The sequence below is a fragment of the Ochotona curzoniae genome, unplaced genomic scaffold, assembly GCF_017591425.1.
Source record: "Ochotona curzoniae isolate NIBS_2020 unplaced genomic scaffold, NIBS_Ocur_1.0 contig_2723, whole genome shotgun sequence".
In the NCBI taxonomy this organism is placed as follows: domain Eukaryota; kingdom Metazoa; phylum Chordata; class Mammalia; order Lagomorpha; family Ochotonidae; genus Ochotona; species Ochotona curzoniae.
The window spans coordinates 11496059-11566047 of record NW_024465573.1 but is presented as its reverse complement, the minus strand read 5'-3'; the positions used below and the strand labels follow the sequence as shown (position 1 = coordinate 11566047).

General features: G+C 41.5%; 2 protein-coding genes across 5 annotated transcripts; both read right to left on the bottom strand.

Moving 5' to 3' along the window:
• Positions 1-8728: 8728 nt before the first annotated feature.
• Positions 8729-32032, bottom strand: BIRC2 (baculoviral IAP repeat containing 2). Of its 2 annotated transcripts, XM_040976865.1 has the most exons (9): positions 31920-32032; positions 29628-30868; positions 29430-29529; positions 16124-16202; positions 15267-15315; positions 13001-13243; positions 9859-10113; positions 9527-9568; positions 8729-9431 (listed from the first exon to the last, which is right to left on the bottom strand). In XM_040976865.1, the coding sequence occupies exons 2-9, from the start codon at positions 30454-30456 to the stop codon at positions 9238-9240; spliced, it is 1791 nt and encodes a 596-aa protein (XP_040832799.1). In that variant the 5' UTR covers positions 30457-30868; positions 31920-32032; the 3' UTR covers positions 8729-9237. The 2 variants fall into 2 exon arrangements, with proteins under 2 accessions (XP_040832799.1, XP_040832798.1); XM_040976864.1 differs by lacking the exon at positions 31920-32032 and having other exon boundaries at positions 29628-31765.
• An 11950-nt stretch (positions 32033-43982) lies between these two features.
• On the bottom strand, positions 43983-66744 carry BIRC3 (baculoviral IAP repeat containing 3). 3 transcript variants are annotated; one of them, XM_040976861.1, is made up of 9 exons: positions 66629-66743; positions 59365-61936; positions 59159-59258; positions 55633-55711; positions 54589-54637; positions 51590-51832; positions 47169-47423; positions 46881-46922; positions 43983-46770 (listed from the first exon to the last, which is right to left on the bottom strand). In XM_040976861.1, the coding sequence occupies exons 2-9, from the start codon at positions 60215-60217 to the stop codon at positions 46577-46579; spliced, it is 1815 nt and encodes a 604-aa protein (XP_040832795.1). In that variant the 5' UTR covers positions 60218-61936; positions 66629-66743; the 3' UTR covers positions 43983-46576. The 3 variants fall into 3 exon arrangements, with proteins under 3 accessions (XP_040832795.1, XP_040832796.1, XP_040832797.1); XM_040976862.1 differs by having other exon boundaries at positions 66635-66700; XM_040976863.1 differs by lacking the exon at positions 51590-51832 and having other exon boundaries at positions 66629-66744.
• Between the last annotated feature and the right edge of the window lie 3245 nt (positions 66745-69989).

Sequence of the window (69989 nt, the reverse complement as noted above, 5' to 3'; positions counted from 1 at the left end):
AAGATCTTCCTCTCTGTCTCTCCTCTCTGTATATCCGCCTTTCCAATAAAAATAAAATAAAATCTTTAAAAAAATGTATACAGAGTACAATTTAATAGATATCTATGATATAAATAACCGACACAAAAATTTTGAAGAAAATAAATAAATCTAAGAATGTTTTTGGAACATTTCTATCCTAACAAAAACTACTCAGTTTGTTGCACCTTCCTGTAGGAACAGCACCACTCTTAACCACCCCATCATCACTGCCCTCTCCCCAACACACAACACAAATACGCACACACCCATTCTAAACATTTCCCTTCTGTCTAGGAAAACATATGTATTATCTCCCATCTACTCAAAAGCCATGTCCATCTGACCTAAAATGTTTATCATAATAACCTTAAGAATTTAAAGTTTGTGGAACCTTGGCTTTACCTGCATACTGCTATTGCAGCTTCTGTGAACTGCGAGACAGGAAGAAAGCAGAAGATTCTCCAAACATTCTGTTGTCCAATTTATTTTGCTAAAGGATCAGGAAGAGAATTTCTGGAACTTGAAGTGCTCTGCACCCAAGGGTATTAAAAAATAAAATGCAAAAGGAACACCTTGTAGCTCAGTGCTCTGAGACCAGTATTCTCCTGATAACACATTAAAATGTAATACCACAACACTGTAATTTCTGCTACAAGTAGAAATGCAAGACTTCTCAATGAAGTATAGAAAATCCCACAATGTACTGAGGTACACACCATAACTACATAGAATTCAACATGAGAATGATTCAGAGTAACAAAATTAATAAAAGGGGGCTGGTGCCATGGCATAATATGCTAAGACTCCATGTGCAGGTCCAGCATCCCATATTGGTGCTAGTTTATATCCCAGGTGTTCCACTTCTGTCCAGCTCCCTGTGTATGGCCTGGGATAGCAGCAGCAGATGATGGCTCAAGTCCTTTGGATCCCTGCATCCATGTGAGTGACCTGGAAGAAGCTCCTACCTTCTCGGTTCAGCTGTGTCCAGCTCTGGCCACTGCAGCAATTTTGGGAGTGAACCAGTAGATGGGAAACTTCTTTCTCTTTGTCTCCCCATTTTTCTGTAAATCTGCTTTTCAAATAAATAAATTGGGGATATGCTTCATTAAAAAAAATATAACATCCCATATTTACAAACATATGATCATATCAATTGATACGGGGAAGATTTTCTTCTGACTCCTCCAAAAAAACTACTTAAAACTGGTAACTCCCAAGTGGAATTTACCAAAGGAAAAACCCCACAGCAATCGTACTTGTTGATGAAGAACTCAATGATTTCCTCTGAAGATCAGTCATAAGACGGAACCCTCTTTCACTGTGTACTACAAGTTTCATGGAGAGCAATTAGGTAAGGAAGAAAAAAGGAACTCAAATTAGAAACATGAAGTTATCTAAAAAATCCCTAAGAATGCTACAAGAGCTAATTTAGTAAAGTTACAAAGTACAGTAAGTATACAAAAATCAGCATAGGTCAGTGCAGTGGCAAAATGGGTTGATCCTCCACCTCTGGTGCTGGCATCCCAAGAAGTGCTAGTTTGTGTCCCAGCTGCTGCACTGCTGATCCAGATCACTGCTGGGGCCTGGGGAAGTAGTGGCGGATGCCCCCACAGTCCCTGATCTCTGAACCCTGCACCTAGAGAAAGCACCTGGCTCTGGATCTGCTCAGCTCTGGCTCTGGCAGCATTTAGGAGTAAATCAGTGGATAGAGGATCTCTTTTTCTCCCTTGTTCTCTTAATTCTTGCCAGCAATATTATAAATCTCTAAAGAAAGATAAAAGCAATTAATAACCCAAAAAGAATATTAAGAAAATTATCCCATTTACAATAGTATCCAAAGGAATGAAACACATAGGAAGATGCATAACCAAAGAAATTAAAGCTTCATAAACTGAAGTTGTAAAGCACTGTTGAAAAATAAAGCCCTAATAAATGGGAAAACAGTGTTTTCACTGTAAGACTTAACGTCCGGATGGCATTATTACCCAGAGCAATGTACAGAGTCAGTGCAGCACTTACCAAAATCCTTAAAGCTCTATCCTCAAGTTCATATGGAATGGTAGGGAACTCCAAATATTCAAAACAATACTGAAAAACAAGGTGGCTAGGTGGAAGACTCATATTGTCACAATTTAAGAATTCACAAGATGGGGCCTGCATTGTGGCATAGTGAGGTGTGGGTCAGGGAGTGGGCCTAGTGGGGGAACTTGGGAAATTCCCCTGGTGGGCTGTCACTCCCACTGCTGAGGCCAGGCAAGGCAGGTCCACTTGTTGTATGTGTGTTGCACCTGGAGGGGGAGGTGGACCAAAAAGGGTCAGGTCAACATTAGCCCCTGGCATGTGCACAAACCAGGCTGGAGCGCAGGTCATGCTGGTCTAGGCTATCACACCTACCAGCATGCATGAAACAGGAATGGGAGTAGGCTGGACAGAGTTAGACTGCAGCACTCACCAGGGACACTTGGGACTGAGAATGGGGCCAGCCAAGCCAAGCTGCAGTATCTGATAGCAAAGGCCAGGATGGGGGATGGGCTGTGCTGAGCCAGGTCAGAGTAAGCACTGGCATATACAAGATTTGTGGCTGGGAACAAGCCTGGTTGGGGAACTAAGGAGACATCTCGACTGAGCTGTGGTTCCCACTGGTGAGTGCAAGAGCCAGAATGGGGACAGCAATCTGGGCTAGACATGGCTGCAGTATCCTTCAGCATGTGTGTGGACTGGGTCTGGAGTGTGCGAGACTGGGCTAGACTCCAGCACCCACTGGTGCTCATTAGAGCCAGGGTGGGTATAGAACAGGCTTGGCTAGGTCTCAGCTCCCACTGAACGACATGAGAGGTGTCTGGATGTAGACCAGGTATGACTTGACTGTAGAACCCAACAGTAAGAACTGCAATGAGTGTGGGCTGGTTTGGCAATGCCACTGTTTCTTCCAAGACAGAAGGTGAGCCAAGTCAGACTGGGCCAAGGACCTACCAGTGTGCATAAGACCTGCCACTGGGAGGAGAACTGATAGAAGAGCTTGGGGAACTCCTTTGTCAAGACGCAGTCCCTGCAGGTGAGCACAGAACCTTTGGAGCATGCTGCACACTGGAGATGCTGGGATGACATGGGGTAGCTGTTTCCCAACCCTGGGTACTGAGGCTACAGTAATCACAACTGTGATTCTTAACACAGAATAAACATAGATGAGAAAAACAGAATTGAGCACCCAGAAATAAGTTCTTATCTGTGGCCAACTGAGATTGACAAGTGATAAAAGTACTCAATGAGAACAGTGTTTTCCAGTCATTGCTGCACAACATATCAACAGACAAGATAAAACCTCAGCAAAATGGATCAATGCCAGGAACACAAATGGACAAACTCTAATAAATATTCTGAAAGGGGTAGATCGTCATAACCTGGTTAGCAATGGGTTCTTAGATATAACAATACAAGCAACCAAAGTAAAAAATAAAAAATAAGCTGAATGTCTTCTAAATTTAAAACCACATTTTTATAGCGAAGGAGGTTAAAAAAAAAAAAAACAGGCCTACAAACCACAAGAAAGTATCTGCAAATCATATATCTGATAAGAGCCTAGTATCCCAAAAACACAAAGAACTCACAATTCAAGAGTAAATGTATCCCAACTTAAGAATGGTCAAAAGCACGTGGATAGGAATTTCTCTAAAATGATATACATTCTCATAGCAAAGTTGTTAAATTTTTAATTTTTATTGGAAATTCATATTTACAGAGAAGAGTTATTTTTAACACAAATGTCTAATCCACATAAAAAAAGTGCTCAGTATCATCAGCTATTAGAGGAATGCACATCAAAGTTACTCATTTTAGCTACTAGAACTCATCTTAAAAAAATAAAGGAAAGGAAATATTTTTGGCAAGAATGTAGAGAAATAGGAACCACTGGACATTTCAATAGGAATGTGAGCAGTCCTGAGAAAGCCAGAACAGATAGGATGGAAGGCAGCAGTGAATTACTGAAAGCCATGTGGGGCTTCCTCCATTCCTATCCTATATTCCCAACATCCTCAGTGACACAAAATGGCTAGTCATTTAAAACTAAAAGATTTGAGCCATTTTCTAGTCAGTGAAATTCCCTCCATTGAAGATGGGGTTAGAATACAAGTAATGAAAACATCAGTGTTACTTATGGGGCTTTGTGAATTTAGCATGACATCCGATCAGGTTGCCTTCCAAACCACTTCTGGATGGAAATCAGCTCTGCCACCGCTTTATTCTGTGTAACAGTTATGTTCATTTAACATTCTACTTAAAGGTACTCAGCAGTGCTCAATGGCCTGGGAAAGCAATGGAAGATGGCCCACGTGCTAGGGCCCCTGCATCGATGTGGGAGGCCCAGAGCAGCTTTGGTGTCCTACTTCACTTTGCCCAGCCCAGTCATTGCAGCCACTTGGAGTGTGAACTAGCAGATCGAAAATCTCTCACTCAGTCTCTGTGTAGCTTTCAAATAAATGGAATAAATCTCAAAGATAAAATGAACACAAATCATGAAATTAAACATTATCAGTACCCCCAAAAGGTCACCTTAGTCATCCTTTTACATCAGATCCAATTATATTGTCTGATTTAGTTCTGTCCTCTTTTGAACTTTATATATTCTACACTATACTTAAAATATAAATTGTATTTAAATGCTAAAAAACAAAACACCCTTTACTGAGTCAGCTTTTATCACTGCAATAAAACACATGAAACAAGCTACTTAAGTTATTTAAGAAGTAAAGAGAGGGTTAGTTGGTGGTTAACAGTACAAATGGCATGATGCAGGCTTTAATAAAGGCCCTACAGCAAAAACAGAAAATACAGAGAGGAAAGCTAGGAAGAGGGAGTCAGCACAAACTCAGGCTTCTAAAATAACCCTCCCAGAACTAAGGCCACACTCCCCAGGAACCTAAGGACTCCCCACTAGCCCCTACCTCATAAACTTCCAGAACTTCTTGTTAGTCCCACTGTAGGGATCACACCTTTAGCAGGGGCCTTCTGGAGACATTTGGCATCCAAACTAATACCCAAACCGCAGGTACATATTCTAGAAAAGCAGAGCCCATGATTTGTTGTCCTGTTACATCTCATCCCCTGTCTTTCCAACCTTGCTCTCCATTTTTTTGTGACTCTGTAATTACAGACATTTCCCCCAAAAGCCTTATGTACTTATATCTTTGTTGTTTCTCCTTCTGACTAGAGCATACTTCTGGTAACTGCATTCTCCAACTGTGCATACTGTAATCCTACTAAATACTCAACACCAAACTGGTTTGTAACTTAAGCTAAATTTTTTTTTAAACTGACATACTTGGAGCTAAACCATATTGTTACCTGCTTTCTAACTGGGTTAGAATGTCTCTCTGAGTCTCAGAGAAATGGTATAATATACTTTTCATTTACAGGCATTTCCTCTGTTCTCTGGCAGTGCCTGCTCTTTTGCACCTCTGTGCCTTTCCATGTGCCAAACTTATCCCTAACTTCATATATCCCTGTCTTCTTACATCTGTAAAATAATCCCCAAATGTTACTATGCCATCTGCCATTCTACCAACCCAAACTGCCTCAAAGTGGGTAAGCTTCCGCAAGAGGTAGTAAATTCTGTTTGAAGCAGGTACACTTGTTAGAAATACTGACAAATAAGGACAAGGGAAAACATATACTTTCCTTGAAGTTCTGACCTGAGACTATGATTTCTATTTCTATATAAAAACCATTGGGTACTTACTGAAAAGGAAACATGGAGATCTCCAAAGCTTACTGTTGACTGAAAAAAATAAACCGTATAAACACTTACAGATCAGTATGTGTGTATACAGACAGCCCACACTGAATGCACAGCAAATTGAATGGTAACTACCAATGGGAAGAGGACTGAAAGTGCAGAAAAACTGGGGGAAACTTAAACCTTTGAGTTTTTTACAACGTTGATCTACTTTGAAATAAACACTGGAGCACAGTGCTGTGACTGTGTATCTCATGTCGCACGTGAATCCGGATGCATGTTTAGGAATCAGACCCATGACCCACACTGTCATTAACACAATGAAAAACACAGAAGCTTTAAATGTTTTGTCTTGCATACACAAACCATGGTCATACAGACTATAGTTCTGCAGGGACTAGGCAAGCCTGAAAAAAAACAGGGAAGTGGCAACTTCCTGAAAGCCTTGTTTCATGCTAGGACAGGTAGAACATGCAGAGACAATCAATGTTTCTTGGTTTTAAATTCAGGGCTATTCTTGATATATTCTGAGCAAGAGAGTTGAACAGTTTGATGATAATCACCTATTCTTTATTACCACTTACTACCATGGTCTTTCCATATCTACTAAACTTACCTAAATTCTCTTCCCTTTCATATTCCGATATTCTTGCAGTCCGACCAGGTCTTTTATAAGTTTGTGAGTTCCAATAGTGAATGCCTTTTTGACCAAAGTTAAAACCAAATGTGTGTGAACGAAGTTATCACATGAGCAGATAAAAATGCCACCTGCATGACCAATAAAAGCTTCAGAGGACAACATTTACAAATCCCAGGTTGGGGCCCGATGCGGTGGTGCAGTGGTTAAGGTCCTTGCCTTGCACGCCCTGGGATCCCATATGGGTGCCGGTTCTAATCCCGGCTGCTCCACTTCCCATCCAGCTCCCTGCTTGTGGCCTGGGAAAGCAGTGGAGGACGGCCCAAAGCTTTGGGACCCTGCACCTGTGCGGGAGTGAATCATCGGATGGAAGATCTCCCTCTCTGCCTCTCCTCTCTATATATCCGCCTTTCCAGTAAAAATAATAAAATGAATCTTTAAAAAAAATAAAAAATAAAATAAAAACAAATCCCAGGTTGAAGCCAACTTTATCACTCAGTCTTTGACAACACTGAAAAACGCAGGCAGGCCTCTGATATCAGAAGCAAGGAGCACAGTACAGGCTGGCTGTCTCCCAAAGAGAAAAAAAGTGAAACTGGGTGTTTAATATATCCAAATTTCTCCACCCCCCCCCCCAAGCTACAAGAAGAGAAAAAGCAGGAGCAGGGTTTCTTCAGCACAGAAGGAACCCTGTGCTCCTTTAAAAAGTCAAAAATAATTAACTTGCCCTTTTTACTGTGCTAACTTCTGTGAAGATGTAAAATAATGTTGGTAAAACCGCTGATGCCTGACCATTTGTCTACCTTGACTGATGACATCAAAGTGTACTCCTATAAAAAAAAAACCCATTACCTGCATTTTAGAATGTTAGAAGGAGGGCTTGACAGCAAATTTCTAGGCAAATGGAAACTCTGAGGTGAACTATGTTAGCCAATTAATTAATCTTGGAAGAATTTTCTCATACTTGGAGCGGCGATATCAACAGCAGCTAAGAACTATCAAAAACCACTTTAGCAGGACCCTAAGAAATTACTGCACAATGGGACCCCCAGGATATCGGGTGCCTGTTCCCCAATCCTGGCTACTGAGGGGGTTGGGATGCTGGAGGTGGTTTCTCCCCTTGTATTCTACCACCACCCCCCCCCCCCAAATACAGGAAGGAAAAGAAAATGTCTAAACAATGGTCTCGACCACTTTCCCCTAATCCTTGACGCTTCCCACCCTAATCATCTATGTAAATATCGACAGTGAAATTAAAAAAAAAAAAATCATTGACTTTTTATCCCATCTTCCAACTATGTTTAAGAAACTTCTGATAAACTCTAAAACATCAAAAATATTTGCAACTAGCTGAATATTTCTCCTTCCTTTTACAAATATGTACCTGTGAGAATGAATTTCCTTCATATTTCTACCAAAACATGAAAATGCAAAAGCTAGTATGAGAAACCAGATGTTTTCAATTAAGCCAAGCTTTGCTAAAATATGGCAATGCCACTCTTCTCACAAAGTTTTCTTAAATAATTATTGTCATCAGAAGTATTAACATAATTGTTATATTTTCTAACATGGTAAACACAAGATCTTTGGCCTCCTCAATAATTTCTAGTACTTCACAGAATTCGCAACACCAAAAGCAAAGCTGGGCCCAGCACCATGGATCAATTAGTTAATCCTCCCCTTGCAAACACAGGGTTTCAATTTGGACACTGGTTAGTATCCTGGCTGCTCCACTCCCTACCCAGCTCCCTGCTTGTGGCCTAGGAAGGCAGCCATGGCTGGCTAAATTCCTTGGGCCCTGCACCCACATGGGAGATCTGGAGAAGGCTCCTGGTTTTGGATTGGCTCAATTCCAGTCAGTGCAACCATTTAGGCAGTGAACACACTGATGGAAAACCTTTGTCTCCCCTTCTCTCTGTAAATCTGCCTTTCCAATGAAAATAATTGTAAAACAAACAAACAACAACAACAAAAAGCACCTAATGTGAACTATGTCTGACCCATCACTGCTGCCTCCCAGGATGTGCACTAACAGGAAGCTGGATGGAAGCAGAGCAGCCCGAACTCAAATTCTCCTACGTGGGATACAGGTGTTCCAAGCAGAGATTTAAGCTGTTACGCCAAGCCCCAGAAATATATTTTTAAAACTTTTATATTACTCATTTTCTAATACATCTATACAAAGCAACCAGAGTCTCACCTAAATTATCATAATCACATTATTTTAAAAGTACTTGTTTTATGAATTTGAGTTTTTTCCTTAACAGCATTTGAATGCAATAAAGACTTTAATAAAACTACTTTCTAAAATCAGACAGGAAAAACCATTTTTGATGATGCAAACCTTTCAAAACACTTTATTAAAATATTTCTCACAAACTAGGGATAAACTTATTAACACCAAAAGGAAAAAATCCTTAATTTACAACACAAGTAAAAAGCACCAAATAGAATTTGGCACCATCATTCTGATGAGCTCAAGTTCCCAGTTTCCAGTTCTTTTAAACCACACTCCTGTAGCACTACTCAAAGCTTTTAGAAGGAATACCAAATCCAGTCACTCCTGAAATGATTCATAAGAAGCAGACACAATTCCTTTCATTCCTCCCTGGTCCACACAGAGGAGTAATCATCAAACAGAAATCTTGCTTTGCAAAGAAGAGATTCTAAAATTAAATACATACTACTATCTTTTTTGGAAACAAAAGTATTAATACTAAAACAGAGCAGAACACGAACATTACTAACTGAAGAAAACAATCATACTATTTACTTCAGGTAGGTCCAAATGTCCAATATTTTAAAGACTTTTTTTTATATATGTAACATACCGCCTAGTTTTCTTTTATGAGAGAAATGTGCGCACTGTACCCTTGATTATACCCCGGCAAATAGGGCATTTCCTTAAAGAAGGGGCACATTCCTGGCATACTACCAGATGACCACAAGGAATGAATACAATAGAAACTTCTTTGTCCATACACACTTTACAAGTCCGTTCTTCTTGCAACCTCCTCAACTGTTCTTCCAGTGACAGACCTAACAATAAAAAGAATTTCAGTAAAATTAAATTTCTACTTTACCTCCCAGTAATTAAATATCTCATGCTGGTGTCAGTATTAAATTTATTTTACCTGAAACATCTTCTGTTGGAACATACTTCATGTTCTTTTCCACTGAGTAAAGAAAACATAAATTACCACTCTACCAAAATACAAAACTGCTTTTCTTACTACCAATTTCCCCCCCCCCCCCCCCAGCTACCTACTGAATAGTGTTGATTCTGCCTGTAAATGATCAGAAACTTTCAAATTCAGACATATTATCTGGGCACTAAAAGACTTCAATTCTTTGGAACAAGTGAAATACACAGATTACAGCTTGCTAACTATAATCTGTCTCTTTTCAAAAAGAGACATGAACATAAACCTAAGGATTTCTAAAATAATCTTTCCCATAAACTCACCAAATAAGTTTTCATATAACGTAGAATCAGTTTCTTTTAGACAGTTTTTGAAGATGTTGGCTGCTGCATTTCCTTTAACTAAAACAGTATCAATCAGCTCTCTTGCTTGTAAAGGTATCTGTGTTTTTTGTTTAATAATATCATGTTCCTGTTTGTTAATTACACCAGCCTTTAAAAGATGATTCAGGATAGGAAGTACACACGTCAACTGCTGAAATAGAGCCATTCTATTCTTCCGAATTAATGACAAGTCATCTTCATATAGAAATAGGAAAAGAAAAAGGAAAAACAATCTATTAGATTTAAACTTCTAACTATGCTGTACAATCACTAACAACCAATCTACAAATTATTTAATCATTAAATAAACAGAGCTTGAAAAGGAATAAAATGCTTGCACTTTATTACCTGTCATTTGGAAAATTTACAGATTTAGGTAAGACACAAAAGGGTATGCATTGAGTGCATATAATTTTTAGAAGTCTGTACATTCATAGATTCTAGAACTCTTATTTCTTCTGGAAAGAGGAAGCACAGAGTTTGAGGACAGTAAAAGTTCCCTACTTCATTCCATCCATCATGGAATTAATGACTTCATTTCCTGGCTGCTGTATTTCCAGCTCACCTCCCGGCTACTGGTCTGGGAAAAGCAGTAGACTATGACCCAAGTGTTTGCACCCTTACTGTCCAGGAAGGAGACCTGAAAGAAGCTCCTGGCTTCAGACTGGCTGAGTCCAGGCCACTCCAACCATCTGGGAAGTGAGCCAGCAGATGGAGGAGCACTATCTCGTCCTGTCTCTGTAACTCTTTCAAATAAGTCCTTAAGAAAAGGTTCATTTTGAAATACAGCTCTTCTCAGTTAAACCAGTTAAATAAGTACTACTGTGTCTCATTTTGAAAAAGACACAGAAATTAGTAGTCTATTTAAGTTAATAAAGCACATTGCTAAAGGCAGCCTCCTCTGACAAAATTCTGTTCAGCACAGCATAGTTAAGGCAGCGTTGGGGTGCTGCAGAGCTTGAAGTCAGTCCAGATCTAGATTCTTAGGCTGGCCTAGCCATCTACTAGTCAAGTGTTCTAAGCTTCCTCCATACACTCATCTATATATAACATCAATAATAACAGTGCCTTCTTCAAAATGCTGTGATGATTAAATAACACATATAAAGTGTTTAGCGTAACTAGTGGACAGAATATCCTTCTCTCTGCCACTCTGCCTTATTTCTCTATTGGAAAGGCAGAGTGACAGAGAGAAGGATCTTCTAGTTGAGTCATTGCACTGGCTTCAAGCTTGCTCTTTCTCATAAGTTACTTCTTTTGGTGTCCCAGTCATTGTCAAATATAATTGCTTGTTTTCGGACTTCTAAAAAAAGGTTTTTGAATGTACATCTTTATAAGGTTCAAGTTTAATAAGAAATTGTACAAAGCCCCTTCCTTCCCCTTTTGCACTTTTGTGAAAGTGAGCACTCTGTTCATTTTAGCAATGTTATTCCTAGGATAACAACTTATTCTTTTACCTTATTAACTTGCCTCCCTGTGAGTTATTAAATCATTCACTTCTAAAGATCCCCACATCATTCCCGATCCTACTAGCTCAAGAGTAATCTCCTGGCTTTGCTTCATTTTGAGACTGTTCTTTGACTTTTACATTTAAGGACAAAGCCACAAGACTAAGGTGGTAAGGTTTATTTCCCTGGGTTCATATAAGTACTTAAGTTTCATTACTACTTAATGATCTTTAAATCTTTCCCTGTTCCTTTAGTCCTTTCTTCATCAAGTTCCTACTTCCCAAATCAATTTGTTTAATAGAAAAAAAAAGTTTGTATTTGATGTGCTACATCTATGTTGAAGTGTTTTCTTTTCAATACTCATTTAATTCATACAGTAATCCTGTAACATAATATTTTAATCTCTATTTTATTGATGAAAAAGCTAAAGTGTTACTGAAGCTGTCACCTCAAGGACTCACAGATCCAGAATTTATATGTAAATCCTTCTCAACCTGTCAGACTTTTAAACATTCTGCTGTACGGACATACCATAAAGTTCTCTTATATTCTTATCCCGATTTTCAAGATTAAAAAAAATATCTTCAACCAACTTCCCAATTTACAGCCCATGTATAAGCTCACCTACCAGCTGCCTCTTCCCTTTCTGATGACTCTTTTGCACAGCAGTTTCCTCAGCTAGTCTGTCGGCTCTGCAAGAGCACTCACCAGGATTAGCACTGGGGCCCGTGCTCTGTAAATACTTGTGGGAGTAAATATTCAAGCGTTGTGTTTGAGAGGCTGAGACTCTGCATAATGTGTATCTGTGTAAATACCAAAATCCATTTTCTACTATCCCCTAAGTTGCACAAGCGATTTTCAAAGCCGAGGATTTCTTCCGATATTTTATTTTTTCTAAAAGGATCATCTAGCAAAGATGAATGACTCCAGGATCATATTAAGAATATGATTGTGGGGTGAGCATTTGGTATGGCAGTAATGCACTTCCTGGAAACACTCACAACCCATCAGAGTGCTGGTTTCAAAGTCCTCTACTGCAGATTTCAGCTTCCCAGAGAGGTGAACCTCTGCAGGCAATGCGCAACGGTTCAAACACTTGGGTCCCTGTCTTCTTTAGGTGAGGCCCAGACTGAATTACAGGTTCTGGCTTTGGCCTGACCTAGCACCAGCTACTGCGGGCACTTGGGGAGTGAACAACCAGCTAGAAGAAAAATTTTCTGCCTGTTAAAAATTAATTTATGTCTGAAATTTCAAACTAAAAGGATTTTAAATTTAAAAAGTAGAAATAAAACCTGCATCCAACTTAGAAAATCCTGCTTTTACAAACAATTTAAAATTGTTTTGTAAGGGAAAAAGTAATTTATCTCAAGAAAAGAGATTTTTTTTCCAAAAGTTTGCTGACCAGCATCAATCAGAGAATATTAAAAATAAAAACAAAAACAAACCTACAACAAAAGCTTCGGTCAGTGTTTTTAAGAGCAATTCAGGCAGCGGAGAAAGGTGCAATTTGGGAATGACAGGGAGGCTGCTAGCAGCAGACAGTGGGTGAAAGACAAGGATGCTGACCCACCACGAGTGAGACAATTCTGTGAGCCCCACTGAGAAACAATCAGGTAACTAATATTCCCAAATACCTGATGCCATTTCTTCAGCTTGTCTTTCCTTCTCCTCTTCTCTTTTTTCATCTTCAGCATCAAGAAGTGCTGATACAATATCATTAACTGTTTTGTAGTTCTCTCCAGTTGTTAGAATTTTACTCTGGACTGTCTGTTTCACAAGGCTTCTACTAAAGCCCATTTCTAAGGCAGCTTTAACCACAGGTGTATTCATCATGACCGTATCTTCTGAAGAACTTTCTCCAGGTCCAAAATGAACAACTATTTGAAAAGACACATACTGATATTAAGCTCCACAAATACGAAACTAAAGAGAAAAACAGAGTGTGGCATAAGATGCACTCAGTCATCCTGGTCAAACAGGTGAGCGTATGCCTCAACAACTATAACTTCAATGAAAACAGGCTGTCCTTAATAAAGACCGAATGAGGCTATACTACTTAGACAAGCACTTCCCAAGATATACCTTAGACCTACTTATTGACAAACTCTTTAGGGATAATGCTTAGAATCTATATCTTACCAAAGTTCCCCAGAAATGATTTTGTTAGATAATTTTTGAAAAGCAATAACACGTAGAAATTTAAAAGTGAGAAATTAAATTCTCCAGCCAGGAAGGTGAGTGAAGAAAAATAGCACTGGATTTCAAGTTTTCAAGCATGGAGAGGGCTAGATTGGGTGGAAAGGTACGGCAAGGAAAATAAAAATGAGAAGTACAAAAAAAAAGTAGACAATTTCACTCATAGTGTTCCTAAATATGCAATGAAAACTGTAGTTACGCATGATTTTAGATACAGATACACACTCTCCAAATTAAAAAGGTTGCTGAAGAATCTAGAAGGCTGCAGGGCATTTTTGACAGACTGCTCAGAGTCAAAGGTGGCCCACATGGCACTCCTAGGAAAGCTGTAGTAGATGTAACACTTCAAGACACTTTACTGCCATCTGCTGGAAAGTTATGATAAATAAAAAGCAACAAATGTGCTGTGTGCTGCTGCTGAAACATTACGTGGATCTCCTGCCTGAGGAGACAACCCACAAATTTAAATGATATGAAGCAATCAGCTGTGTGGATATAAGCGACATCTTCCGAAGATGAACAGAAACCATGGAAAACCTTCACATGTTCAGAGAAGAGAAGGAAGGTGGTAGAAGATGAAGAGGGGAGGACAGGGTCCAGATGGAAAGCTTTACCAGGTGTTCATATTTTATTCTAAGTTTTCTAGAAGAGTCTAGAAGGGTTTTAAGCAAAGGTATGGTAAAATGTGGTTTGTGCTTTCAAAGGATGACTCTAGCAGTTATGTGGAGATGGGACTTTAATCAGGGGGACCTGCTACCTACAACAGAAGATGGAATTTGGATAGGGTGATAGTGGTGATGTTGAGTAATAGGGAGAAGGATGTGTTAGAAGACAGAAATAAAATAACTGTTAATAAAGAGAAACAAATAAAGGAGAAAATTTTGGTCACATTCACTCAGATTTCCATCATAACCAAGGACAGAGTTGAACAGATCGCTGGACATTCCAGCCTGGGTCACAAGAAATAAAGAAAAATTTACATTAAGTTTGAATTGAAGTTTAAAAATGGAGTAATGATTTTAAAGAAAAAGAAACAAGAGCTGGTAGCATCTGAAAAACTAAACAAGGGAGTCCTAACAGGGACAAACTGTTTAGCTGCACTTGCAATTTCATATTATATATTTTCTATGACAGTTTTGAAGACTCCCTCTATGCAAAAATCTATAAATTTCTGGCAGCAAAATGATCTCTTAATTCCATTTTCCAGACTTTGTGAAGTACCCTCAAATGTACAGTGAAAATACTAATGTAGAGATGCAGCTAAGACTAACTTCTACTCAAAAAATTGTATTATTAACTGTTCACTTGACTGAAATTATTAAATTATTCATTAATTACCTTATTAATAAGCAATTACTTCATTATTTATTAAATCATGTGAACTGAGCCTTCTCTGAATCATGCCAGCTCACAGCAACCTTATTATTTATTATTTGCAACTCTTATTAACACTGTTTTGACCTTTCTGTTGTTGTGCTTATTTTGTAGTTTTTTTTCCGTTACAGTGTTAGAAATTAAAGAACAAAGACTAGTCAACTTCCCAGAATCCTCTAAGATGTCATTAATCTTAGTATTCACCCAATACTTAATAGCTGACTTTCCCATATTTTTAATTATAGCTTCAGAAATTTTTTTTTTTAATATTTTCATTCCTAACATTGTTACAAATATTCCCAATGTATACTTGTAGTATTTGCTACTTACTTGGTGGGTCAGTACTGTTTTCTCCAGGAGGGTCTGAAGTTGACAGTAGCTATGAAACAAGTTCCAGGTAAAGTCAGAAATGTCAATCTTCAAAGAGGACACTGTTTACCCTAAATAAATGAGCATGCTCAAAAACTGGGTTATTAATATACTTCACTTAACTTTGTTTGACCCTATCATACAGGTTTCCTTAAACTTTACCTAATTCCAAATTAGAATTCATTTGAAGCATGTAGGAAAATGTATCAGTAGTTTCCTATTCCATTTGAACTGAGTTATCGTCAAGAGGTCTCAATTGCCTGTAAGTCATTTTCTGGGAAAGATCAGTTTCTCTTCCTATCCTATCATAAATTTGTACAGTGGTGTGATGAATACTTTTTAAAAAAAAAAATGTTTTGAAAGCCCAAATACACTGATTACAAAAGTAACAATTAAATAGGCCAGTGTTGTGATACAGCAGGTTGAGGCTCCACCTGCAACGCTGCATCTGATATGGTCACAGCTGGAGTCCTGTCTGCTTCACTTCCGATCCAGCGCCTTACTAACCTGCCTGGAAATGCAGCAGCACATGGCCTAAATTCTTGTTCCCTGCACACCCACCAAGGGATCCCTGGCTCTGACTGCACCTTGTCCTGACCTCAACTATGGTGCCATTTGAGGAGTGAACCATCAGAATACTGATCTCTTTGTCTCCTTGTCTCTGAGAGTCTTTCAAATAAATCAGTATTAAAAGAGATGACATTGATCAGGACACAAAAAATGAAACTAGTAAGAAAGCAGACATAGTCATTATTTTTAACATTTCTGAAATTGTTATATAACATAACTCAGTAGTTAATTTTTTAAAATGTATTTACCTGTTCAAGGAGATGAGGAAATCTAGCTTGAATCTCATCAACAAACTCCTGCCCTTTCATGCGTATCAAGAACTCACACCTAAAACGTAAGATAAAAAAAAAAAAAAGTTTAAACTTTTGTCCATATCTGAAAGGGAGAATAGTAGAAAAAGAAAAGAAAACAAAACATAACACTAGATGGAGTCCCCATCATAAAAGTATGCAACAGGCTGAAGCCAGAAGCTCTCACGAGGGTGGTAAGAGCCCAGCTACTTGCTTCATTGCCACTGCCTCCCAAGTATGCAGGAGCAGGAAGCTGGTTAGCAGGAGTCAGAGCTGACCACTAAGCCAACACCTGTCCTGATGAAATCTTTTTAAAGATTTATTTATTTAATAGACAGATTGACAAGACCGAGAGAGAGAGATCTTTCATCCATTGGTTTACTCCTCAAATGGCCACAACGGTCAAAGCTGAGCTGAGCTGAAGCCAGGAGTCAGGAATGTCTCATTTGTTCTTCCCACATGGGTGCTGGGGTCTGAGGACCGGAGCCAGCTTCCTCTGTTTTCCCAGACTATAACCTTGGAGTTGGTTGGGAAGTGGAACAGCCAGAACACAAACTGGCACCCATATGGAATGTTGGCACTTGCAAGATGAGGATTTAACCAATTAGCCATCATGCCTGGCCCTATTTCTCTCTTTTAAAATGGATTTCTAGTCACAGACTGTCCATGCTAATATTGGTCAGCACATTACCATACATTCCTCCCACCTTTATCAGCCATTCCTGGTCTTCTCAGGGGCCAGGCCTAGTATCTGTCCTTTGGAACTATGACTATTCCTGTCAGAAGTACAGCTGGGTCATGCACCAATGCCTGTATGGAATGTCGGTGCTTGAGGAGGAGGATTAGCCTGATACGCCACAGTACTAGCCCCCCAAATTTTTTTCAGCAACACCAAAAAATACAATCTCATTACTTTAGAAAGTGCCTTCCAAACATCTGATTGCACTCCACAGTTGAAACATTTACATCGTAACCACAGCACATATACCTACACACATACATTGTATAACCACTGTACATAAAATCATAAAATATACTTTTTTAATGTTGATAGCATTTATTTTCTATTTTATTGCATTAACACAACAACAAAGAAAAGAGGATTTAGACCTCAAAAAGGAAACAAACTGCTATCTGAAAATGCTACTAGAGATGATTTCCTTTTGGGGCTTACTATAATCTGAAATTGTAATAGTATTCCTAAAATGTGAATTTGCACATTATAATTACTGTTAATATGTCTGCAAGCTTTTCCATTCTGTTTGAAGTATAATCCACCATCCTTTCTCCAAACAAATATGGACTCAGGTATTTCCATAAACTTGTACTTTGATCCTTTTATTCAAGTATTTGTTTCTAAACCACTAGGGTGTCCAGGAAGTTCACATAACATCTATTTCCATTCTGTTCCTTTTTTTAAAATAAATGGTGATAGACAATTGGATATTATACACAAAGGAACCTGGACTCAACACCCATACTAAATAAACCAGAAATGGATCACAAACTTAAATATAAAATCTAAACCAATAAGGGGCCAACATGGTGGCCTAGCAGCTAAGGTCCTCGTCTTGAACGTGCTGGGATCCCATATGGACACTGGTTCTAATCCCAGCAGCCCCGCTTTCCATCCAGCTCCCTGCTTGTGTCCTGGGAAAAAAGTTGAGGACGGCCCAAAGCCTTGGGACCCTGCACCCTCATGGGAGACCTGGAACAGGCTCCTGGTTCCTGGCTTCAGGTCGGCATAGCACTAACATTGTGGTCACTTGGAGAGGGAATCATCAGATGCAAGATTTTCCTGTCTCTCATCCTCTTTGTATATCTGAATTTGCAATAAAAATAGATAAATCTTTAAAAAAAAATCTAAACCAATAAAACTTCTGGAACAAAGCAGAAGAAAAAGATTTTTATCCTAAGGTTAAATATTATTTAGGTAACAGTCCAAAATTATAACCCATAATTAATATGCTGACATCAAAATCAATATCTGCTCTTGAAACACATTGAAGAAACAAAAGGCCACCACCTGAAAAGGGCTAGAAGATGTCCGGTGACAGCTAGAGGGACAGAGATTCTTAAGTGACAGACCTCAGTGGACTTGCTCTGGGGAATCCCAGAAGAATCCGCCACCGAGGATCTGTAAAGTCCAACACAGCCACACTTTCCTGCAGGTTAACAGTGGCAGACCCAACACCATCCATTAGCACTGACTGTGGTCTCTGCAGAAAACACTGTCCGTTGCTTTCAGTGTGACAGTCAATATCCATTACTGCTATGGACGCCCGGAGAGGGGGAATCTGCTCATGCCCCTAAAAGAGCAACTCTTGTATCACTCTGACAACATACACCTTCTCCAAACCACTGTCCCTACACACACACACACAAACTGCACTCCACACACAGCTGTTCCATGTGGAGCTGTTGGGTCAAACCCCTGGCTCTGTGGCTGCTCTGCTTGCACATTTTCAGAAGTCAGTTCTGTGGCTGCTCTGGCCAGATCTTAATGGAGATTTATATCCCAAACCCAGTTCCAGGGCTGCCCCATGGGGGGGGGGGCCATGTTTCAGGCAACAGAACCATAGCTGTAGGTTCACCAGCATCATGGGCCCACTCCACAAACCCCAGTGCTGTGGCTGCTTTACAGGCATCAAGCACTAATGGCACCAACACTACCGTAACAGTCACCAGAAACCATAACCAGTGCCCAAAGGGATCGCTTTGGCCATGACATTTCTCATGACAGAAGAGGATTGGAAGGTTGCTGGCAGCCACTGCCACCACAGATCCAATCAATCTCTACTACAGACACCTGTAGCCTTGGAGGTTGAGGAATCCTATAATCGTCACTGATAATGATCTCAGCTAACACAGTCCACTAGAGACGGGGTCTGCTGGAAGAGCTAGAAGCCTCACCTCCGGACCAGTCAGTACCCTCATAATTATCCACAAGGAAGGGTCTTTCCTGATGAAAATCAGTCAGTACAAGAATGGAGAGTTACCCATTGCTAAACATTTTAAACAACTGTTTTAAGGAAGCTCACTGAATTGCAACAGAACACAGATGATTCAGTAAAATCAAGAAAACATAGACAAAATGGAAAGTTCAACAGAGAAAGAAGAACCATGAAAAACAAGGGCTGTGACACAGCAAGCTAAGCCACCACTTGTGAAGCTGGCATTCCTATAATGAGTGCCTGTTGTGCTGTCGAATTCTGCTAATACACTAGGCAAGGCAGGTGATGGTCCAACTACTGAGCCCTGGCCACTCATGTGGGAAGATGGAACTCCTGGTTCCTGACTTCATCTTAGCCCAGTGGTGGTTGCTGGGACTATTAAGGGAATGAACTAACAGATGGAAGATCTGTTTCTCCCTCTCTATCACTGCCTTTCATAGAAATAAGCAAATCTTTAAAGGAAAAGAGGAGCCAAACAAATTCTATAGCCAAACAACACAATAAATGCAATGTATAAAACTGAATCAAGAAGAAATCTGTGAAATACAGGGAAGGCCAACTGAAAATCAGAGAAAAAAATTGGCAAAGTAAGCCTATGGGAAATAGTATCAAGCAAAATAATATCTGTATGGATTTGGATTTGCTGTCAGGTCCTTTCTATGTAGCCCGTATCTCACAGAAAGCTTACTAGGGAGAATTTTATTCTCTCACCATGCTTTTTTATCTCTTCACCCAGCCAGTTACCAACCTAAGCAGTAGCCAGGACTGGTATCATCTCTCCAAACTCTGGCTCAAAACACCTTTGCTAAGACTCTTGCTAGTAAGGCTCACGGTTGAAATCAGGCTTTGTCAATTCAAAGTCAGAACAACTATTTTTTTTTTTTAAGGGGCAGAGTGATGAAATATGTAACCAGGCAGAGGCCTAGTTCTAGCACACTGCTGGTAACAGAAAATAATGACTCCTTGCACACCGTTTTGACAAATATATCCAAAGGCATGGACGGCTGAGTGGCAGAGGGTAATAAATGCTAACCCGTCCTCACCTTTCTCCTCTCCCTGTTGGCCTCAGTGCATGCCTGGACGCCACAGGCTGGCTAGAAGAGTCCTGAGAGACATCTCAAACTCAGGAGAGATAAGAACAGAAGGACACTTCTGTATTTAGCCTCTTGTTTCGGTACTCCTTGCACCTGCTATTCTGAAAAATGTCTGTCCTACGCAAAGGTACACTTGACCAAGAAGAGGCCCAGTTCTAGCACACTACTGGTAAAGGGAACTGACCAGATACACCCCCTTGGGGTATCACTTTGGACATCTGGATTCCTTTGACCGCTAGAGCTACAAGAAAAATGCCTAATTTATTTTTCCTGCACTACTGCATGACCTACTTACAAGCTGGGGGAGAGTTAGCCTAAATGGGCTTCCTTTTGTCTAATATGACAAATGATTGGATTTACTCAGCTGCTATGGCAGCTCTACCTCTATGAGACCACAGGACAGCTGTTCTGTAATCCACCCTGGCCCTTCCCTGTTGTCTTGACTGTACCCTTGCAGGCTTTGTCAGAAATAGCCAGCAGGAGATAGTTCATTTTGTGTCTCTCCCTCTTAGTTAATGTCCAGAATAAAAAGTGAATGCTGCTGGCTACTACAAATTTCCCCACCCCAGCTGGAGAGAGGCTGACTCCATTCATTCTTCCTAACCTGGAAGACATTTATCCCCCTTCTGTGAAGTTAATGCTACGTTTTTCTCTTTGGCTCTTGACTATAGGAATATATGATTCTTTCTCTCTTTGTTTCATGATATATCTCACAGTTACAAATGACAGATTCATGTGCTGAACCAAGGTATTGTAATAGACTTCAGTAATGAGAGCTTTCTTGTGTCTTGGAAAGCTTTCTGCATTTTTCTGCCATTGTTACTGAGTTTTGAGAGAAGTTAAAGATTCATCTGCCTATATCTAATAATTACCTTAACTCTGATCAGATCTGACCTATAGTATTTGGTAAAATGATTACTTAATGTGTTTTATTTTGACCAAATGATTTGGACCTGATAATTCTTCAATGTTCTAAGCCAAGTTTCCTAACTTTGGGATTTAAATAGGATCCCTGGAATTCTCAAGGTAGGATAACGGTCATTTGAATTAATTTGGATCATGCAGAGTACACTGTAAGGTTGTGATATTAGGATTCAGAGGGATGGCTCAATGGCTAAATCCTCACTTTGCATGGGCCAGGATCCCATATGGGCACTGGTTTGTGTTGCGGCTGTTCCACTTCCCATCTATCATACAGCTTGGGGCCCGGGAAAGCAATAGAGGATGGCCCAAAGCCATCTGCATAGGAGACCAAGAAGAAGCTCCTGGCTTTGGGTCAGCTCAGCTCCAACCAATGTGGTCACTTGGGAAGTGGAAGATCTTTCTCTCTGTTTCTCCTTCTCTGTAAGTCTGCCTTTCCAATAAAAACAAAATCTTTAAAAAAAAATGAACAAAAAACTAAGACTTTCTCAGTCATAGGAAAATGAAAAGAATGTGTCATCAGCAAAACTATTCTTAAAGACTGGTTGGAGCGTTCTGTGACAGAAATTTTCACTTTCCCCTAATCTTGTAAATTCTTCATATCAATAGATTGTGATGAGTCATCTGAGCATATAGTAAAGCTAAGATAAACTATATAAAACTTTACAAAGAGTACATCCAGGTTATTATATAAATCAAAATAAAATCTGAGAAAAAAAAACCCAAAAACACAAAACTTCAACCACTAGATAAGAAAATAGAAATGGGAACAATAACTAAATGAAATAAATGATAGGAAAGCAAGCATATGTAATAGTGTCCTGGAGAACTTCATGTGGCAAGACTAAGGCAACCTTGATTCTTGGCTCCAATACATTAAGGAGGAATTCTTATGTGGACAGCTTCAGTCAGCAAATCAAAGGGTATTAAAGATGCTAAAGAAAGCAACCTCCTGTCACAGAAGGACAAGGTTTTGTTTTTTGTTTTTGTTTAGCAGGACAAGGTTTTGAAGACAGATGCAGGGTGCTGGAAATGGTGGAAGTGGTGATCTTTAAGTGCAATTCAGGCAAGCAGAATCAGTAAGAGGGCAAGGACAAAGGTCACCGGAAGGCCATAACTGCAACCCTACCTAGTTTGCTCTAGATAACAAAAAGCCATCCCCAGGAAGTGACTGGTAGTTTCTTTACATTTTCATGGTAAGTTTAAACACTCATTTTTGTCTTGCTGAAAGCACCTTCTGGGCAGTGCAAGCATTCTGTAAACTTCTAAAGTGACTCTCCTTTTTTTATGCCTACCAAGAGGTGACACCAACCACTCATTAGCCCAAATGACTATCGTAATAGTAACTTAATAACTATCTCCTAATTAAATTATTTAAATGCACCAAAAAAAAGGACAGACTGCAAAACTGGATGTAGCCAACTGAGATCTAATTTGATCATGACAGATCTAATAGGGCTGGGAACTCAAACCTTTGGAATTTGCTTTTCCACTTTACCCCTCCCTGTTGCAGGAGGTAACTCTTTTATTTTCCCGAACAGGACCTCGATATTTACACTACACCTTTAGTTGGCGATTTATTGTTCCTAGTTCTTTGTTTTCAATGGATTAACCCCAGCAATTATTAACAAAGTGAATGGTCATGGTTGGGGAAAAAAGTACTTCAAAATGTTCATGGAAAAATAGAACCAAAAGATAAGTGTATTTTGGTACATTTTTTAACTCTATGCATATGAAGGATCATGAAAAATGTGTATTATGAAAAACCCATGCAGGGATTTTAAGAATACTTTCCATATTATAGGTTGGCATTGAGGCGCAGTGCACTAAGCTGCCCCCTGTGTGATGCCAGCATCCCATATCAGAATACCAGGCAGAGTCCTAGTACTCGGCTTCCAATTCAGCTCCCTCCTAACGTACGTGGGAAACCAAGCTGTCCTTCAGATATGAAAAAATAAACACATTCTCAGAAAAAAAAAAAAACAGTCAAAAGAGTTCATCATTATAAGACTGCCTCATCAGAAGTGCTAGAGTTCCTTTGTAATCAAAGAATTCTTGTAACAAGAAAACATGAAATTATAACATTGGTAAAGATGAATAGTTAATCAAATTCAAAATACTTGATACTTTAAAAATTATATAAAGGTCAAAAAAGTCTTAAAAATTGAGGCCAGCACTGTGGCACAGTGGGTAAAGGTACCACTTGGCAACCATCCTGTTTGGGGCAGTTGCTCCACTTCTGATGTAGCCCCCTGCTGGTGGCATTAGAAAAGCAGAAGACAGCCAGTGTGTGGAGACATGAATAAAGCTCCTGTCTTCTGGTTGGGACTGGTTCAACCTACCTTAGGAGTGAACGAGCAGACGGGACTCTGACTTAAATAATCAACAAATTTTTAAGAGGTTTTAAAAATTACTGTAACAATAATTTGGTAGTGGATACACAATGGATACCTTAACTGACATCAAAACAAACTGTAGAGAGGGAGGGCAAAAGGTGGTTTTTGTATGTAATTTAAATCAAGTATTCTCAGAATGACTGTCATGGCAGCAGGTATCTGGCCAAGCAGTCACAACGCCACTTTTGAACCCTGCAATAAAAAGGAAAAATCTGGTTTTATGTTCCAGATCTGCTCCTAAATTTCAGCTTCCTGATAATGTGCACTCTGGGAAAGAGTAAGTGATGGTACCAATCTCTAGCAGGTAGATCTCTTCCACCTACATAGGAAATTGAGACTGAACTCTGTCTCCCACTTCAGCCTGGACCAGCCCAAGCTATTGTAAGCACCAGAGAGGGAACAACAAGATAGCTGCATTCAATTATTTCTTTCTGCCTAATTAAAAGAAAAATAGAGGTGGGTGTTGTAGCACAGCAAGTTAAGATGCCAGTTGGGATGCCAACATCCTTTACCAGAGTACCTGGTTTGGGTCAACTGCCAATCCAGCTTTCCTGCTTACAGGCATCCTGGGAGTGAAGAGATGCTGGCTCAAACATTAGAGATCCTGCCACCTGAGTGACAGTCCAGGATGGAGTTCTGAGCTCCTGGTCCAGTCCTGGCTATTGTGGGATTTGGGAAGCTAACTACCAGACTTTTTCTGTCTTTCCTTCTCCCTCACTATACCTTTTAAATATGCAAATGGGCAAATCTTTGGAAAAAAAAAAAACCTTGGAAACATTAAAGGTAACATGCCAAACATGCAGAATGGAACAAAAGCAGTTCTAATAATTGGTTTATGGTATAAACACCAATAGTTGTAAAAAGAACTGAAAAACCAAAACAACTTGATACCATAAAGAAAAAAAGAAAACCCAAAGCTTACAAAGAAAGCAAATAAAGATCAAAAAATTGGCCACTACAGAAAGTAAGCTCATTGAAACTAAAAGCTGTTTAAGATAATCAAAGTGAACAAAACTTTAAAATCAGAAATAAAGTATTAACTGCTACTACAGAAATACAAAGTATCATAAGAGAATATCATAGACAATTATATGCTTACAAACTGAATAATCAGGCAAAACATAAGTTAATTTCTAGAAACATATGGCCTATCAAGACTAAAATTATGAAAAATGGGGCCTGGCACAGTGGCCTAAGGACTCGGGTCCCTGTCACCCATATAAAAGACATTGGTTGTTATGGACATTTGGGCAATGAAGTAGCAAATGGATAATCCCATCTTGTTGTTTGTGTATACCTTTCAAATAAATAAATCAAAATGCCAAAGATACGCATACTTGAATTTGCTCAAGTGCTCACACACGTACCCAAACACAAAAGTTTACCATGTAACAGCTGCTAACAACCTTGATTGTGCTTATCCAATCATTACATGTATACTTAAAACACATACAACTTTACCTGTCAATTACATCCCAATAAAGTTGAAAAAAATTAAGCAAGTTTAGAAAACACATCTAGGAGTTTCTATCAAGAACAGTAAATATAATAAACATGCTTTGGAAGTTACTAGAGATCGGGCCCAGTACAATGGCTCAGCAGCTAAAATCCTTGCCATACACGCTCTTCGATCCCATATGGGCACTGGTTTGTGTCCCAGCTGCTCCACTCCCATCCACCTCCCAGCTTGTGACCTGGGAAAGCAGTAGAGGATGGCCTTGGGAGCTGGCACCCACGCGGGAGACCTAGAAGAAGCTCCTAGCTCCCAGCTCCTTGCTACAGATCACCTTAGCTCCAGTTGTAGTGGCTACTTGGGGTGTGGAGGTGGTGGTGAATCTGACTTTCCAATAAAATAAACAAATCTTTAAAAGACAAAAATTTGAAAAAATTAAATCTCAATTATTCTTGGACTGACCTATTTATATTTTATAATGGTTAAAGATGAGAAGGGAGGAGGGTGCCAGCACCATGGTGTATGAAGCTGAACTTCTGCCTAAGTGCTAGCATCCCATATGGGTGCCTGTTCTAGTCCAGCTGCTCCACTTTCCATCCAGCTCCCTGATAACATACCTGGGAAAGCAGTAAAAAATGGCTCAAGTCACTGGGCTTCTGCACCCACATGGGAGATCCAGAAGAATCTCCAGGCTGCTGGCTTCACATCAGCCCAGCTCTGGCCATTGCAGCCACTGGGGAATGATCTTACTATCTTTCTCTCTCTTCAAATCTGCCTTACCAGAAGAAAAAAAAAAAAAAAAAGACAAGCAGCATAGTGGAACCCTGCTCCATATTTCACCTTTCTCTAATATACTCCATGAAGACAGAAATTTTTGTCTACCTAATTTATCATCATACACCCTAGATTTATAATAGAATAAAGAATGGGGCAGGGTAGTGACAGAGTATACTAATCCTCTCACTGAAGCGCTGGCCTCCCATATGGACAGTGGTTCTAGCCCAGGCTGTTCCTCCACCAATCCAGCTCCCTGGTTATGGACTGGGACAGCAGCAGAGGATGGCCAAAATCCTTGGGCCCCTGCACACACCTGGGAAACCCAGATGCAGTTCCTGGTTCCCAGCTTCGGCCTATCCCAGCCCAGCTTTGGCTGTGGCGGCCGAGAAACCTCTTTCAAATAAGTTTAAAAAAAAAAAAAAAACCTTTTAAATATATGTATGTAATGAATCAAGTAAGTAGTCAAATATTTGACAAGTGATAGAGGTTAGCATTATGCCATAGTGGATTAGGCCAGCACTTGGCAGTGCTGGTACCCCATATCTGAGCCCTGTTTCCAATGCATCTCCCCCCTGCTGGGGTTCCGGGAAGGCACTGAAGGATGGCCAAGGACCTGACTGCTGCCAGCCATGTGGAGACTCAGATAGAGCTGTAAAACCCTGGTTGCAGCCTGTACCTGCCCTAGCCATTATGGCTATCCAGGGAGTTAATCAATGGACAGAGGATCTCTGTCATTCTGCCTTTAAAATTATTAAATGTTACAAAAAAAGGACACATTTTTCAAAAGAAAAACTAGTAATAATAATTATCCATTTCGTTTTTCATTTATTTCAATTAAGGATTCTCCACAACTGGGATCATTAATGTGGCAAAGCAGGTAAAGCTGCTGACTGGGCCCGGCACAATGGCCCAGTGCTGAATCCTCACCTTGCAAGCAGCAGGATCCCATTTGGGTGTCTGTTCATGTTCCAGCTGTTCCACTTCCCATCCAGCTCCCTGCATGTGGCCCAGGAAAGCAATAGAGGATGGCCCAAAACCTTGGGACCAGTGCCCACATGGAGATCTGGAAGAAGCTCCTGGCTCCTGGGTTCAGATCAGCTCAGCTCAGCTCCAGCCATGTGGCCACTTGGGGAGTGAACCAGCAGAGAGGCTCTTTCTGACTCTCCAACTCTGTAACTCTGTCTTTCCAATAAAAATAAATGAATTTTAAAATAAATAAATAGCTGCTGCCTGCAACACCGCCATCACATGCAGGTTCAGATTCACATGCCAGCTGCTTCAGTTTCTATGCAGCTCCCTGCTACAGGCCTGGGAAAAGCAGTAGGAAATGGCCCAACTCTTTATGTGGGCACCTGCCCCCCAAACAAAAAACCTCAATGAAGCTCTTGGCTTTGGCCTCACCCAATCCTAGTTGTTGTGGCTATCTGGGGAACGAGTAAGTGACTCAGCAGATGGAATATCTGTCTCCCCCCTCTCCGTATTTCTTTCAAAATAATTTTTTAGGCCCAGTACAGTAGCTTAGCACTTAAGGTCCTCACCTTGCATGCACCAGGATCCCATTTGGGTGCTAGTTCTAACCCTGGCAGCTCCCTGCTTGTGGACCGGGAAAGCAGTCGAGGACGGCGCAAAGCCTTGGAACCCTGCACCCATGTGGGAGGCCTGGAAGAGGTTCCTGGCTTCGGACTGCCTCAGCTCTGGCCACTGCGGCCGCTTGAGCAGTGAACCAATGGATGGAAGATCTTACTCTCTCTCCTCCTCTCTGTACATCTGACTTTGCAATAAAGATACATCTTTAACAAATAATAATTTTTTTTTTAAAAATCCAAAGTTGAAACTTGTTTTCAGAGAAATTATTCACAAAAACCATCCCAAATCGTTCCCTTATTTAACAACTTAAAATACAAATTACAAAACAAAACTAAGAGGGCCAGGTGCGGTCATCTAGTGGCTAAAGTACTTGCTTTGAATGCACTGGGATCCCATATTGGCGCCGGTTCTAATCCCAGCAGCCCCTCTTCCATCCAGTTCTCTGTTTGTGGCCTGAGAAAGCAGTCAAGGATGGCCCAAAGCCTTGGGACCCTGCACCGATGTGGGAGACTTGGAGAAAGTTCCTGGCTCCTGGCTTCGGATTGGCTCAGCTACCAGCTGTTGCAGTCACTTGGGGAGTGAATCATCGGATGGAAGATCTTCTTGTCTCTGCTCCTATCTGTATATCTGACTTTGCAATAAAAGTAAAGTAAACCTTAAAAAAAAAGTTTTAGAAATCACAAAATGTAGCAAGTCAAGCATGGAATTTGGAAGCTATTTGTGTTTCTGATATCAAATATAAATTTCAAATTACATGTATAATTAAGTCATGCAAAATTTTGACAGCTTGTTTTGTTACTTGCTTGAAGCAAATATAATGCCAATTTAAGAATGAGAAAAATTTTTTATATAATTTCAAAATACAATTTTCAATACTGAACTGATTCCTAACATTATTTGTTGCTTAAGTTCCTCTTGCATTATGCATGTAGAAAAATAACATAATTTTTATTGCAAAGGCAGATTTACAAACAGGAGAGAGGGATCTTTTGTCTAATGATTCACTCTGCAACAGCCAAAGCTGAGCTAATCTGAAGCCAGCAGCTAGGAGTTTCTCCCAGTTCTTCCATGCAAGTGCAGGGTCCCAAGGCTTTGGGCCATCCTCAACTGCCTCCCAGGTCACAAGCAGGGAGCTGGACGGGAAGTGGAGCAGCCAGGACACAAACCAGCAACCATATGGGGAACTGGCACATGCACGACGAGGACTTTAACCATTCATTAGGCTACTGCGCAAGGCCCAACAAAATAATTTTAACTTGCTAAATGGGTTCAGGATTGTTCATTACTATGTAAGCCCTTCAAAAGTCAACACATTATCTATATGCTTCCACCTATTTGTGGTGCCTACAGTAATGAAATTCATAGAAAGCAGAAATGTGGTTACTGGATGATAGGTGAGTGGATAGTTCGGAACTGGTATTTTATGGGTCTAGTTTCAGACTGGAGTGAAGATGGAGACAAGATGGTGCTGACTGCAGAGCCCTATGAATGTATGCAATATTACACTGTAACTTAAAAAGATCAATTCTGTATTATATGTATTTTACCATACTAATAAAAGGCTCTCATTTTACAAAGGAGGTATAAATTCACAGTGCTTATTATATGTATTTTTAAAACATTATCTATTTTTTGGAAAGGCAGATCGGATTTACAGAGAAAAGGAAAGACAAAGATTTTCCATCTACTCTCCAAATGGCCACTATGGCCTGAGCCAAGCTGACACAAAGCCAGGAGCCAGGAGCTTCTTCAGATTTCCCATGCAGGTGCAGGGTCCCAAGGTTTTGGGCCGTCCTCGACTGCTTTCCCAGGCCACAAACAGAGTTTGGTGGGAAGCAGAGCAGCCAAGACACAACCAATCCCATATGAGATCCTGGTACTTGCAAGGTGAGGATAGCCACTGAGCCATCGCACCAGGCCCATATTTGCAGTTTTATATACATTTTATATCCCTTATTTTTTATCTTTTAAACCTTTTTAATATGATTTTTGTTCTATTTATTTGCAATTCTAAATTCTCTTTATGATGAGGAAAATGAAATGAAGGCAATAACTATATATGCACCTTTTCCAAACAATTACCTTGGAAACCACTTGGCATGCTCCACCCAGGGATCATCTCCAGATTCCCAACACCTCAGGCCACCATCGCAACAGAAGCATTTGACATCATCATTGCGACCTGAAGGGTAAAAAAGATGCCATTTGCATACATACCTACTCTAACATGGGAAATAAAACCAAGTTTGTGAAATGTATGGCTCTTCATGAGTTTCTTACCTACATAATAAAAACCAGCACTTGCAAGCTGCTCTGGACGCACTGGAGCACTGGCTGGCCAGTACATAAATGTCCGCATTCGAGAGGCATGCGTCTGCATACTCAGATTTGAAATACTGAACCTCAGTGCTTCCAGAGAATTCTCCAAAAACGGACATTTGGGGAAATGCCTCCGGTGTTCTGCCATAGCGTCGTCCTTGGGTTCCCAGTTGCTTAGCTGCCCACCACAAGCAAAGCAGGCTACCCTATCCCCAGGTCCTACATAATAGAAGCCAGCTCTTGCCAATTCCGATGGTGACAAAAAGCTTAAGGGCCACATGTGATAAGTAAGAAACCTTGCTTCTTCACTACTCATGGAATAATGATAAGGGCTAGTCCGCAGTGGAGAAAGGTCTTCAACTGCTCTAGAGTTAAGAGGGTTTGTTGAAAAGCTGGGACCACCGAATGAGCCACCTGCTTCCAAAGGGAGAGATGATGAATGCGCAAAACTACTTTTCACTGGAGAAGTGGTCTTACTGGCGGGCTCCAGACTAGTTACAACCAGCTTCTGAACAAAGCTGCAGCTAGGGTAGAGCTGCTTATGCTTCTCAATGGGCTTGTCTCCTTGTTTCCAGTTATCCAGCATCAGGCCACAACAGAAGCACTTGACCTTGTCATTCACGCCAGTGTAATAGAAACCAGCACGGGCAAGACTCCGCTCGGAGACGGGGACCCCGGCGGGGAAAGCCGAGTACGTAGACATCCTGTAGAGTTCACAAGAGTAGTCATACTTCATTTTTTGCTTGTTGTCATTTGTCCAATTTGACAAGATGGTGCTCTCTTCCATCATACTATGAATTCTTCAAGACAAAGTCTCTGGGGCAACTCTTAGAGAGGTAGCTCTGCGCATGAGTAGTGGCAGTATTTCTTGATAGCTAACACCTTCACATGAAATTTCTCATCTCTTCACACTAGGCGTTCAGTAGAGAATGTCAAACGCATAGCTAGTCCTTTCCAGTTTTATAACCAAGGCCTAACAAAGCAATGCATTACCAACAGAACTCCGGCTCACCCATAATGGACCAGCAGCGAACTCCTCACACTCTTTTTGAAAACTCACTACTTTCCACATGTAATTCCTACACAAAACTACACTCCCATGGAATTCAAATTATATCCCGTTATGAAGTGTCAGGGTCTCCATAATGGGATTTACTACTGCAAGAGAGGGGAAAAATCAGGGACTCTTCAGGGTCCTAAATCTGAAAAGAAAAAAAAAAATGTATTTTTAAAAACCGCTTGCATGGTAAATGAATCTTACAGATAATGCAATTTACACACTTTAGACAACAGACTTAACTCCAGCAATGTGTCAGCAAAACTTTCTAAATGGAAATGCTCTTAATTTAAATGCATGCAATACAACTCCATGGCCACCACAACACCAACTATATCTATGTCACTAAAACGTACAACATCAAAGCCCATGCACAATTCCACACAGGGAACAGTCTGTCCCCTCCCCTTTTCTCATCGAAGGATAAGTACTTCGCACACATTTGCAGAGGCAAAAGGAGACGAGCTGCAGACTTCATTCAGCTGTGCCTGCAGATAAGGTGCGCCAACGGGATTCTTAATTTTTTTTCAGGTGTTACCAGGGCCAGGAAAACTGGCTAGTTGGGAGTTAAATACCATCAGGAGGAGCTCATTAACACAAATTCTTACTCCATCAGTTGCCCCGTTATTGCAAAGCACAAAGCAACTCGAAAACCGTAATTTAGCAATAGCCCGTGAAACTCGGGGATGCACACAGGGACGCTTTTTATCTCTTAACGCAAAGCGCAGGTTGGTAGGCGATAAAACGGAAGGCACAGAAAAACCGTGGTGCTGAGCTATTAATTTCTCATAGGTATTTCTCACAATGCACAGCCACAATACACAAAACTCCGTGAAACGTGCGCTCTCGCGTTCCCACAGATTCAAGGGACACGGAAGAAGGTTCAGATTACAATCGCGCAAAAAGACTCGGGTGCAAATATCTTGGTCAAACTCCAAAGGGCAGAAAGGTAGGCGGCGGCCACAGCGGGCTTGGAAACAGATTTTAAAAACAATAAATAGTAGTAGCACCAGTAATAACCGCTCTGGACTGCAAGGCTTCCAAAGAAACGCCTCGGCGAGGGCAGAAACCAGGCAGCCCACGGCGACCCTCGGCCGCGGAGCCCCGGGCCCTCGGCTCCCCAGCCCGGCCGCAGCCCCAGGGAAGTGGGCCCTCGCCCGCCCGGCGCGGCCAGGCCCGGAGGGAGCCGCACTCACCGCACCGCCAGCACCGCAAACACGGAAACAGCGCGGCTGCCAGGAGACCTCCACACAACCGGAAAGCAGCCAGGCCCAAGAAGACACCGCCCCGGGCCGCCGCCCCCACCGCGACGCGCACGCACCGTGACGTCAGCGCGGCCTGCCGGGCGTCCACGTCAACCGCCGCGCGAGGGCGCCCGGGCGAGTGCGGTCGGAGAGCGGAACGGAGCGGCGGCCGTCTCCGGGAAAGCGGCCCGCGCGGCCCGGAGTTTTCGGTCGCCTCGCAAGGGCCGCTGCCCGAGCGCTTCCTCCGCAGTCTCCTGAGGGGGACGTGGCCATAGCGTGGGCGGGGACGATGGAGGCTCGGGAAGCCTTGCGGAAACGCCGGGTGCGCCTCGGCGCCCGCGCCGCGCGTCCCTGCGGGTTCGGCCCGGGCCTGGGTCGCGCGGGGCGCCGCCTCCTCCCGAGCGAGCTGCGCAGCATCCCTCAAGAGCTGGCTGGGTCCGTGGCCAGCAGAGAAGCGCTGCAAAGGCGTTTGGAGTGTATGCATTGACTACATGCACACAGAGGCGTTCTCGTACCAAAAAAAAAAAAAAAAAAAAGAAAGAGAGAGAAAGAAAAAATGGGGGGTGGAGGTGGGTATGTTGTAGAAAAATTGTAAATAAACCTTGATTTTAATAGTCCTTGGGTCTTCCCTCCTCCATGATGCGGTGTGATGCACCGAGCACAGCAACGTGCTGTGCGTGCTGTGTTGCAGCGAAAGACTCCATGTTCAACTTACTTTCTGTAAAAATAGTCTCCGTAATGAAATCAGATGCTTGCTACTTTCTGGGGAACTCCAGAAACAAACATTTCAAAAACTTCCCAATAAGCCACTTAATTAGGCAGCCAGGGGAATTCCAAGACACTGCACCATTTCCCATTTCCTGTCCTGTCATTTCTGCCTGTCAGTCACAGAACAGGAGGTCTTCTGTTCCAAGGTTAACAGTAAAAAGAAAGTATTTGTGATACAGAGAGAAAAAAAAAAGGAAATGCCACAGCTCCCAATGACTAAAAACTTCCAAAAATGCACATGGCCTTTGGCAGTACTTCAGCGTTCAGTTCAAGTCACGATTTCTCGGAAAGTTACAGAACATTCCCAATATATGTGGGGAAAAAAGCATTTAACAAGATAGCAAGACTTGTTCATTCTGAATTCAAGATTCTTTTTCACTTCTTGTCCCGACCAAGAAAGTAAGGTAATGAATGTACTTGACTAGAGGGGGAAATTTTGCATTTCACAAACCTTAGATACTTTTCCTGAAAAAAATATTTAATATCATTTAGGCATAATAGTACTTTATAACTTTTGATCTTATATAATTGTGATATATTCAGTGATTTCTTTTTCATATTGCCAAGTGTAAAGTTGCTGGAAGTTTTTAATGGACTGTTGGTTCTGCTGAAGTTGGCATCCTAACACCCTTCATACTTACACAGAAAAACTATAGGACCGGCCCAGCACGGTGGCCTAGCGGCTAAGGTCCTCGCCTTGAACACACCGGGATCCCTTATGGATGCCATCCAGCTCCCTGCTTGTGGCCTGGGAAAGCAGTTGAGGAAGCCCCAAAGCCTTGGGAATCTGCACCTGTGTGGGAGACCTGGAGAAGGCTCCTGGCTCCTGGCTTCAGGTCGGCGCAGCACCAGCCGTTGCAGTCACTTGGGGAAGGATCTTCCTCTCTGTCTCTCCTCTTCTCTGTATGTCTCTGACTTTGCAATAAAAATAAATGAAAGAAAAAAAAGAAACTATAGGACCAAGACCATTTTGAAGAAGAAAAAAAAGTTGGAAGCACTTGGCCTACCAGATAGCAGGTTAACAAACCCATGATAATTGGCAAAATCTTCTATAATTAAATAATGTAGAAACATGGACAAGTGAAACAGCTGAAAAGAAACCTACATATATATGTAGAAATTTGTTCAATAACTTTTGTTTTACATATTAAAACGAGATAATCAGTCAATAGTACTAAATATGTTGTTATCCTGAAGGAAAATAAAAGTTAGATCCCATTAAAATTCTCTGATAATCTACCAGAAAAATGATCTCCTAATGGCCTGGGGAAAAACAATGGAAGAAGGCCCAAACGCTTGGGCCTCTTCCATCCACATCTGCGACCTGGAAGAAGCTGCGTGTTCTGAGCTTCAGCCTGGCCCAGCCACAGCTGTGGCAGCCATCTGGGCAGTGAACCAGCAAATGGAAAATTTTCTCTTTTTCTTTGTAACTCTGCCTTGCGAGTAAATACAATAAACACAAGTAAATACAAGATTTTTTTCTAGTGAATAAAAGCTCTTGAAAGTAAACAGTCATCATTAGGAATCCAGTGATTTCAATAAACTGGGTAAACTGAAGTTACTGTTGATGTTGGTATTCAAGTTAAGTCATCTTGGTCCGTGAGAGCTATTCTGGTTGGCTCCTGGCTCTGTGACACAGCCATAGTAGTCTGTTTGAGGTTCAGTTTCCACATTGCTTACTCCATTTCCTGACAAGTCATCTATCCAAAGTGCCCAGATCGTTTTTTTTTTTTTAATATTGTTATTCATAGTTGAGAGGGATGCATGCCTGTGTGGGCCTCTGATTAGGTTCAGGAGGGTCAGGTATGGAAGAAGGTGGGTGGGACACATTTCAGTTTTCTTTTCTTTTTCTCCAGTGTCTGAAGAGGAGGAGGGTCAGTGCTCTTTGCTGTCCAACTACATCAGTACCTGGGGATGGGGGACAGTCATTTGATGTAGCCTTAGAAACCCCCACATAAGGTTAGAGTGTTCTGAGGATGTAGTGGTTTTGATAGTTCTGAGAAGTTGTTAGTTTCATTGTTCCAGGGTTGAGAAAATCTTTCCAAGGTCAGTTGGTTGACAAAACCCACGTTAATGCATCCACGCATCCACGGATGCAGGAACATGGAGCAAAGCTTGACCAGGAGAGTTGTCCAATCTGTTCTGCCTTCTGTTTTCTGATGAGGCACTTGACCTCCTCTGCTGGCCTAGATAAACTGGCCATCATGTCCCCTATGTGCATATGGACATGCTGTCCATTACACAGGCATTAGCAACTGAGCAGACCCAGTCCCTTCAGTACGAAATAGTGTAAAGACCCTAATCTGACTGTGTAATTACTAATGTAATTACTAATGAATTCTATGCTTTCTATATGTGTCCTATGGACAGAGCCAGCTAATATGGTTGTGGGTATTTTTCTTAATAAAAAGTAATATGGACTACTAGGAGTTCCCCTTCAATCTACAAATATTGAAGATTAAGGGCACACATTGTGGCGTAGTGGGTTGGGCTGCCCGCTTGGGATGCCTGCATTCCATGTTGGAATGCATGGTCCGTGTGTAGACTATGTGTCCTGCCAATATGCATGAGAGGTAACAGATGATGGCTCAACTGCTTGAGTTCTGTCACCCTCATGAGAAACCCAGATGGAGTTTCTGGCCCCAGTCTTTAGCCTGGGCCTGCTCCAGCCATTGGAGTGTGCCTCCGAGCATGAAGAGCTCACTGCCCTCCCTCTGCACCACTCTGCCTTTCAAATAAATAAATCTGGAAAATGAAGAGAATACAAAGTTTCACTTAACCTTTTTATAGTAGATGTATAAATCCTGCTTCCACCTTTAAAATACAATTTTATGAATATATCTCCCCTTAAGGAGTAACATTTTCTGCACTTTTTAACATTTGATAAATTCAAGGATCAGGAATTTGGACTAACAGGTGAAATCCTGATTAGGGTACCATGTCTATATTTGTGAGTGCTAGGGTTGTACAGACTCAGCTCTGGCTCCTGCTTTCTACTGGTGCTGACCCTGCATAGTCGTAGTGATTCCCAAGCAACTCAGTTTCTGATTCCAAGTGGGAGATCTGGATTGACTTCCCTGCTTCTACTTTGGACTTAGCTCAGTCCCAGCTGTTGCAGATTTTCACCTCGCATGTTCTGGGACCCCATATGGGTGCCGGTTTGTGTTGTGCTGCTCTACTTCCCACCCAGCTCCATGCGAGTGGCCTGGGAAGGCAGTAAAGGATGGCCCAAAGCATTGGGACCCTGCACCCATGTGGGAGACCTAGAGGAAGCTCTTCACTCCTGGCTTCAGACTGGCTCAGCTCTGGCCATTGCAGCCATTTTGGGAGTGAACCAGTGGACAGAAAATCTTGCTATCTCTCCTTTTCTCTGTAAATCTGCTTTTCCAATAAAAATAAATAACTGGGTTTTTTTTTTAAAAGAATAATAATGGACTCAGGCAGTCACTCCATGTTACTACATAAAAACAGATATTTCTACACAGTAGTAATCCAGTGTGCATAACATAGCATAACATACCCAAATTGAACAGTGATACTCAAAAAGCCATCCAACACTATTAGATCTGTGCCAAAGACTCAGGAGCCAACCTGAATAAACTAATACCGTAATATATTAAACTACTTCCCTATTGGTGGACACCTAGGTGGTATCCTGGTGTCTTGCTATGACCAACAGTACTGCAATCAGTAGTCATGGGCATGCTTATTTTAGGATATGTTCCCAGAAATTGGATTGTTCATTCAAATGGTAAATTCACATGTCATTTTGCCGGATGTGACCAAAGACCCTCTGTGGGATTCCTGGCATTTTGTAACTCAAACAGCAGCACATGAGTGCCTATTTTCCCCTCAGCCTCATCCACAAAATGTATTGTCAAACTTTTCAATTGTTGCCAGTCTATTAGAGAAGGACAGCATTTTAATGTTGTTTGAAAGCCATTGTTCTGTTATGAATAAGACTGAAGTTTTTTCCCTTACATCAGCCATGTGTAATAGTTCATTTATTTAAAAAAAAAAATAAGCCCAGGAAGATTTGTTGTTACTGTTAAAGAAAAAGTATTCTGACACTTGTTAAAATGGTAAGGAAGATTCAACCCAGGCCTAGTGCAATGAAAGCATTATAATAGTGGAAACAGGAAGTTTGGGCTCAATTTGAGATATGGGAAAGACAGCAGAAATTTGTAATCATTAAGCAGAGTGAAGAGTGTAGTGGATGGGAAAGTCCAAAGAAGACACATCAAAGGCAGAATTCTTGCTGGAGTCAGGCTTAGGGCTTATAGAACAAAGATGGAACAGGAGAAATGTGATTGGGTGTCAAAGGGGAGCAAGTATCAAGGAAGGCAGGTGTCTCTTATACACTTCGCAGGACTCTTGCTCTGACTTACCTAGACAGATTACATGTGAGAGGAGGCAGGGCATGCAAAGGTGGGACCTGATCAAGAAGTGGGTGTGGAGGAGCCTACCTAAAGTTTGGTTAGACAGAAAGTCTTTGTGTATACACAAAAGAAATGTGAACTAGTCTAAATTGTGAAACACTTAAATTTCAAATAAACAGAACCCTAGACATTAAGAAGTAGCCAATTTGGGCCTAATTAGAATATCTGTTCCCCAACTTACAGTTACTTTTAAGCATCTTTTTTTTTTTAAAGATTTATTTTTGTTATTTTTTCATTGGAAAGGCGGATATACAGAGAGGAGAGACAGAGAGGAAGATCTTCCGTCCGATGATTCACTCCCCAAGTGAGCGCAACGGTCCATGCTATGCTGATCCGAAGCCAGGAGCTTCTTCCGGGTCTCCCACGTGGGTGCAGGTTCCCAAAGCTTTGGGCCGTCCTCGACTGCTTTCCCGGGCAACAGGCAGGGAGCTGGAAGGGAAGCAGGGCTGCTGGGATAGAACCAGCGCCCATATGGGATCCCAGGCGTGCAAGGCGAGGACTTAACCACTTGCGCCATCGCGCTGGGCCCACTTTTAAGCATCTTAAGCATTATCTTTCTGTTGAAAATACAGCTTTATGTTTCCTATTATAGGAATTTTTAATATTTTATAAGAATTTTCATTTGGGTTTTGAAATTAGAAAATTCAATAGCTTTACTTGGTTTCATCAGTTTAGTTCATCTTTGAGGATTCAGCCAAGTTAACTGCTAAAGAGATTTTTACAAGGTATAATGAGGATCTGAATAGCTTTAAATCTTATTTAATATCTGTTATCAAGTTGTATTTTTTTCATTTCCAAAGTATTTTAATTATGCAACTTTCTGTTACTATAACAAAATCCCTGATGTAGACTATTTATAAGGAAGAGGTTCATTGAGATGGGATTTGGCCAAGTAGTTAAGATGCTGCACAAACTGTATTCAAGCCACAACACATTATCTAAACATGTTACCTAGCAAACTTTAATAATTTAAATTAGAACTTCAGGAATTTCAAAAATTTATGAGTTAAGTTAGGATGGGATAAAAAACTGGAGTACCGTGAGTTAAGCCTCCTCTTGGGCTACCCACGTTCCATCCACAGGAAAATGCCTGGAATCAAATCCCGCCTCTACTTCTGAGGCATTGGTAACATACAGCCTCAGAGGCAAAGTGCTAGTTCAATACTTGGGTTCCTACTACCCAGAGGGAGTTCCTGGCTCCTGGCTGGAGATGGCCCAGTGCTGACTATTGCTTACATTTGGAAAGTAATCTATTACACAGGAGATCAGTGTTCGAAAGGACCCCTTGTATTTGGGGCCTGTACTGTTCAGTTCTTCATGGTACATTGGGATCAATAGCTCAGAAGCTCATTTGCCCAAAACTAAATGTTTATACATCTAGCCGCCTTACCCAGAGAACCACATTTTTGGACATACAGAACCTGGCTGCTCTGCATGTCCCAAGAAACCACACCTAGCATCTGCCAGCTAAAGATAACTCTATGGTTATCAAAAACCCCCAAGGCTCTGCTTCCCTTCTGAGTTCTCAGCCAGACTCCCCATCTCACCATTGTGTAATATTATCTAGAGAAAAAACACCCTCTCGGTCACTTCTCCCCCCAAAGTTCCTTCACCTTTCCCCCTACTAGGTGGTGGTTCCACATCTCTGTCTCCTGAGGGCTTTGGGGGACTTTCCCTTTTGCATGCAATCTGTCAAGGATCAGCTTTAAAAAGCTCTGTGCTACTGGTAGTGTTTTCCCAAGTCCTTGAAGTCAAGAAAAAAGCTTTGTTGCAGGAGAGGTGGGGGTATGGGCAGATTGGAGGGCGGAGAGTGGGACAGTAACAGGAAGTCATGCTAGAGAGAGAACCTCATCTGCATTTTTCTTTCACGTATTTCCTGTCAAGAAAGCAAAAACCAGGGGCTGCTGCTGTAGTACACTAATCCTCTGCCCTGTGGTGCTGGCATCCCACATGGGCACCAGCTCAAGTCCCCATTCCTCCAGCTCCCCTCCAACTCCCTGCTTATGGCTTGGGAAAGCAGAAGAGAACACGTTCTTGTGATTCTGCACCTGCTCCTGGCTTTGGATGGGCTCAGCTCTGGCTGTTGTGGCCATCTGGGGAGAGAAACAACAGATGGAATATATTTCTCTAACTCTCCTTTCTCTGTAAATCTGCCCTTCAATTTTTTTTTTAAAGGAAAGGAAATTGAATTCTAGTACCCAAAAAGCTGATGGAAACTTCAGAGAAAACCTCTGCCATGCGTGCGCTTCCAGAAAGCAATCATGTGAAAGACGAGGCACACAGAGGCGCTGGAATATTACATAATCTGCCCATGTTTACTCAGTTGTGATTTGAACCTAAAGCATAGGTTTTTAAACTTAGTGCTTAAATTGCAGTAGGACTCAAAATAATATATATAACACTTAGTAAATGCAGGTTCAATAAAATTTAGTGGAGGGAGTTTAAAAAAAATTTTTTTTAAAGATTTATTTATTTTTATTGGAAAGTCAGATATACAGAGAGGAGGAGAGACAGAGAAGAAGATTTTCCATCTGCTGATTCACTCCCCAAGTGGCAGATATGGCCAGAACTGGGCTGATTCAAAGCCAGGAGCCTTCTCCGGGTCTCCTGTTTGGGTGCAGGGTCCCAAGGCTTTGGGCCATCTTCTATTGCTTTCCTAGACTACAAGCATGGAGCTGGATGGAAGTGGAGCAGCCAGGACACAAACTGGTACCCATGTGGGATCCCATGTGGAAAGTGAGGACTTTAGCCACAAGGCTACCACGCTGGGCCTAGTGGAAGGGAGTTTTAAATGTAAATCTGCCCTCTGAAAATTGGATCATTTTAGTCTATCTAATAAGCCGACAATAGGTGGATAACCAGAGAAGAATATACAAGTTTTCTGGCATGACTGTAAATGAAGTGATGCACACAGAATGGGAGCCAGTGCAGTGGCATGGCAAGATGGTCCTCTGCCCTGCGGTACCAGCATCCCAGATGGGTACCAGTCCCAGCTGTTCCTCTTCTGATCCATCTCTTTTTCTGCGGCCTAATCAAGTAGCAGAGGATGGCTCAATGTGCTGTGACTCTGTACACAAGGGAAGAAGCTGCTAGCTCCCAGCTCCAACCATTGCAGCCAACTGGGGAGTGAACCAGTGACTGGAAGAGCTTCTCTCTCTGTCTCTCATAAAATGTACCTTTCAAATTAAAGACATCTTTTTTTTTTTTTTTTTTTTTTAACAAAATGGAACTAACCCCTAGGTAGAGCAAACAACAGGAGAGGGTTTGAGCTCCCGGGAGGAGTGATGCAGGGCACAGCTAACAAGGGCTGTCTGGCACAGGTGAAAACTCCCAGCTAGCAGCTCCTCAGTCATCTCTAGGGTCGGTCTCAGACCTCCCAGCTCTCCTTCCCGTGGAAAGATCTTCCCAGGGCACAAAAGGGAGGCGGCAAAGCCTCCACCTTTCTCTCTGTTGACTGATGTGGACAGACTGTGTTTGTTTTTATAGAACGGCATTACAGGGAATTCCTGCAGAGGTCTGCAGAGGTCTGCAGTTTCTCTGAAAAACCAAATCAAAATATGCTGAAGAAATACATTTGGGATGGGATATATTTCTTTCCCACATCTGTTTGCTATTGTTACATGGATCTAATGCCCATATATGTGTCTTACTCTAGATTCTCTTCCGAGGCGAAATGCTGTGCCTCGTCATTTGGAAAGCATTTGCAAGTATCACTTCCCACAGGAATATATATATATATATATATATATATATATATATATATATTTTTTTTTTTTTAAACTTGAGAGGGGCATGACCGGCAGCTGGGGATAGGGAGGCACATAATCCCATCTGCTTATTTACTCCTCAAATGCCTGAAATAGCCCAGGCAGGGCTGGACTCAGCTCAGAGCTGGGAACTCCAGGTCTTGAATACAGGTGGCACAAACTTAAGCCACTGCCTGCAGCCTCCCAGTTCTCATGCAAAAAGCTGGAGTTGGGGGCTGGAAGCAGGACTTGGCCTCAGATATTCTGCTGTGGGCATTTCAGCCACCAGGCCAACACGTGCTCCTGAATCCTTTTCCCTATAAAGATCTCTTTTGATATCTAAAGTATTGCAGTATTTGGCCCACAACTCTCCACTTTATCGATGATTGTGGCTGAGTGCTTTATCTATACTGGAATTCAAAGGGATTTCTGACTAAACCAAGGAAGGGAAGCAAGGGTCAGGGTGGTCACACAAAACCCAGCACGACAAAGATTTAGAATTTAATTATCACCTCTATAGTTAGCATCCTCTATTTGGAGAGCCTTGCAGAACCCTGGGCCCTGATCAAACAAAGTAGTAGGTAATCTGCCTAAGACAGGAGCTCCCTTTGGTGTCACAGCATTTCCAGAGTATGCTGGCTTCCTGACACTGGCCAACTCAGGGAAGGCCATGAACACCATGGATCTACCAAAGACCCACACGTGAACTATACATACATTATACATATATACATATATATACACATATATACATATATACACTGCTCACTCCTAGCTTTAATCTGTAAAATTCCCCATTCTTAATTCCTTGGGAGTTAAGCAACAGCCACCCACATCCTGGTTTTGAATGTTACAAAATGAATACCTACTTTCTTCCACTACCACTGTGTCAGAGACTGACTTGCTTAATGGACAGGGCTGTGGTGGTGTTTTTTTTTTTTTTTTTCCAACAGGAAGGAGTGTTTAAAGCATCATTTTTATAAATATTTATTTTGTTTATTTGAAAGTCACATTGGGGGCTTGGTGCGGTAGCCTGGCAGCTAAAGTCCTCACCTTGCATGCATCGGGATCCCATATGGGCATCAGTTCTAATCCAGCAGCACTGCTTCCCATCCAGCTTCCTGCTTGTGGCCTGGGAAAGCAATCGAGGATGGCCCAAAGCCTTGGGATCCTGTACTCGTGCGGGAGACCCAAGCACCTGGGCCATCTTCTGTTACTTTTCTAGGTGCACTAGTAGGGAGTTCCACTGGAAGTGAAGCATCCAGACACAGACAGGTGCTCACATGTGATGCTGGTGCTGCGGGCTTCAAATTAACGTGCTGTATCACAGCACTTGTCCCTATGGCAGTATTTAAGAAGGGAGAAATTCCTCTCACATTCCACCTCCACTTCCAAGAAGTCATTCATTCACTCATTTATTCAAGAACATCTAGAACACAGGATGAGGCATTAAACAAACAAATGTGTGTTGTTATAAAGAGCAAAGAAAGAGAGACAATCAAAAACACATGATCAATAAGGAGGCGAAAGCCTTTCTGAGAAAGTAAACCAAACTTAAAAAAAATGTGTGTATCTGAAAAGCAGAAACTGAGACCCCACACATACGTATAACATACTTTCTCTCTCTCTTTTTCTTTCTCTCTCTCTCTCCCTTCCTCCCATTCACTGTTTCACTCCCCAAATGTCAGCAGTAGACCAGGCTGAAAGGTTGAAGCCAAAATGTAGCAAGTCTCCATGTGGGACCTATTGGAGCCATCATTGTCATCTTCCAAGAAAGCTGGAGTCTGGACCCAAAGATGGATACCAAACCCAGACATTCCGGTAGTAGACCCAAAGATAGGTACCAGACCAGGACATGCCAGCAGTGGCCCCAGGGTTGTTAGCCAGCATTTTCACTGCTATAGCCGCTTCCAGCCCAAACTCTCCAGATCAAGACATCTTGAGCCAATACGGATGCTAGCTAGAAAGAAAGGTTTGGTCCTGGAGTAAGATCCTGTAACTGCCAGCGGCAAGTGGTACCAGCTGGGGAAAAAAAAAGTTTCTTTGATCTAGAAAGGTTGAAGCATTTTTTAATGTAAATCTGGGGGAAAAGAGAAGTTCAAAGTGTTTACGTAGACCCTACAATGGCTATGAAGCATAGGATTGTTTAATGCTGGCAACTTTGGGGATAGGAGGACCCTCTGGGAAAAGTGATTGTTGTTTTTGCATTAATTGGAGTTGTGAGCAGGATACTAGGGACTTCTGGCTGTCACACTCCTTGGGGGGCAGGTGTGTATGTGTGCATGTGTGTGTGTGTGTGTGGAATTTGAGACAAGGTCTCAGCAAATACTCCAGGCTGTGGAGCAGTTTGTTTGTTTGTTCTGAAGCTGTTGCTGGTTACCTTCTTTTATCTCTTCCTCTGTATTCTCTGATTACATCTAGGCCTTCTTGAAAACTCCTATCAGGAACATCTGGGCCAAGAGTTTTACAGAATGAGTAAGAATTTTCCAGAGTGGAAAAAAAAATCAACCAACATTCCAGCTGCTGAGGCTCTGAAGATAACAGCCCAGAAAGGGCCTCAGCAGTACCTTCTCTACCCCCACGTATGTTCCTCACCGGAAGCCAGTGAAACTAGAAACCCTGCTCCACAAGGTGGGTTACAGAAACACAGAACCTCTTGACCCCTGAAGCTGGTCCTAAAACCCAAAAATGTTACCCTAACTTCTCTCCACCTTTCTGTGCCAGAGCTGGCCATAAGAAAATTCAGACCCTCATTTCAGGTGGGCTCTGTCTTATGCCTTAAACCTGGAGGGAAAAAAATATGTATATATGGTATACCAAATATATATATACCGTATATATGTGTGTGTGTGTGTGTGTGTGTGTGTATACATCACAACTGAGAAGCCAAGAAGAAACCATGCAAGTCTATTTTCATTTGTGTATATCCTTTCTATCCAGTTCCATTTCTATATGGTTGCCAGTGTTTCACTAAACCTAAACAGAAGTAGGGGCTCCTTTGGAATCTTCTATCTTAAGGTTCCTGTGTCTCCTGACACTATGATGGGCTCAATTTACTGTGCTCTTCTCCTGGGAACCTGCTTTTTGTTCCAGGATGTTGGTCACAGTCCTTTGTGATAAAACCATCCCTTTTCACCCTGTGCATAATGTCTGTCGTATTTAGACACTGAAGAAAATTTTAGTGTCTGGGCGACAATGAGGAATGGGGAGAGTGGTAGAAAGCAAAGCCAAAGAGCTTAAGAACCATGCCAATCTGATGAGAAGCAACTATATTGTGCAATTTGAAAGAAGAACAATTATTTGCACACTACCAACACTGGAAATGAAGCCCCACCTGAATCACCTTGCTCAGAAGCACAGGGGTGGGCAGAATTTTAAGCAGCAACACTGACCCTCAGATACTGTTCTAAGGAGCTGCTTCTGCAAGGGTGTCTCTCTTCATCACACCTGACAGCTCTGCCAGCAATCTATCTGATAATCATCCACGCTGTTTTTATTAGTCAAGCATGGTGATAACAGGGCCCACTAGAAATTCCCACATGACACACCCATTTGGCAATCCAATCTGAATCAAAACCCTGAGAAGAACAAATGGTCATCACCCTGAAACCCATCTGTTAAACTGAAGACCTATGTCCCTGCTTCCCCAGCAACAGAAGTTATCCTAACAGACATGCAGCGAGCAACCTGGACAGTTACAAAACTGTAAACATTCACCTCTGGCTTCTTTGCCCACATTCCTCACCTGTTCCAGAACTCTTGCAAGTACACAATCAGAAATACAAAGCATCTTAGCATTTGTATCTTCACTCTCTTATCCATGCAGTGAACACAGGGTGAGGAATACAGACATAGAGGGGCATGCTCAGGGGCTACCTGTCCTCAGAGTCTGTCTGCAGGAAGCCAGAGAGCAAGCAGGTACTGGGGAGATCCAGAGTCAAAGTGCCAGAGCAATGGAAACACATGACCAAGAGAGCGAGACCCTCTCTATCACAGGGTCTTTAAGAGGGCTTGTGAGGGCAGTGATTACACAACAACGCAATACCACCCCCTCAGGTTCCAGGTGACAACAGATGAGAGTCACAGAAAGGATTATGTGTGTGTGGGAGGTGTGAGTTTCCAGCTCATGACACTGAACAAGCTGCCCAAGACCACAACAGTGTGGACGTGGGAAAGAGTCCTCTGACATCTGAATGAAATGATGGGTTCTCTCCCCCTTGTGTGGTTGGTAATCTTTCTCTTTCAAACACAAGGAGGCGCCTAGCATCGATTTAGGTGATTGGCAACTGCTTGTCTCTGCCACCATATTCTCTATTACTCTTGCTTCTGACCTTTCCAACACTAAAACCCCTTGAGGAAGCAAAGAATAGAGAAATACGTATTGGATGTGTTGAGTATGTAATAGAATAGATTTTAACAGAACCAGCTGCTGGTCCCTTGGGCTGTTAAAGTTCCAGAATTAATAACAAAGTGGTGGTAGTAAATCAAAGGGCTTCTCTCCCTTGGTAGGAATGGCATGAGAGAGCCCAAACGAATCAACAGACAAATGAGTAAACAAATTTCCTAAAAGATTGTTTGATTTTTGTTTCAGACGTCCCATAAAATCCTACAGATAAAAGCTCAGTGGCTTGATCCTAATACTTTACTATTATAAATGAAAAAGCATCTTATAGGAAGGGACCTACATGGGTATTCAATCCTACAGGGGTCTTAAAGAGGTATGGTAAGGGTCTGGCAGTGAAATACAGATGTGAAATCTGAGAGTAATTTTTGTTGCTTTATTAAGTGTTCCTCATGGAATTTTTCCAAAAATAGGCCATGTCATTATTCAACAATTATCTTTCTACGTACAGGACTTTGTACGCGTAAGATGCTGACTTGGACATTTTTAAATGTTTAATGTTTAAGGGGAGGGACACCCCTCTCGGACAACCAAGGAGTTGAAAAACCTGTAGATGCTGATAAGTATTCTCTAGTCACAATGAAGCTCGGTCAACAAGCCCCAACCCCTTGGAGTTCACCAGTCATTCAGCATGGAGAGAGAGGAATCGATCATAAACCTCCATTTGAACACAAAATGGCTGTTAACTAGGTGGGGGAGGGCAGAGTGGGAGGAAGGCGATTTGGATTTGTGAAATGGAGGGGAGAAGCTATGTGTAATTCATTAGTTATAACAAATAGATCATATACTATATAGTATTAACAACAGGAGAAGATGGTTGAAGGGTATATGGGAACTACACTACCTCACAATTTTTGTTTTATACATTTAAAAGTATTCTGAAATAAAGTTTATATTAAAAATAATAAAATTTTTAAAGGAGCAAGGAATTCCGTGATACCTAATACAACTCTGAAATATTCTGAAAGGCAAAAATGCCAATATCTTCTATCCTGCTCCGTTTAGAATTTCAATATTCCTGCAGTTTTGGCTGAGTTTTAAGTTTGTAATATAGTATTGTCTTGCTATCTAAAATAGACACTTCCACATGTTCCAGGTATATATTGGTTTATGTAAATACATTTCTATAAACATTTTTATGAGTTGCAAATAAAACATTTGCAGCAAAATCAGTATCAAATGGAATAAATATAAAGTTAATTATGATACCTTTAATGCATTAATTTCTAAACTTTAGACAGTTTTCAGTCTTCTTTATGAAAGAAATGTACGAACTGTACCCTTGATTGTACCTCTACAAATAGGACATTTTCTTAGAGAAGGGGCACAATCTTTGCATACAACTAGGTGGCCACAAGGAATAAACACGACGGACACCTCTTTGTCCATACACACTTTGCATGTTCTCTCTTCTTGTAATCGCCGCAGTTGTTCTTCCATTGGTAAATCTAAAAGAAGAAAAGAATTTTTAGCCAATAGCCATTTGCTTCTCTTCCCATGGAAAACCAAGAAAATAAAAGCAATGTTTTCTGCTAATTTAGAGTGTTAATGCTATTACCTGAGACATTTTCTGTAAGAATATACTTGATGTCCTTTTGCACTAAGGGGAAAAAAACGAAAGCATTACTATGACAAATAAAACCAACAGTTAGCCCTAGAATATCTTTTCAAATGAACAGCTTCATTTTGGATCAAATATGAATAATGCCAAGGCAACACAAGTTTTTATCTTATGCAGTTTATGTTTATGAATTAAATTGAATTATTTCCAATAATCACCAATTATTATGGAAATTCTTCTTTCAATTGAATGGAAAATTCCCAGAAATAATTTCTTAGCACTCACCAAATAAACGCTGGTATAATATAGGATCAGTTTCTTGTAAAGATTCTTTAAATATGGTGGCTGCAATGTTTCCTTTTACTAGAATTGTATCAATCAGTTCTCTGGCTTGAAAAGATGTCTGTGTTTTCTGTTTAATGATAACGTGCTCTTGCTCATTAATCACTCCGGAAGTTAGCAGACGGTTTACAATCGGAATCACGCAGCTCAAGTGTTGGGAAAGCGCCATTCGATTCTTCCGGATTAACACTAGATCACCTTGGTAAAACAAAAGCAAGCATGTTCAAACTCTGCTCATAGCCTTCTTCCAACACCTGAATGGAAACCATCTTCATTCACAGCGAGGCACTGATGCTCATCTCCAGGCTGGGGCTAGCTGACTCCCTGTACTTACTAATGGTGCAAAATAAAAGACGGACTAACCAGAGCACTGATTAAGCACCTAACATGTATTAAATAATTTTACCTTAACTGAGGTAGGTATAATATCCTCATTTAACACACTGAGATGATGCAGCGACCGTGAATCAAGTAAATTGAAAGTATTATAGCCACCATCTGCCACGATCTCATGTGGGTGCTGGTTCAAGTCACAACTGCTCCACTTCCCACCTAGCTCCGTGCTAATGGCCTAGGAAAACAGCAGAAGATAGTCCAAATGCTTGGGCCCCTGCACCCACATGGGAGACCTGAAAGAAGCTCCTGGCTCCTGGCTTCTGCCTGGCCCAAGCCTGGCCATTGGGAATGGCCATTTAGAGCCAGCAAAGAGGAAAAATCTCTGTCTCTCTCACCTCTCTCTGAAACACTGCATTTCAAATAAGTAAATAATACCTTGTTACAAAAAGAATCTAATGAAATAGAAATTTCAACTCAAACTACTTATAATGGGGAAAGGAAAAAAAATCAAAAGAATTTAATTTTTCTTAGATTATTATTCTGCCATAAAATGTCTTCAATATTCTATATTAAGTTGAAATTTTCACCATTTTTACTGAATTAAGCATATTGCCACTACCTACTTTACAATGAGGAGAAAATGTCAACAATTTTTATTTTAAGAGAGAGAGAAAAGGTTCTCTATTCACTTGGTCAAAATGGCCCCAAGTGGCCACAACTTCTTAAATAGCCAGAGCTGAGACGATTGGAAGCTGGGAGCCAAAAATTTTCTTTGGTCCTCCCATATGGGTACAGGGTCCCAAGGACTTGGCCCATCATCCACTGGTTTCCCAGTTCATAAGCAGAGAGCTGATTCAGAAGTGAAGCAGCCACGACATGAACTGACCCCCACTATGGGATGCCAGCGCCACAGGGCTGAGGAACAGAATTCAATGACCACTTCTATGTCTCACAGGATCATCTAACTCCCCACTTAAAGATCAAAACTGTCTTAATAATATGACTTATGAATCTATTATTTCTTAATTATCATATATTTTACCATGATCCATAAAGCTACTTTTGTAACCTAACAGTTGAAATTGGGGCTATTGGAAGAACTACTTTGGAAGAGATGATTATTCAATTTAAACACTGACTATGTCCAGTAATTGAATAAATAAATATAAGTATTTTAAAAAAGTGGTGCTTAGTCAAGAAGTCAAGACTACAGATATATATTTTTAAGATTTCTAAGAATAAATGAGAACAGACTAGATCTTAGAATGGTATCTGGCACAGTCAGTGTTTCATAAATATCTGATGAACAAATGGACAACAAAGCCTTAGTGATTTAGAATAGGAACTCAAAGATGGTAGCAAAAGGAGATACGAAGATTATAATCTGTTACATTGTGTTCATTGAAGGAGGGTAGGGAGTGAAATGACATTAAGGTCCTAAGTCTGTATCACGATATTTGTGAAATTTGTCCAGTTTATATAAATAGAAAACAGTCTTCATTGGGGTAGTAGTGATATATTAGAAAATAAAACTACAATTTACACTTAGTGTTGAAGCATGTTAGCTTTTCAGTCTAAGTTTTATTTTTTTTAATAAGAAATTTTGCTTAAGAGGATTGCAGAGAGAGAGAGAGAAACAGAGAAAGAGATCTTCCATCTGCTGGTTTACTCCTTAAAGGTTTGCAACAGCCAGAACTGGTCCCGTCCAAAGCTGGGAGCCAGCAGCTTTTCCAAGGTCTCCCACAAGGGGGCAGCGGCCAGGTTCTGGGTCTATCCTCTCCTGCTTTCCCAGGCGGTTAGCAAGGAGCTGCATTGGAAGTGTAACAGCCAGGACACAAACCAGCGCGATATGGCATGCTGGTGTCACAGGTGAAAGTTAGTTTGCTTTGTCACTGCATCACCCCTTCTAAGATTTATTTTTTTAATTTATTTTTTAATAACTTCATATAATAATTTCTCCAAAGTTCTTAAGATCTCTGACAGTTGATTGCTAACAGCTGGGAAAAGTCTGATTTCAAAGTCATAGACTGTTTCATGGCCTAAGGTCTAAATATTCTTTCTTTAAAAAAATATTTATTTTTTTGCAAAGGCACATGTTCAGAGAAAAAGAGATACAAAAACATCTTCTGTCCACTGGTTCACTCCCCAAGTGGTTGCAATGCCTGGGGCTGTGCTCCAATCCGAAACTAGAAGCCAAGAGCTTCTTCCAAGTCTCCCACGTGGGTGTGTGGTCTCAAAGCTTTGGGCCATCATCCACTGCTTTTCCAGACCACAGGTGGGAGCTGGAAGGGAAGTGGAGCAGCCAGGAGATTAACTGGTGCCCACATGGTATCCCACTGTGAGCAAGGTGAGTTCTTTAGCCACCAGGCTATTGCACCAGGCCCAAGATCTAAATATTCTTTAGATTATTATTCTCATATTCTGGAAAAAATATATCCTAAATTGCTTCTTTAATCACACACCATGAATAAATTATTCACCCACTATTCTTGTGAAAATATAGTCATGAACCTCATTATTCATTCAATCATTCCAAAAGCACTGGTTGAGTACACATGTTAGCAGATACCACATGAAGTGGATGAAGATGGATAAGGCTCTTTGTGACAAGTGTAAATCATCGTATATTGTTACCGTGGGATCACCTCTGGAGACTTTCTTCGGAAGAAAGGAAGTTAATTTTCTCTGGGAGAAATAGGTAAGTGGTTTTGGATTTGGGGTGGACAGTCTCTCAACAACTGCTGAGATGCTGTGTGTTTTCTGAGCGACTGCTGCCACATGGGCTAAAACTGGAAAGACTGAGAAGACCGTGTCGGAAAGGGCAGCCTCATTTAATCTTGACTTCACAGTGAGGAAGGCAATTGTGCTGGACACAGATGAATTTGAACTATGTTGTTGCTGCACTGGCGCTGTTCAGGACTGAGGAATCGGGAAATGGCCAATGCTGTATTTCTATGGTCTTGTTAAGTTGAATGGATCACACCAGAAGACGAGTTTGTCTTCATGGGCAGGGATAGGGCTAATTCCTGAACTAAGTAGACAGTTGGCTTAATCATCCTAGGAAGAAAGATTCCAGACAGTCTTGGATACAGATAAGGGGTACTTTTTTTTTTTTCCTGGGCTTTGATAAAGGGAAACATACTTGAGATTTTCCATGTCACTTTCTGTAAACTGGCCAGACCTATACAGAGATAAACCAGGAGCCAGACAGAGAAACTTATGAGGATAAGTTTAGGGACATGAAAGAATTCACTTCCAGTTACAGCTGTAAACCCCCACCTGTTATCCCTAAATCTCCAGCGAGAGCTTGTGAAAAGCTGAAGTCTGTTTCAGCTGTGTTAAGGGAAATTCTGGGACTGGGTCACACTGGGGAAAGAAAGCAGCACTTCTCTGTCTAGGCTAGAGTGAGAGCATCAGAGGAGCCAGATGAGAATGGACATGCTCAGAGGAAGAGATGTAGTGAGGGGTGTACGAGGCAGAATAGCATAGTAGACACGGCCAGGAAGGAAGGGCTACGTTAATTTGTCATAAGAGAATGTGAAACAGCACCTGGGGCCTTGCCTATATATCAGAGTGCCACTGGGGAGAAGGCAGTCCCTGCTTGGACACGTGGGACTAACCATGACTTGCACGTTAGTTCAGTCATAAGCTGAGACAGACGATTGTGCTGACAATTGATAATGATGATAAGCAACATTTTCTGTCTCCACACAGGTTAACAGCAGAGAGGGATGAACAACTCTTGGGGATGAAAAATCTGTCATGAATAACTGTGCAAAGACAACCACTCAGAGCAAAAACACAAACTAAGGAAAAAAATACTTGCATTTATTGCATGCATTTTCAGCTTAATGACCAATCTAAATATAATTTGATGGGAAGTAATTTTTTTTTAGAATTTGAATTAAGAATATCAACCACAGGCAAATCTAACTAGGTTGGCTGAACTGATGAGTGTGTTTTCAGTAGCTTCGAAAGGCTGATGATCAAATTCTTGTGGAAATAGACTATATCAATAATACAAGTACCTGATTCTTTTTCCTCAGTTGCTCTTTCCTTCTCCTCTTCCCTTATTTCATCTTCTGCGTTAAGCAAATCCAACACCAGATCACTGATGGTTTTGTAGTTCTCTCCAGTTGTCAGGATTTTGCTCTGCACTGTCTGTTTCACCAGCCTTCTGCTAAAGCCCATGTCCAAAGCGGCTTTAACCACAGGCGTATTCATCATGACTGCATCTTCTGGATGGTTTTCTCCAGGTCCAAAATGAACAACTATGGAACAGTAAGTTACATATGCAATAAGAGTCTGCATGTTTTTTTTTAACTGAAAAGATACTACATTATTAAAAAGATAAGATTCAGAAAGTCTATAGGTAGTATTATTTTGTACTAAGATTGTACTAAGATTGGAGAAGTGGCATAGCGCTAAAGCCACTGTTTGTGACTGGCATTCCATATGAGTGCAAGTTCAGGACCTAGCTGCTCCACTTTCAATTCCACTCCCTGATAACGTGCCTGGGATGACAGTGGAAGATGGTCCAAGTGTCCTGCACCCATGTGAGAGATCCAGCAGAAGCTCTTTAATCCTGGCTTCAGTCTGGCCTGGCCCTGATGCTGTTGCCATTTGGGAATGAACCCACAGATGGAAGATCTCTCTCTCTTTCTCTCCTTATCTCTCCCTCTCTCTCAAATAAATGAATTAATTTTAAAAAAATGAAGAGCCTTTCCTAAATAAAGTAATTTTATATATTTTTAAGAGTCCACAGTCATCAAATTCCTCTACTATTACACTGGCTTTCTACAATATCTCTTCCTTCTAGAATGTTCTCAAGAATACAAACAGTGACTTTTAAAATCATGGATCTGTTTTCCTGATTAACAACATTTCATAACAGCCCCATCAATAACAACAACAACAACATCAACATCAACTTATAGCACCCTGAAAAAATAACATGCCACTGAGTAACCAACACATGCATGACAAAAAGGAAACACAAAAGTCTCTTGGGAAAAATGATGGGCTTCAACGCTATAAACTGCTAAATACTAAAATTAAAATAGGCATGAGACAGCTGAATAGTAATCTATAGCCATTTTAGGCTGTATAGAAACCCTTTATATATAAACTAATCATTGAAATGTCAATGTAGAAGTCACAAGATGTAGTTAAGAACTTGCATTTTTTTTTCTCTCTTTTAACGTATTGGTTACTCAATACCATGTGAACTAATTCCATTACGTTATAAAATGTTACTGATGTAATGTCGGGGCTTTTAATTGATCGGAATGATACTCTGCTGGCTCTACCTTCAGACCAGAGATGGTCTCCCCAAGAGACCGTTGAACTTATCTGGACAATAAGACGCTGGACTTTATACTTGGTAGATGCTTGCAATGAAAGAATCTCAACTGAATTTGAACTGTGGTAATGCAACAAGGTGGAGGAATCCACCATGGGGGGAGGGCACGGGGAGTGGTAGGGGGAATCCCAGTGCCTATAAAACTGTGTCACATAATGCAATATAGTCAATAAAAAAAAAAAACATGGATTGCCAGCATTACATGTGGGTGCAGGTTCAAGTTCCTGGCTGCTCTACTTCCCATCTAACTCTGTTACTGCTCCTGGGAAGGCAGCAGAAGATGACTGAAGGTCTTGGGACCCTTTACCAACATGGGAGATTCCTGGTTACTGGTTTGGCCTAGTCCAGCTCCAGCCACTGCATCCATTTGAGAAGTAAACCAGCAGATGGAGGATCATTTTCTCTCTTGCTTTTGCACTCCCTGCTTTCCAAATAAATAAAATATATCTTTTTTTAAAAAATAAAAAATAACTGGGGCCAGTGTGGTGACTTATCAGGCTAATCCTTCGCTTACTGCACCATCCCCTATGTGCACTGCTCTGTGTCCCAACTGCTCCATTTCTGATCCAGCTCCCTACTTATGGCCTGGAAAAGCAGCACAGCATGGCTCAAGCCCTTGCACCCCTGCACCCCTGTGACAGACCTGGAAGAAGTTCCTGGCTTCTGGATTTGGATTAGCGCTCTCTCTCGTCTCTCTCTCATATCTGTCTCCCTGTAACTTTGACTTTCAAGTAAAATAAATCTTTAAATAAGTAAAATAATTGCCTCTCATGCACTCATATTACACTTCACTTCTCTTATAATAGCCTTTCCCCTATCTGTGTGTTTACTTGTGTCCTACAGATTATTAGCTCATGGGAGCAGAAACTATATTTATTCTGTCCTCTATTTTTCCCTTAGATCATCAGATACACAACAAATTAGGAATCAAATTGAAAGATAATACAAAGATGGGCTCATTCAATTTTTAACTAATGAGGGCCAGAGTGTAAGATGGTGAGTAAAACTATTGCCTGTGATGCCAATATCCCTTACAAATGCTGTTTTGAGTCCCAGCTGCTCCACTTACGATCCACCTCCCTGCTAATCACCTGGGAGAGCAGTGGAGGATGGCCCAAGTACGTGGAACCTGCACTTACGAAGGAGACCCAGAAGAACTCCTGGCTCCTGGCTTTATATCAGTTCAGCTCTGGTCATTGTGACCATTTGGGCAGTGAACCAGTAGATGGAAGATCTTTCTCTGTGCCTGTCCTTCTCCATAAATGTACTTTTCAAGTAAAGATGAATAAAATCTTAAAAAAAGAGAGAGAGAGTACATACTCTACCCTACTCATGTCACAGATAGAATATGTGATCAATTTAATGTCATGATACAGTTGTTCCCACACTGGTCCAAGAATCAGGGATGAGTTAGATGTCTGTACTTAAGACTATAGGTGCTCAGGTCTTACCCTTAGACATGTTGATTCATTTCAGGTCTGAGACAGAAACTGGAAAAGTTCTCTAAGCAAATCTGATACACACTCAAACCTGAATGAAATCAACATAATGCATTTGAAAGCGCATTGAAAGTATTAACTGACACAAATACACATTATTCTTACTAATTTCCAATCTCAACAGTACCAAACAGTTGCATTACAATGCAGCATTCAATGTACATACTTGGTGGCTCTGCAATTTCATCTTCTGGAGTATCTGATGTGGATAACAGCTACAGGAGGCAAAAAAGTATGTAAATTAAAATACAGCTCTTATCCTGATACTGCAATAAAAACAAATCAATAGATAATTTTATCCAACTTATTGCAGAATGACTAACTTACTAGAAAAATATATTTTAATCACAGACATTTTAATCACAGACATTGTTCATTTAGATTCAAAAGCTATTCTCTAGGCAAAAACTAGCAGAATTTCTGTGTGATTGTGTATCTGAAACTTATTTTCATGAGACAGGAAGAATCACACCTTTTCAGTAATCCATGAAACATTCGATTGCCTTTCGTTGCCAGCTCTCACCTTCCCTGGGTCACTTCTGAAAGAAGTGCAGTCCTACATAAGTCACTGACTCTGGCTAAGAGCTGTTTAACTATCAAAGTATTTTCAGAGAGTTTTCAAAAACCCATAAAAGCACTTATTATGAAAAGTTCTTACAAAAAAACTGTATGGATTTGAAAGTTATTATGCTTCAAAATATATTTTAAATCCAGTTTTCATAAACATGTTGAAATCCCATTGCATAAATTTTTACCTGCTATTCTAAAATTAGAAAGAACAATAGGATTCTTTGTCCTAAATTGTTTTTAAGAACAATATTCATAGCAAAATTATTATTGCTACTACTATGGCCAATTTCCCCCCCAGATAGTTTCATCTATTGCAACTTGATCAGAGAAACACTTTTTAAAAATCTGCCAAATTCACTGTTAGGATGTTACCAATTAAGAATATATATTTCTCCAAATAGTAGTAGCTTCTAAGATAATTTGGAGTTTATAAAGAAATGCATTTTTAAAACACCTCTTATTTTTATTTTAAAAATTTTTAAAAAATATGGAACACTTCACAAATTTGCATGTCATAAAACACCTTTTGTATTTTCACTGAAAAGAATTTCCTACAATTATAGAAAAAACAGCTTTTCTCTTGTTAGCCAATGATTAAAAAACAAACAAAAGCAAAAACAATAAAACAACCCTTTCCTACCTGTTGAAGTAGATGAGGGTAACTGGCCTGAACTTGACTGATGAATTCCTGCCCTTTAATTCTTATCAAGTATTCACACCTAAAATGGAAACAGAATAAAGTTTGGGTAGACTATTTTCTAAAAGTCAAATGCAAATATTATCATGCAAATTCTCTATCTTTGGGTGTTTGCTCCATTTCAAATTTAGTTAGGCATTTGTCACATTTACTAGAATATTTTTCCTTTTAGTTTGAATGATTTGCAAACTTATTACTATATAAGTAACAATATTTGATAACTTCTATTTGATTAATTATAGGTCTTGCTATGTTATATCTGCCAGTATACTGTATGCTTCAGTGGAGTTTGAAAAGCCTGAAACATTTCTCTTAATTTATGCAGAGCTCATCCAGCTGTTTGTGGACTGGCAGATATTTCAAATGAACACAAACACACATATGATCACTTCACTATGTATTTGGTATGTGGGAAGCTATAAGAGACACTGCAGTTAAAAGCAAATTGGCAAAGCCGAGAGGGAGGCTATAGCTGGTACTGAGCTATGGCTCTGAATGAGGGTCTATAACCTCTTAGCTTGCTGTTGCCCAGCAGGGCCTGTGGAGCTCCTAGCTGCTCTGGTTCCGGAAGACACCGTGATCCATGACACTAAAAACAGAACAGGAAGGCAGGGAGAAAATCCTCCAAGTAAATGATGCTGCTCATCTCCATGACAGCTTAAAAACTAAACATGCACCAACAGGGATACAAGAAGAGGGAACAACACATTTTCTCATACAACATACTCACAAATACGGCAACATATAGATAATATATACTCATTGTCAAATTTAAGTGCAAAACAAGTACTTAACACTACCATTCATTTTGTATATGAACAAAAATTACCACAATATATAGTTAGTAATACTTACCAGGAAACCTATGCAAGCGCTCTTTTTTTTAAATTAATGTCTGTTTTTAAAGATTTGTTTACTTCTTTGAAAGATACAGTTTCAGAGACAGAGGGAGACACTGAGAAAGAGATCTTCCATATACTATGCAGGCTGAGGTCAGGATTCTGGCGCTCCATCCAAGTATTCCACATGGGTGCCTGGGCTCAAACTCTCTGCAGCTTCCCTAGGTGCACAGCAGGGAGCTGGATCAGAAGTGGAGCAGCCGGGACTAGCACAGGCACTCACATGGGATGCCTGCGTTACAGGCTATAGTTTAACTTCCTTAGCTGCAAGTCTAGTTCCTTAGGTGTTCTTTTTAGTCTTTGTAATTAAAATAATAGATAAAAGTATTTATTTGAGAGGGTGGGGCAGGGAGTAGGGTAGGTAGAGAGAGAGTTCCTATCTATTGGATCAATCCCTAAACATCTGCAACTGCCAGGGCTAAGCCTGTGTTGCAGCTAAGAGCTAGGAGCCAGGAACACAATCCACGTCTCCTATGTGAGTGACAAAAATACAACTGTTTGAACCAGCATCAGTTCCTCCAAGTCTCTGCATTAGCAAAAAGCTGGAGTCAGGAGCCAAAGGCAGGCTTCAAGCTCAAGCATTCCAATGTGGGATGTATGTGTCTTATTCAATGTCTTTGGCCAAATGGCCAGCTCTATTCACAGGTGTTTAAGCCTGCAATGCTTAGGGAACATAAAATTGTTATAAATAAAGCCCTAAATCTTAAAGTTTATATACAATAACAGTGATTTAGAATGCCAAATATAGTAATCAACATTAAGTAACACTAGGAAAAATACAGCTCTGGGTTTGAGCTGACTGAGATAAAATAGAAAAGTCAAGAGCACAAGACATGACAGTAAAACATAAAATGTAATGAGAACGATGAGATGATGCTACACTGACCCTGTTATATTTCACACTGCAACTTGCCACTTGCCTGCTTTGTCTCCCTTGTCTCTCTCTCTCTTTTTTTTTTTTTAAGATTTATTTATTTTTATTGCAAAGTCAGATATACAGAGAGGACGAGAGACAAAGATCTTCCATCCAATGATTCACTCCCCAAGTGACCTCAACAGTCAGCGCTGTGCCGATCCAAGGCTAGGAGCTAGGAACCTCCCCTAGGAGCTCTTCCGGGTCTCCCACGTGGGTGCAGGGTTCCAAGGCTTTGGGCCATCCTCCACTGCTTTCCCAGGCCTCAAGCCAGGGAGTTGGATGGAAAGTGGAACTGCTGGGATTAGAACTGGCGCCCATATGGGATCCTAGCATGTTCAAGGCGAGGACCCCAGTCACTAGGGCCCTATCTCTTTTTTTTATCTACAGTACTTACTATCTTCCAACATGCTTTATAACTTTTAAGCTTTTTAAAGCCATTTCTCCTATCCTGTTACAAAGAAACTTCATAAGACTAAGGGGTCTATATTTCGTTTAACTATTTTAGTCACCTAGGCAAATTTCGTTTAATGAAAGGAAATATGTCCAAAACATACACTGATTGATAAAACTATGTGTAGTAACTACTGCATATAAAATTACATATACTTATGTATCTGTGTACAAACACATAAGCAGGTACCTGCGGGGCAGGCATGTAGCCTAGCAATTTAGACACTTTGTAGCCCACAGTGGAGTGGCTGGGATCAATTTGCAGTTCCAGCTCCAAACTCAAGATTCCTGCTAATACAGACCCTGGAGAGCAGCGGGTGATTGTTCAAGCAGTTGATTTTCTGCCATGTAGATGGGAGACTCAACTCCCAGGTATGGTGGACATTTGGGGGCATGAACCAGCACAATGGAGCACTCTCTCCCATGCTCTCTCCTACTCTCTCTGCCTCCATTTAAAAACAAACAAGCAAAAACCAAACAAACAACAACAAAAAAGCAGTATCTTGAGCAACGTCCACTAAGATGGTAACCGTGTCACTTTAAGTTTTTTCTCTCTGTACTTTTCTCCCATGCGTAACTTTGTTCTAACCATGTACACATACAATTTTAACATAGGCCTTCTTTAATAATTACATAAAATCAGGCATTTCTTCTTTATCTTAAATCCATAAAAACCTTTTAACTGGTTATTTTTTAAGCAAATGAATCATAATCTTATTCTTAAATATATTTTGAAAAGAAAGGGAAGCTAATGGACCCAGCACTGTGGTATAGGAGGCTAGGCCTTCACCTGTGGTGCTGGCATCTCATATGGGCAGCAGTTCATGTCCTGGCTGCTTCATTTCTAATACAGCTTCCTGCTTATGACCTGAAAAAAATAGCAGAGGATGGCCCCTTCAACCATGTAGGAGAATCAGAAAAAGCTCCTGACTCGTGGCTTTGGATCAGCTCAGCTCTGGCCAGTGCAGCCATTTGGGGAATCAGCCACAGAATGGAAGATCTCTTTCTGTGTGTGTGTGTGTGTGTGTGTGTGTGTGTGTGTGTGTGTGTGTGTATCCTCTCTCTATACTCTGCCTTTCACATACAAATCAAATAATTAAAACAAACAAACAAACAAAAAAGGCAAGGTAAAGCACAGTTGGTTGTAAGGTGACCTATTTCAGCACAGTTATAAAGTTGGCCAAGACAATGTCCTAACAATTACCTTGGGAACCATTTGGCATGCTCCACCCACGGGTCATCTCCCTGCTCCCAACACCGCAGTCCACCATCGCAGCAAAAGCATTTGACGTCATCACTGTGACCTAAAATTAATTTTGAACCAAAACTTAGGAATATGTATCATTGGATATTTAAGATATCTAAGATCTCACATGATGAAACTTTTTGTAATCAGATCAAACCTCTTACCCACATAATAAAATCCTGCACTTGCAAGCTGCTCAGGGTGAACTAGAAGACTTGAGGGCCAATTAAAGAATGTTTTGAAGCGGGCAGCATGTGTCTGCATGCTCAGATTAGAAACGGTATATCTCGAAGCATCTTGAAGCTGGTTTTCTAAAAATGGACAGTTGGGGAAATGTCTCAGGTGTTCTGCCATAGCATCGTCCTTCGGCTCCCAGTTGCTCAATTTTCCACCACAGGCAAAGCAGGCCACTCTGTCCCCAGGCCCTATGTAGTAAAAGCCTGCTTTAGCCAGATCCACTGGTGACAGAAAGGTCAACGGCCACATCTGATAAGTAAGTAGTCTGGCTTTTTCGGTGCTCATCGCAGAGTGGTAAGGACTCCCACTGCAGGCAGAAAGGTCTTGATTTGCTCTGTAGTTTACAGGACTTGATGGAAAGCTGGCATATGAACCACTAAAATAGCCACTATTTTCCAAACTTGGGAAGAACGAATGTGTAGAATTTGCTACTGAAGAAGGAAAAGTAGACCGAGAATTTGTTTCCAAACTGTTGCCTGAGATTAGACTTTGAACAAAGTTGCAGCTGGGATACAACTTTCTGTGCTTTTCAATGGGCTTGTCTCCTTGTTTCCAGTTATCCAGCATCAGGCCACAACGGAAGCACTTGACCTTGTCATTCACGCCAGTGTAATAGAAACCAGCACGGGCAAGACTCCGCTCGGAGACGGGGACCCCGGCAGGGAAGGTAGAGTATGTGGACATTCGGTAGAGTTCACACGAAAGGTCGTACTTCAGTTCAAAAGAGTTGGCGCTTTTCATCAAATTCGCTAAAAAGACGCTACTTTCTACTATGTTCATGACGAGACGAGACGAGGGGAGGAAAAGGGACTAGTCTTTCTCTGGGGAGGTAGTTTTGTGCATTGCTTTTGATTTCCTTAGTTTTCATATTGGTTAAACATTGATAATAAGAAACTGTTCTTTCTTTTTTCTACTATGCATGTATAATTCATGTCTGTGAGGTTCTGCATCCTACACTGATAGATGTTTGACTGGCAGTGGAGACCACCCCATGTTACCTTCTTCATACACACAAGTGCATACATGATCCGACAGAGTAACCTGTGATGAAAATTAAAACAAGCTTCATGGAAGCTAAGCCGCTTTAGGCCATCAGAACATCATTTAGTTCCAGGCATCTCCATGAGCAGGTCAATTCCTGCTCCAGTAGCACTCAACAACCTGAAGATAAAATGACCACTTTTCGTCCTAATGGCATACATACTTGGCTAGACACTGACCACGCCCAGGTGCTGCAAACACACACGGTGTGATAAACTACCAATAACCAAATTGTACTTCATAATTATATTCAGGATATTTCTGCAAAAAGAGTCATGATATACATATTTTATTTCCTTGGTTTAAAAAAAAAACTTTCTTAAGATAATTTCCATATGGCTATAAAATAACAAATCTTTTCAGCTGTCTTGTTTTGGGAACCTTTCATTTGAGTCAGAACTCACTTCACCAATAACATACCTCAAAGCAGAATTTACCAAGACAATTTAAAAAAAAAAGATAATAACAAATTTACCATTTGAACAGCAAAAACCTTGTCACAATCAAGAATTCCTCAATGATGAATTATTGGACATCAATTATTCTGTGACAATAATACTGTCCATGGCCAATGAGAAGCCATTGTGGTTTTCTTTACCAGTGATTTGCAAGCACGGTTTCTTGGGTCTCACAGATGTTGGGGTTTTCTAGTTGTTGATTTCAGTGCTTTGTGCCCCGCTGGAGAACTGTCTTATCTCTCTCCCAGCGGTTACTTCCCCCAAAGGTAAATCATTGTGTCTAACCTCAAGGATCCTTTCACCCATGGCCAATAAACCTTTATTTGCTTTCATGTACTGTTGTGCAGCTTTTCTTTGTGAACAAGCTAACCTATCTACCACCATTCTCAGACATAATAGTCCATTGAACCAAAGCAAATCTTAGACATTATAAAATATCATTGCTGTTGTAATTGGATAGCATCTCCACTGGCCAGCATGTTTATTTTTTCCATTTCCCTGAATTTGGCTGTGCCTATCGCAGAGTTCTGTTACTGGCAGTTTTTGGTAGCAGCTGTCTAATAGATTGAGGTCCCATTTGCACACTTCTCTAACTTTTCCAAGGTTTGATTACTGGCTCTTTGTTCTGGATAACTGTCAATCATTTTTAAATCCTCACAAATGCGGGTGTTGTTTTACTAGTCTACACAGCAGTCAACGGGAAGCCGCCTTGCCAACCCGGAGAACAGCGTTTCAGGAATGAGTCCCCACAGCATACACCTCTCTTCTTCACTGCCACAATCTAATTCATATAATTCATCAATATTAAAAACCAACATTGTTTGTGTTTTATAATAAAAATCTCCAGTAAATTATTTAATTTGCTTTTCATGCACAAAACTACCTCCCCAGATTAGACTAAGTCCCTTTGAAGGGAATTAAGCCTCCATGTTGAGATGTTTTGGTTTATAGAAGAAACTGGGGGGATCTAGAAGTAGAAGAGTTTGCTTCCTTTGTAAACCTGTTTTGAAAAACAAAAAAGACAGTTTTAAAAGTCAACTAATTTGCAGACATAATATAATGAACTTTTTAAAACACCTTCTCCAGCATCTGGTGTATGGTTTAGTAGGTTAAGCCTCCACCAGCGGTGCAGGCATCCCATCTGCATGCTTGTTTGAGTCCCAGCTGCTCTGTTTCCACTCTAGTTCCCAGCTAACGGCCTGCGCAAGCGGCCGAAGATAGAACCCCCTTACCCCCGCACTCATGTGGTCCAATTCTGGCCAGTCTGGGGAGTGAAACAGCAGATGGGAGATCTCTTTCTCTCTCTCTGTTTCTCCTTCTCTGTAACTCTGCCTTCAAATCAAGATAAAATAAATCTTTTAAAAAAATAACTTTCTCCATAATAGAGTATAATACTAGCTTAGCATTATAGACACTGAACTGAGGATCTGCAATGTACAAGATGATGAAGCAAACATTATAGAAAGTGAGGTGCACGAAGTTCTGTAAAATTTCACTTGAATACTATAAACTGCTAAATACAAATAAATAATTAAAAATGAAAATGAGGAATGTAGGCTAAAGACCAAAAATGTCTTGTGACCAGGGGATATTTTATGTTTTGGTTTACATAGAATTGGTTTACAATATTTTACTATTTTTGTTTTACTTTTGTAATAAAAAGTATTTACTTTTATTTGAAAGGCAGAGCTACAACAGAAAGAAGCAGAGGGAAAGAAAGATGAATCCTGGGGCAGTGCTGTGGCATTGTTGGTAGGTTAAGCCCTTCCTGAAGTACCAGCATCCCAGAGGGATGCAAGTTCATGCCCTGCGTGCTCTGCTTCTGATCCAGCTCCCTACTTAAGGCCAGGCAAGTAGCAGAGGATGGCCCAAGTTCTTGGGACCCTGCACCAGCATGAGAAACCCAGAGAAGGCTCCACGCTCCTCACTCCTGGCTTCTGATCATTTCAGCTCTGACCACTGCAGCCATTGGGAGAATAATCTAGTGGATGGAAGATCTCCCTCTCTGTCTCTCATTCTCTCTGCAAATCTGACTTTCAAACAAAAATAAATCTTCACGGGCCCGGTGCAGTGGCGCAAGTGGTTAAGGTCCTCACCTTGCACGCCCGGGATCCCATATGGGTGCCAGTTCTAATCCTGGCAGCCCCACTTCCCTTCCAGCTCCCTGCCTGTGGCCCGGGAAAGCAGTCGAGGACGGCCCAAGCTTTGGGACCCTGCACCCGCGTGGGAGACCTAGAAGAGGCTCCTGGCTTCGGATCGGCATAGCATCGGCCGTTGCACTCACTTGGGGAGTGAATCATTGGACGGAAGATCTTCCTCTCTGTCTCTCCTCTCTGTATATCAGCCTTTCCAATGAAAAAATAATAAAAATAAATCTTTAAAAAAATAATAATAAATCTTCAGAAAGAGAGAGAGCAAGAAAGAGAGGTTGTTCATGCACTGGTTCATTTCCCAAATGGTTTTAACATCTGGGGATGGGTCATCCAGGAGCCAGGAGCTTTATCTGGATTACAGGGTGCTGGGGCCCAAGGACTTGTGCCACACTCCACCACTTTCCCAAGGGACCTGGATCAGAACACACCCATATGGAATGCTGGCACCACAGAAGGAGCTTTAACTTCCACACCATGGTGCTGGTCCCTGCTTTTTGTCTTAAGATTAATTTATTCTTTTCTTTTAAATTTATTTATTTTTACTGTAAAGGCAGATCAGATTTACAGCAAAAAGGAGAGACAGGAAGATCTTCCATCTGCTGGTGCATGCCCTAAATGGTCACAACAGCCACAGTTGAGCTGATCCAAAGCCAGGAGCTATCTTCCACTGTTTGGGCTATCTTCCGCTGTTGTCCCAGGCAACAAGCCAGGAGATGGATGGGAAATGGAGCAGCCAGAACACAAATGGTGCTCATATGGGATCCTGGCACATGGATTTGGAGGATTAGCCAATTAAACCATTGTTTCAGGCTCAAGAGTTTTCACATACACTACACTCAGTTTTCTGGAAGTTAACATCTCACATAACCATAGTACATTCAACTATAGAGACCAGAAAATTAACATTGACACAATGCTACTTTTTTAAACCATGATTTTATTGGATCACATGTTAAAATTTATACTTACTTACTAGTCAATTTTTTTAATGTAAGAGATTTCCCTTGTCATTATAGATTATAAGCTTCTACCAAAAAAAGGCAAAATCCAGAAAATCTGACAACATAGTCCTATATTTCCATATGGCAACCCAAGTAAGAGAGAGCTGAATACCAGCTGTATCTTTAAAAGGGCACCTGCTCTCCATGCTGGCACCATATTTTGATTGCTTGCTACTGAGGTGTCAGTTAATATTTGTTTGTTTGTTTTAAGATTTATTTATTTTTATTGGAAAGGCAGATATACAGAGAAGAGGAGAGACAGAGAGGAAGATCTTCCATTTGCTGATTTACTCCCTAAGCGGCCACAAGTGCTGGAGCTAAGCCAATTTGAAGCCAGGAGCCAGAAGCCTCTTCCAGGTCTCCCACACAGGTGCAGGGTCCCAAGACTTTGGGCCATTCTTGACTGCTTTCCCAGGCCACAAGCAGGGAGCTAGATGGGAAGTGGGGCCGCCAGGATTAGAACTGGCACCCATATGGGATCTTGGGCGTGCAAGGCAAGGACTTTAACTACTATGCTTTTGCACCGGGTCCAGTTAATATTTGTACTTGACCTGGGCTGGCATTTTTCTTACAGTTGAATTATAAGAAAAATCTAATTCTTATAATAGCATTGCCTATCAAAAGTAACCAAAGTGAAAGATAGATGTAGAGGGACATATTTTGAGGAAATGAGAGAAAGACTATTATAAAAAGTTACAGTGGGTATATTTCTAAAAGATTACATGCATTATTAAAACACATATTGTTTCTTAAGTTACATAAATTTATTTATGTTAAGCTGGCATGTAGAAACAATGCATGATGTTGTGGGAATTTAGACAACAACCAATACATACAAGCAGGTGAAGATGTCAATTTTGGATCAATTCAACCTGTGTCTTAGCCATTCCCTCTCCCTAGCCTCCCGGACGGTGCACACCTCTCTACAGGATGGGGCAGCATTGCTGGCCCCGGCCTGCTCCCTAGCCAACTGCCCCCACAAATTGTTCTTTCTGACCCTTCAGTACCCTCCCCTGCCCCATCGCTCCCCGTCTCATCATCCGTCCACTGCTCTGCCTTCTGTTTCCTCAAAGAGAGTGGAACAGCAACGAGCCGTAGTTATCTCACACTTCCACATCCGTGTGTTCTTATTCACAACCTGCCAGCTGCTTCTTCAAGGGATCCCATCCTCTCCTATTGCCTCAGAAATGTTACTCTTCATTCCTTCAGCTGTCAGTCTGCACTGGCCCTTTGCATTCCCTGTAACATTCTGGCTTAAGTCTTAGCTTTCCAACCAAACAAAATCCTTCCTCAATTCCACTTTGCTTTGTAGCTATTTCCCTGCGTCTCACTTACCCTTCAGAGTCGGAAAACTGCACCTGTACTTATGGCTAGCATCACCACGATCTTCCCTCCCACGGACTCCTTAAACCGAAACGTTTGAAGCTTACCATCAGCACCAACGCCTTCTCTGCCAGAACCGAGGGGCAGTGCTGGATCTGCTACGGGAACCCACTTCCTCCTAGAGATATGCTTGCCTTCTCCAATCCCAACCCCCTGGATTTCCTCTTTCTTTTCTGGCAGTTCCTCCTCAGGCCAGCTTATGGACTTTGTCACCTCTCTCCAGAACGCATCCTAGCAGCTGGGCACTCAGTAAATTCATCTCCCTGGGGCTGGAGGACAGGACCCCTCTCTGTCTGCCTTGTGGGCACTGCAAACTCCTTTGCTACAAGCCCTCCCACCCTCCACATCCACAGAGCCTGACAACAGAAGTACACGCTGGGCCTTGGCGTTGAGGATGGAAATGTTAGCCAAGGTTCTTGCTTGCTGAGATGCAAGACCACAGTGCCCTGATTTGCATGGTATCAGGGACATTGATTTTACATCAATGGTCCAAACTTCTCAGTGATGGCTCAATACCTGGCATTGTCTCCAATACTATGGAAAGGGATCCTAGCCGAGTCACTCTACAAGAGCCTCAGCATCAAGAAGACCTGTGTTTTACAGTACCTGCTTTTAAAGACTGTGATCGGTAAACATGCAGCTAACCTAACTGCTAAGTTAGCATCAAGCAAGCACCTCCAGCATTTACTCTGCTGGGTCCACAGACATTACTAGGAAACAGTTTAAGCTTCCCTATATAACTGCCACCCTGCTCCTTTAAGCACTGCACTGAGACCTGCCCGCTCCAATGGCTACTTTGGGCTTTGTCCTGAAGCGTTTCTGGCACCCACAAAGCCCCCGGTGACGCTTCTTGGCAATCAAATTAAGTTGTCAAAGTCACCATTCCGCTGGTTCACTCCCAAGTAAAACAGAAACTGAACACCCAGCAGGAAAGTGGGAAGGCATGCGAAGGGAGGAGGGAAGCATGAGGGAAGCCTGTGGCCAAGCCAGCTGCCCCGGGGCCTGCAGTGCTGCCAGACAGACAGCAGGCAGTCTCCGCCAAGGGAGGCGGGCGGGGGTGGGGTGCCACTGCCTTCTCTCCCCCAGAACCACCCCGTCTCCTCCCCGAGGGGTGGCCGGAGGGGCGCGCACAGACACGGAGACACAGACACGCACACTCACTGCAGCCCCGTCGCCTAGGCCGACCGTGCCAGCTCTGCCAAGCCGAGTCCCCGCCGGTGCCACCTGCCGCCCCGCGGTCTCACGCTGCCTTTAAACGAGTCCCCACCCTGCAGTCCCAGGCGCCCTGCGCTTTGCATGAGCGCGGTGCTTTCCTTTTAAGACCGAGGGGGAATTCCAGCGGTAATAACCACACGCACTTCCCCTTCATCGGTGGCCTGGCAGGCCCACCCGGGGATTTCCGCAGCCCTGAGAGATGACTTGCTTAACCATATTTACTGCAAGACCTTTGCACCATTGTTCCTGCGTGGAAGGAAATCTAGATAACCAGCGCAGAGGCCGCTGGTCAGCCTCATTGGGAAAGCGCCACACCCCGGCCTCCACCCTCCTCCGTCTATGTGTGCCGGACAGTTGGAGCTCAGGTTTTCCAAACAGCCTCAGCGATTTCAGGATTAAAACAAAAAATCCACTGAAAATTTGTGGCGTCGCTGATTGTTTTTATGTTTAGCTCAGATTATGAAAGTTTTGAAAGGAAATGTAGGGTATGTGAAAACAGAAATCATGCAGTTGCAGTTTTCCTTTTAATTTTTTTCTGTTTTGAAGACTGAAATGGCTTTATATATATAGATAGATAGATAGATGGGCTTTTATTTTAGCGTATTTTTTGGATGGATTTTTAACAAGTAGGGTAGATTAGCTTATTTTAAAAATCCACCCCTTCCTCATTTGAGCCTTTCCTCTCAAAGGGAAACCCGTGAGTGGGCATGGGAAGCGGAGTTGTGCGTGGCCAGCTGCACTGTCTAGCTGTCCTCCGACTCCCGAGGGAGTACCTTGAAGCACCTTAACCAACAGCAATACTTGCAAAGGTTGCAGGTGGGTTGAGAGAGCGCATTTGCTTGCAGCATTCTCCAGTAGAACAAAGAGGGTCACCCACCACAGACCAACCCCTCCAACAGCGTTCAGGGCGTCACTCTGTGGAGGGGACACGTGGGGGACGCAGGCAGAGGGGCGAGGGTTGTGGCACGGCCAGCTAACCTGCTTAGAGTAGGGATGAAGGGTCCAGGCCTGGCAGCGCTGCTCCCCATCCAGCTCCCTGCTGCTGAGCCCGGCAGCACAGCGGATGACAGCCTAAGTGCCCAGGTTCCTGCCACCCACAGGAGAGACTCAGACAGCATTCCTAGCTCCTGGCATGGACCCGCCCTGAGCCTGGTTTTTGGTGAGTTGATCAGGGGATGGAAGATGTCCCTGCCTACTCCTGGGTCACCTCTTCCTTTCACATAAACAAAATATTTTAAAATATTAATAATAAAAACATGTATGATATTTACACATTTCTGGTTGTGTACTCACCATGGATTTTTGGAAAGCTCTATATTCCCTTGCCTAGTTTTCATTTAGCATTAAAATATAATAGTTGCAAAGGAACCATAAGATGTAAATATTGATATTTTAAAATAAAATTGATATAACATCTTCAAATGTATTTGACTGACTCTTAATAGTTCAACCATGTGACACCCATCATTCATTAAACAATAAATCTAGTCATTTTTAATAGCTAGAAATGAATTATTGTTTCGTGTGCTTAAACATAATTTTCCAATAGCAAGCTAATATTAAAAGGGTCTGTAGAAATTTTGTGGAAAATGCACATTATGAAACAACTGTACATGGGTTTCAAAAAAATGTTGACATCCAAATCAAATCAACTTACCCTGGGCTGTTGTTTTAACACACTGGGTTAAGTTGCTATCTGCAATGCCAACAGCTCATATAAACGCAGGCGCAAGTCGTGGCTGCTCCACTTCCCTCCGCTTCCCCACTAATATATCTGAAAAAGCAGCAGAACATGGCCCACGTCCTTGGATCCCTGCCATGCGAGTCAGAGGCCTGGAGAAAGCTCCTGATCCTGGTTGGCCTGGCAACTTACCCAGGTGTTGCAGCCATTTGAAGAACGAACCAACAGTTGGAAGAGCTCTCTGCTTCTCCCTAGATAAATAAATCAATCTTTGTAGTAAATAAATAACATTTATAAGTTATTCATCTTTTAATGCCATTTTCTACAAACTGAAGTATTCTCATATATTCACGATGGACATCTCTTATGATCACTCTGTCACATTATTTCTGAAACTAACGCATCTACAAATTGAGATGCAATATTTTTTCTCTTGGTTCACAAAACTCTAAATGTCGAAGAAATTCCTCCTTGACTGTAATAACATTGAAACAATTCTAATTAGTTTTGGTAAAAAATAAATTATCCAAAACAAAATTCTATGCTAATTTTTTAAAATGTAAATTCTTTCAATTTCATTTTTTTAAATTGGAAAGTCAGATATACAGAGAGAAGGAGAGACAGAGAGAAGGTTCTTTTGTCTGCTGGTTCACTCCCCAAGCAGCCACAAGGGCCAGAGCTAAGTTGATCCAAAGACAGGAGCCAGGAGTTTCTTTCAGGTCTCCCAGGCGGGTGCAGGGTCCCAAGGCTTTGGGCTACACTCAACTGCTTTCCCAGGCCACAAGCAGGGAGCTGGATGGGAAGTGGAGCAGCTGGGAATAGAACCAGCGTGCATATTGGATCCTGGCACATGCAAGATGAGGATGTTAGCTGCTAGGCTACTGTGCCAGGCCCATATGCTAATTTTTAAAGTAAAATTTTATTATGGGCTGCAGCTTCCACTTGTAACTGAAATAAATTATTCAAGTATACATTCATGAAAATTAAATATTGGTAGAACATAATAAGGTTCAATACAGATTCTGTTCCTTATTCACATTTCTACAGACTGTTAAGGGTTAAAACCTTTTGTATCTAAATAATAATTAGCTTAACTTTGCCCTTGCAGACATTTGGAGAGTAAACCACTGGATAGAAGATTCTCTCTCTCTCTCCCTCTCTCTCTCTCTCTCTGTAGCTCCAACTTTCAAGCAAAATAAATAAATCTTTAAAAAAAAAAAGAGTGTTTGGGTTCCCTCAGCCCCATTGACAAGTGTTTATGAACTCAAGAAAAGACTTCCCCCAGTGTAAGGACAGTAAACAGACCCCTGAACTGACGGATTCTCAAGTCCTTTCAGATTGGTAATGATCTTAGATCAGATCAGTTGGGACTAAGCAGGCTGACACATCTTCACAACACTGACACGAGTTTATGGATTTTTCTAGTCATTTTTTCCCGATACAGTCTAAGTTGCACATGTCACTCACGCTTCCTAGGGTGTCCACCTGTGGCAGACGGTCACTATGTCTTTCCTGACTGATAAAAATGGAGCGAATCTACCCACCTGAGCTTCCTCTATTCTAAACCCGGATCCACCATTGTAACAGTGCAACATTCCGTTTTCCTTTGTATATCCCAAA

What these genes read in the sequence shown, in the direction of transcription:
- BIRC3 (XM_040976861.1), bottom strand. Translation starts at nt 60,217, where the DNA reads ATGAACATAGTAGAAAGTAGCGTCTTTTTAGCGAATTTGATGAAAAGC. An exon ending in ACCCTCATCTACTTCAACAG is followed by an intron (nt 54,638 to 55,632) that starts GTAGGAAAGGGT and finishes TGCCTCCTGTAG; the next exon opens with CTGTTATCCACATCAGATAC. An exon ending in ATTATACCAGCGTTTATTTG is followed by an intron (nt 46,923 to 47,168) that starts GTGAGTGCTAAG and finishes TTTTCCCCTTAG; the next exon opens with TGCAAAAGGACATCAAGTAT.
- BIRC2 (XM_040976865.1), bottom strand. Translation starts at nt 30,456, where the DNA reads ATGATGGAAGAGAGCACCATCTTGTCAAATTGGACAAATGACAACAAG. An exon ending in TGCTGGTTTTTATTATGTAG is followed by an intron (nt 29,530 to 29,627) that starts GTAAGAAACTCA and finishes TTTACCCTTCAG; the next exon opens with GTCGCAATGATGATGTCAAA. An exon ending in AGCTGAAGAAATGGCATCAG is followed by an intron (nt 10,114 to 13,000) that starts GTATTTGGGAAT and finishes TTCTATATGAAG; the next exon opens with ATGACTTGTCATTAATTCGG.